The sequence below is a fragment of the Microcebus murinus genome, chromosome 9 (genome assembly GCF_040939455.1).
Source record: "Microcebus murinus isolate Inina chromosome 9, M.murinus_Inina_mat1.0, whole genome shotgun sequence".
In the NCBI taxonomy this organism is placed as follows: domain Eukaryota; kingdom Metazoa; phylum Chordata; class Mammalia; order Primates; family Cheirogaleidae; genus Microcebus; species Microcebus murinus.
Window position 1 is genome coordinate 87,677,535 of NC_134112.1, and position 72,089 is coordinate 87,749,623.

Consider the following 72,089-nt stretch of genomic DNA (forward strand, 5'->3'; position numbering starts at 1 on the left):
TGAAGCCAGGGAGACCAGCAGGGTAGCCTTTGAGGGTGAGAACTGATGAGAACTCAGAACTAATATCATGATGGTAGTAATGTAAAGGTGGTGACTAATATGCGGTATATAAAAGAAATGGTATATTAGGGAAAAAATGTTTAAAAATTGTGGGGCAATTCAAAGAGGATTTCTAGGTTACTAACTTACCACATGGGACTGAACAATGTAAGACAGATTATAGTTAGTTTCCAAATTATGCAGTTTCAAAAATGACTACTTTAAAGCTCATAAGAGGGGGTAATAATTGAAGATGACTCCTTGTGGAAGATGTCAGGATGTAAGATGGGATATCAGAGAAGTGGAACATACAGCACTTTGTAAAAAAAAGTAATTTTCCTAAGTGACTTAAAACTCACTTTCTTGCTTTCTATTTGTGTTCTGGAGTCACTTGGCACACAGGAAAGAAACTTTCTTTCCCCTTACTCTGAAGAAGTAGGGTAAATAGGTTAAGTTGTGGTTCGTACACCTTTCTGAAATAAAATTATATTTCTAAGTGGAGAAATATATGAATTCTCTACAATAACCTCAGTAAAAAAGGATAGAGAAAGAAGAAAGGAAAAAAACAGGAACTAATTAGTAATTTTTTCATGGAAGATGGGGAGAGAGTCAGAGAGTAAGATTTTATTATTTAGGTTGGAAAAATTATTCTGTAATGTCCCAGTAAGACAAAATAAAAGAAAATAAAACTCAGTAATAAAATCATCACATGGGCATTCTCAAATATTAAAACATTATTTTTATTATGTTCAAACAAGGCCTATAATATTAATGTCAAGGGGCAGACATTTGTTACTTTATTAAGGAGTGCTTTAATATTTCCCTTCATTTTTGTCTCTTCCTGTTGCCTTCACTTTTGCAAGTTGATGTGTTGTTTGGAACAAAGCTTTAAAGATTAGTGCCCATAATAAAAGGGATAACTAATGGGAAAAAGAAAATAGAGTAGGGAAGTTTATCACCTTCTCCAACCATACTGTATGCCCATCAGGATAATTTCAATACTCTCAAGGGTAATGTGTTTTTGTTCATATTTTCAAGAAGAATGTATTACGATATGTCTATGTGAAATGCATGTCAATGTGTTGTTTGGCTTGAAAAATAAGGTGTTATGATTAAAGGGACAGGAGAGTGATCTTCCCAATTAAGTTACATTAGAACTAGACCTTGAAGAATGGGTAGAAATTGGCTAGTTAGAAAAATGAAAGGGTATATTATGAAAAGTAGACCATGTGTACAAAAATCGAATGTTGCACTAAGGGCTAAGCATATTTAAGTTATATTTAGGAGATCTCCAGGATGAATTTTAAACTAAATATCAAAGAAGAGTGTCACATAAAGTATTATCCGAGATAGAAGACTTCCAAGTTTAGGGATTTACACATGGAATGATTTTAGGAAATTTTGAATAGGACATGGAGTTGGGGACATTACTGCTTTATGGTGATAAAATATTAACATCGTTAATACTAACAAAATTAATAATAACTAATGCTTAGTGTTTATTATAAGTGCTAGACATTTAATAACTAATTTAATTATGACAATACTTTATGATGTAGTTAATATTATTATCCCATTTTCCAGATATGTAAACTGAGAAATGAAGTGGTGAAGGAGCTTGCACAAGTAACTCAAGTAGCACACAACAGAGCAGGTCTATGAAATGGGCACAGCCTGGGATCTTAAGCTCTGCATCAAGTTTATTTGTAGGACAAAATGGGGTGGGAAAAGAAAAGCTGAAAAACTACTTAGGAGTCTATTCTTGTGTATCAGGTCTGAAATTTTGAGGTATTAAACATTAGTGACAATAGAAGAGGTCTATGGGTGAGCCTTCGTTTTTGCTTTTACTCAGAGAAAATTCTATTCGGGTCAAATTTTAGCTTATTTAAAGAGAGAAATTTGCATTCCCTATTGCACCACCAGCCCTGAATCAAGTTGGTACCTGGGAAAATGCCCCTGATTCTCTAACTGGTGCACTAGTGACCTTGGCTTTTCCTCAAGGACAGTAATTGCTTTAATTCCATTCATCAAGTTTTTTCTTTTTTCTGGAAATGTTGCAGTCTATTGACTATGTAAATGATGTAGTTGTTTTTCCATAAAATTCCTATTGTACTATGTGTACTACTATTGGCTTTTAGAGGAAAAAAAAAATGTAAGTAGCTTGGCACCATTGTGGGAGAGAGAACATCTGTTTGCTTTGGAATCCAAGAGAAACTCTCCACATGGCTTCCCTCTAAAGCAGATTAGTAAGCAACTTGTGAATAAATTATCCCAAGGGCTTTCTTACTCACATGATGAAGAGTTTAATGTACGTTATAACCAATTCCATCACGTTATTGGCGCATGATCTGCATTCTCTCTGAGATAGATTTCTAGTGGTACAGTGCAGCTGTGGTGTCCACTGATTCCCTAAACCTCTCTCTGCGAGGACATGCTTCTCTGAACCATTTTCCCCTGGTCTTCCCACTCATCCATTTACCAAGTATTTGTTTGTTATTTCCCAAACACAAAGTCTTACAATAGACACTAGCTTTATAACAGAGAATAAGACACAGACAATTTCTCCAAGTAAATAAAGAAGTGAAAGAATTGTAAATGCTAATATAAAGCTAGTACACAGTTTTAGAAAAGATCAGAGGTGGGCACACAATGCAGTCTTGAGGTATCAGGAAAGGCTTCCCACAGAAATTACTTTTAAGTTGTCACTTGAAAGGTCTTATCCAACCTAGGTATGAGGCAGAGCAGTGAGTGGGTTGCTAATGATAGACTATCATTCCAGGGAGAAGAAATAGTATATACAAATGCAAGTTGGTACAAGGACTATTGGAATGTCTAGGAAACTTAAATTATTTCAATTCTCATGCCAAATTAATATTTTTATGTGTTATTTTTTATTTATTTTTATTTATTTTAGCATATTATGGGGGTACAAGTGTTAAGGTTATGTATATTGCCCATGCCCCCTCCCCTCTCAAGTAAGAACTTCAAGCGTGTCCATCCCCCAAACGTTGCACATCTTACTCATTGTGGTTGTATATACCCATCCCTTCCTCCCCCCTCCCACCCTCCTGACACCCGATAAATGTTACTCCTATATTTATAATATTCCCAAACTATGTTCCATGGTGTATTTTTTTCTATAAGATGTTCATACATATCCTTTGAGAAGAAATATTCTCTGTTCAAATAATTTTGAGAAATACTGAAATAACTGAAGTTAAAATGGCTGCTTTATTGCAGCATCTTTAACACATCAGTGTACATTGTGATTCACCAAAAGAAGAATTGAAGGTAAGCTTTTTCCTAAACTTATTTGGCAATGGAATTGTTTATTCCATAGACCATCTTTTAACAACTCATGGAATTAGTTAATGTGCTATAGAACAAACATTCAAATGCTGGTCTAGCATCATGGTAAGGTTTTTGAAACCCTGATGTCAAAGTTGCAACACACGGCACTGAAATGAACTCTACAGATACAAACACACATGCATTTCAATCATGTTATTTTTGAACAGCTACTAGGATTTTAGAGATGGCTAAAGTTTGAAAGCCACCTCTAATATCTGCAGCATCCTGAGTAATGACATTGAAGAAACCAATGGAATTTGTATGAGTATAAGACAGGATTACATATCAGTCTTCCAAGACTATTTACAAGAAAAGACCTAGATTAGCACCTTAGAGTCATTTCCAATGTAGCTTAAATCTCTTTGTCTTGTATTTAGGAGATACTGTAATTTGAGAATTTCCTTAAGTTCCCTATGTAGCATTGCACTGCAGAGGGCCAATATTAAGATATTTATGAGTTACCTGGAACTCAATTGCTGTGCTGACCTCTTTGGGTAAACGGTATGTATAATTAAATTAGTATTTTCCATATTTATTTGGCAAAGATTGGCTTTCACATTGGGATGATTTTCTAACAAGTGAGTGTGGTAAACAAAAATCTCCTAATAGCTTTTCAATTGCTTACAAGGTTAAGAAACAGAGGGGAGGGGGATCTTGAGGATAATGACAGCTCTTCATTGTTCTTTTTGATATAAATGGATGGATTTTCACTAATTACATCAAGCGACTCATTTTTCTATCATTCTAGAAATAGATGAAAATCCAATCAGCTGATATATGACTCACATTTGGGCAGTGATGAAAAGGAAGGGTTCACTCTTTTCAGCAGGCCCTGAATGCACCCCATCTCTATCTTTGAAGTTGAACCCATGACTGTGGAGCTCCAAAGCATTTCTTTATTTTGTCATATTTTTAAATAATAAGTATTAATCATCCTATTCTTTTTAATTCGCTAGATACTCCATTTTTTCCTCAAAGATGTAGTTATTTATATTGATACTTTCCTACCCTTAATTCATTCTTTAAAAAACAAAACAAAAAAAGAACCAATGTGTTTACAGACTCAATCTCCCTGCCAATAGATTTTAAGCTCCAAGCTTATCTAAGAGCAAAAGAAAGAAGACTATATACATTGATTCTGCACGGTCTTGATGATAAGATAGTTAAATTTATTATAAGCTGCTCAACTGCTTGCCAGACATAGGCCTCCTTTGTTCTTATATCTTTCGTTCATCCATTAAGACATGTTTGGTCAATTAGGATCAGCCATTTTTGTCCTTCCATAATTTGCCTGATCATAATTTTGACAATATTTGTCTTGTTAAAAATTTGGTCTGAATGTCTTTTACAAGGAGCTAAGAAAACGTCAAATGATGCTTCCCTCCATCCTTGGGGCAGGCCCATTCTTCAGCAAGCTCCATCAGGAACACCTGCATGATACGTAACTTATCTGGCCTCCCTTGTCTATTGGGACCCTTTCCAGTTCTAGGTTGAGTGGAAGTTTTACATTTGTTCAAAATTGTTCTGATTGTGTATGAAATGCACCCATTTTTCACTGGACTCAATTTATTTAGTACATGCATGCATTCATTCACTTATTAATTTCTACCTGTAGTCTTATGCAAAATATCTTACATCTTTGCATTGGGTAAAACTGAAACAAATCAGCAAAACCAGAACAAACCAAATAGAAACTTGTTTGGTCTTTTCCCTGAGAAAATGTGCTTTTAATGTCCTTGATAGAGTTTCTTCCTGCTTCCAGGTATCCTTTCTTTTTTATTTCTCTTTCTTTTTCTTCTCCTTTCTCCCTTTTTCCTTTCTCTAAAGTCCAGGTTCATAGTCCCTATCCTCTGGCCCTGCTCCTCAGTGTCAGCAGAGGGCCTGTGTTGAAACAGCTGCAGCCCACGCTCAGAACTTCTTTCTTTTGCAGCAGACAACCTTTCAGAGGTGCCCTCTCTTGCTGTGACAGTCCCTGCCCTGTCACCATGCTTCTTTGTCTACCAGTAGGAGACTGCTCTGGTGGTTTACCCATACATAGTGCCCTACATCTGCATCTTCTGGAATCAGGAACTCGCCCTTGCCATTCAGATTACAATTCAGAAGATAGGTCTAGGGAAATTTTTTCTTAAAACTACAACCAGTCTCCCTTCTAGTCATTTGATTAACGTATCATCATTTATTGCACGCCCAATGCTTACTCAACATGGCCCTAGCAGTTGAATATAAAAACCCTAAATGCAGCTTATTTGCCACTGCACTTCACACTGACCACAGCTGTGCTAACAGACTGGAGACAGGCAAATGGCAAATGGGTAAACTGCACAGGTAAGGACATATCAATTAGAGCTACCAAGGACTATTTCCAGGAGATTAGTCCTTGAATGCCTTTTAAATTTGCATCCCTCTTTTTGTAGTCATAACCAAATTACTCTCTCTGGGGCCACTTAAATATTCTCTTAAACACATTCAGGCTTCAGTTGAGTCCTTTTCTCTTTCAAGGGTTGTGTGTGACATGCTTTATTGATCACAACAATTCCATATTTTCTTATCTTATTACACATTTTTGCAAGCAAATAGGTAAAGTACATAGGTTGGTATTACATTAGTATCTTCCCTTTCTAAGATGAGATGGAATATTGTGTATATGTCATACTTACAAAAATAAATTCATAAGTATTTCATCCTCTCAAAAAGGAAAAATAATAATACTATTAATAATAACTATACAGCAATATATTATTGTCCAGGAAATGTTCTTTGATAAAGACATAGATCCAGAATAATTCAGATGTAGTCAATCACAGTGGTCCCTCATTAAAAAAGAAATTAAAGGAAAGGAAAAGAAAAAGAAAAAAAAAAGAAAGAGAAGGAAGTTCAGAAAAAGGAAAGGAAAAGAAGAGAAGGGGAGGAGAGGGAAAGAAGTTGCAAGACAGAAAATATAATGTCATCAGTATACAAGGGAATTTACGTGGATAATTAGGAGTTTGTATACTAATAGCTAACATTTTTGAGAGCTCATTATCTGCTGGCCTAGAAGGTATACACTATATATACATCAACTAATTTAATACTTATAACAATTTTATAATTTTTCCATTGTAGAGAGGAGGTGACTGAGGCTTAGAGATGTTGAGTAATTTGTTCAAGTATATACAGTTCTGAGTTGGGACCCAAAAGTACTGCTGGGCTCAGTCTGCACTCTATTGCTTCTCTCACATTAGTGAATAGAGTAGACAAATAGCAATTTAATGGACAATAAATTTAACTCTTTCTTGAAGCCAATGTTTGCCTAAGAAGATTAGCAAAAAAGAGATAATGAGACCACTAAATATATTTATGATCTAATTATAAGACATTGCCATTTGTGTAAGTGAAAATGGTTGAATACTGGCAATTTTATATGATTCAACCTACTAAACATGCCTATATGCATACATGTATTTTATATACATACACATTTATGTATTCATAATAAAAATATTTGTTCAGTGATATTAAGTTTAAGAAAATATCTTGTCCGGGCATGGTGGCTCACACCTGTAATCCTAGCACTCTGGGAGGCCGAGGTGGGTGGATTGCTCGAGGTCAGGAGTTCGAAACCAGCCTGAGCAAGAGTGAGACCCCATCTCTACTATAAATTAATTGGCCAACTAGTATATATATATATATATATATATATATATATATATATACACAAAAAAAAAAATTAGCCGGGCATGGTGGCGCATGCCTGTAGTCCCAGCTACTTGGGAGGCTGAGGCAGCAGGATTGCTTGAGCCCAGGAGATTGAGGTTGCTGTGAGCTAGGCTGACGCCATGGCACTCACTCTAGCCAGGGCAACAAAGTGAGACTCTGTCTCCAAAAAAAAAAAAAAAAAAAAGAAAATATCTTATATAGTCTTCCCACCAAACCTATAAGGTCGGTACCATTAATTTTCCCATTTTATAAAAGAGGAAATTAAGGCATGGAGGGGTTTTATAATTTATCAGAAGTTACATAAGTAGGAAGTGACACTGGATCTATTCTCATTAGTTAGATTTTAGATCTCGTTCTCTTGAATACAATGCTTTATCAACTCTGTATTTTATATATGTATTTCTATACATGTTGGGGGGAAATCTGTTCTAAAACAAATAGTTTTAGTTTTATGGCTTTTACTTCTTGGATATTGCCTTTATATATCTTTTTCCATTAAATAGATTTTCCTTGTTTTTATTTAATATTTAAAGGGATGAAAGTTAAAGTAGTTAAGTAACTAACTCGAGGTCACACAATGATTAATGACTGAAGTAGGACTTAAATTTAGGTCATCAGGTTCCCAAAGCTCTTTCTATTTCAGTATGATACATGGTAAACTCAAACCTATGCAAATCCGCCTGCTTAACTGAGAAGCAGTTCACTTAATGAGAATAAAATCTATCTTGTCTTGCAAGCTCATTGTTAAAAATGTGCATCAGTAATATCCACTGTGGTCTCATTAGCCTCTTGTAAGGAGTTCAAGTCCTGCTTTTTAGAGTTCACGCTAATGGTAGAAATGTGTATGTCATCTTTGATCCCTCCTTCTCCCTCTTCTCCTACATTCAGGTATTTTGAAACCTAGTATGTCTTTTCCATCCCTATCATTTAGTTCTGCCCGAGGTCCATTTTTTACATGGATCATTGCCATGACTTGGGTACTAGTCTTCCTGCTCCTAGTTTTGTCCCTTCAAATCCATCCCCTTCACAACTATCTCAGAATCCTACTTAAAATTCAAATTTATTCATAGGACTTCCTTTTTTAGAACCCTCATGAGATCCCCATCCACGACAGCATGAATTCTGAGTTTAATAAGTAGAACAGGTAAGTTTTCCTTTAACTCCTTTCCTTTACTTCTTTATGACTCTCACACACCTCCCTTCATCTCTCCCAGACACAACTGTGCTTTTCCAGCACCACTGAATTGACATGCACTGCAGTTTCTGCCTCTTTACATTTGCTCAGACTACTCTCTAACATTACCATGATCATATTTATTTTCTTAAGACTTTATATTTTGAGAGAAGTTTTAGGTTCACAGCAATATTAAGAAGAAGGTACAGAGGTTTCTCATATACCTCCTACCACATATGCATAATCTCTCCCATTATCTTCCTCCAATACTTTACATCCCCCACCAGAGTGATACACATGTTACAATTAATGAGCTTACGTTGACACATCATTATCACCCAAAGTCCATAGTTTATATTAATGTTCAATTGTGGTATTGTATATTCTATGAGCTTGGACAAATATACAATGATATGTGTCCATAAGTACTATTATATGGTGCTTTTTTTCACTCTCCTAAAAGTCTTCTATGCTCCATCTATTCAGCACCACAAACCCCAGCAATCCCTGCCAATCATTGTTCTTTTTACTGTCCCCACAGTTTTGCCTTTTTCAGGATTTCATATAGTTAGATTCATTTAACAGTATGCATTTAAATTTTCTTCATGTCTTTTCATGGGTTGGTAGCTCAATTCTTTGTAATACTGAATAATACTGCATTGTCTAGATGTACTACAATTTCTTTATCCATTCACCTACTGAAAGACATCATGGTTGCTTGCAAGTTTTGGTAATTATGAATAAAGCCACTATAAATGTCCATGTTCAGGTTTTTGTCTGGATATATTTTCAACTTCTTTGGGTAAATACCAAGAAGACTATTATCCTTTGCTTGATCATATGGTAAGAGCACATTTGGTTTTATAAGAAACTGCCAAGCTATCTTCTACAGTGGCCGTATCATTATTTATTCCCAACAGAAATGAATGAGAGTTACTGTTGCTCCACACCCTCCCCTACACTTGGTGTTTCCAATGTTCTGGATTATGGCCATTCTAATAGGTGTGTAATGGTGTCTCATTGTTGCTTTAATTTGCATTTCCCTGATGACATAAGATATGGAGCATCTTTCGATACACTAAGCTGCCATCTGTACATCTTTTTTGGTGAGGTATTTTTAAGATCTTTGGCCTATTGGTTAATGAGGTTGTTTGTTTACTTATTGTTGAATTTTAGAGGTCCCTTATATATTTGGGATAACTGTCCTTTATCAGATGTGTCTCTCAGTCTATGGCTTATCTTTTAATTCTCTCAATACTTTCTTTCACAAAGAAGTTTTTAATTTTAATGAAGTTCAGCTTATTCATTATTTCTTTCATAGATCATGCCTTTGGCATTGTATTTAAAAAGTCATCGCCATATCCAAAATTAAGCAGGTTTTTCTCCTATGTTACTTTCTAGAAGTTTTATAGTTTTGCATTTTATATTTAGATCTATGACCCATTTCAAGTTAATTTTTGTGAAGAGTATAAAGCCTGTGTCTAGATTTTTCTGGTTTTTTTTGCTTTTTGCATGTGGATATCCAACAACAGCACCAGTTGTTGAAAAAATTGTATTTGCTCCATAGTGTTGCCTTTTCTCCTTTTTCAAAGATAAGTTGACTATTTATGTGGGTCTATTTCTGGTCTATTCTGTTCCATTGATCTATTTGTCTGTTATTTTGCCAATATCACACTGTCTTGATTACTATAGCTTTGCACATATTTATTTTTTACAACTAATTTTGAGATTGGTTCCATAATAGTCATAATATTGCCAGAGTTAACTTTCTTAGCTACCATCTAGAAGTGAGGAGGGAGATGTGCTTTTCCCTAGACATTTACGCAGATTAACAACTGTCCCTGGTTTTCTTTCTCTGATTAAAATCTTTTATCTGCCATGTCTATTTAATAGAATTATATGCATATTCAATTTTCTTGTGAGTGAACTCAGCAAACACATTCTGTCCCATGCAGGACAACCTATGGTTGCCAATTCCCATTTCTTAGAGTAGGGATTATAATACCTACTATTATCATACTTTTTTAGGCTGTAGGTCTTTCCTTAGCTATGTTTCTAAGAGTCACTTCTCTTTCAATACATGGGATTCTATTCCCAGGCCTATGTGAGATGTCAGTCTTCCACATTATGGAAAAGTAAACCTTTGTCTTTAAAGAACAGGTGCATGTACTTCAGGTTTTAGTTTATAACTCGAGCCCCATTAGAATTTTCTCCCAGGGATTCCAGTGCAGGCTCTAGCCTTATAAAGACTAACATGCCCCATTTTCCTGTTTATGGGCAAGTTATAATTATTCTTACTGTTTTCCACACTTTTTTCTTTCTTTTTTCTACCAGGTTTTTAGCAACATGAGTGCAGGGTCTGGATCTTACCCATCAAGAGTTTATCTCCAGCACCCAAATCCTGGCATATAGTAAGTGCTCAATACGTTTTTAAAAATGAATACATTTATACATTTTATAGACACAACAGTAAGTTGCTATGAAGTCACAATAATCCTTTGGAAAGTTAGATATGTCAAGTCAAGTTGAACATCAGCTACTACTATGAAAAAATATATAATTCATCTAGATTGTCATATTAGGACATTTATATTTACTCCAGCTTGAACAGACCAACCAAAGACAAGAGACAAATCATTTGTTAAGATACATTTGCTATTCCAGATCAAGTTCATCCAATTTGTCAGGAAGAGGGTCCGCACCCTACATTAAGACATGGCTTAATGTGTTAAAATTTGCTAAATTACTTTAATGTTTTTAATTTTCAAAATTTCTTAACCTAATCCTGTATTTTCTCTAAGAACAATGGTTCAGTACTCACTAATTCAGTGTTCATGTTGATTTTATGGAACATAACTACCAACAATAACAAGGATCAACTTTATATCTCTATCTATCTAAAGAGATTCATTTTAAGGAATTGAATCATGCAATTTGGGGGACTGGCAATTCTGAAATCTTTGGGGCACTGGCAAGTCTGAAATCTTTGGGGCACTGGCAAGCTGAAATCTTTGGGGCCGGCCAGGAGGCTAGAAACTCAGGCAGGAGTTAATGCTGTAGTCTGGGATAGAATTTCTTCTGAAAGAGATCTTGGTTTTTACTCTTAAGGCTTCAACTGATGGATAAGGACCTGCATTATTGAGAGCAATCTCATTTACTTAAATTCAACAGATTACAGGTGTTAATGACATCTACAAAATATCTTCATGGCAACACCTCAATTCCTGTTTGATTAAATAACTTAGAATTATGTCATAACCAAATTGAAACATAAAATTAACTATCACAGTCATGACAAAAATTGATGAACTTACAGTAAGCCCAGTTCACTGAGTGGTATTTTTATTTACAGAAGTTACAACTGTACATTCATATGCATGCACGCACACACACACACACACACACACAGAGAGGGTGAGTGAGCAGGCACACATATTCTTGCTTCAACAAGTGAAACATCCGCATGCTCAGGAGCAAAAGCTTTGCTGTGAGTCCTCTCTGACTTCAAATCTGAGCAGCACCACTTATTAGCTGGCAATGGAAAAATTACTCACTCATTGTGCCTCGGTTTTCTTACCTATAAAAGCAAGGATAAAAGTTGAATTGGGCCAATTCCTTTTAGATATTCAAAAACTGTTAGTTCTTCTCATTGCTAGCACCCTGGAGACTGTGGGAGAGCTATAAGGTAGTGGCCCACGCACAAACTCCCTCAAAGGTGAGCTCTCAGCCCCTTGGCAGACATGTGGAGACATGCCAGAGGCAGCCACTGATGAGAAAGCCACCAATTCTAGACCAGTGACCTTCTGCTTATCACTAAAATAAGCCCAGATGAAGAAAAAGATGGGAATGGGGATAGGTACATAGTTTTGACCTTATTTCATCAATAAAGAAAATTTTTCAAATGCATTGGCCTTGAAATTCAGCCCCAAATTCTATGATCAAGGAAATCCAACCCCAAACAATAGGGAAAAGTAAGATATGGGAAAACACACATCTCAAATGCTTCCCATACCTGTTTTTTTTTCCCCCAAAAGAAACACTCATAAATTCAGTCCACATAGAGGTCATAGCTACCAACTGAAAAGTTAAAAAAAAATCCAGTCAAATAGCTCATATAGACAATGCTACAAAAAAAAAAAATTGTGGGTGTTTTGCTTAAAGGTTGCTGGCTTATGCATGATTATTGCAATGCCACGTAAATGTAGAATACTAACTGTGAAAGGTGAAATCAAGAGCTTGCTATTCCCAGTGCTCTCTCTGGCTCTCTGAGTGTACCTGCTCCCATGCTCCAACCCCTTCTGACCTCCACATCACAAAGTGACAGACCTTGGGGAGAATGAGAGGATGTTCTAAAGCAAAAGTAAATGTGTCATTTTTATAGTCAAAAGTGTCAGAGCTCAAACATCAATGGTGATTCAGTAATGTATTTTGTGTCCATGCTTACTGACATTTAGTGGTTATTCCATATGAAGTTATTTTTGAGTTGCTCTTGCATTGTAATATAATCATCAAAATTATGTCTTTGCCTTAAAAATATTTCCACCTGGCATTTACTTGCTGGGCCACACTCCATAAGCCACATCAATTCCTTATTTGATACCAGAGGTATTTATTTGGTTATACAATATTTAGTTTTCAAAGTGCTTTCTACTCCTTTCAAATGAATAAACACATTTAGCACTATCATTTTTACTCAAATAATTGTCATAATCATTAGGTTATTTTTTCAAGATATATGTGATTAAAGCAAATAAATATTTTGAATATGCAGTTTTTAAATTTAAAAGTATCCTAAATAATGTGATGATGCATTGACATATATGATACAATCTAAATCTTTAAATATGTGCATGTGGGTGAGTATATTGCATGCTCATGCATGTGTGTAGGAAGATAAGTTTTCAACAACAGCAAAATTTCACAGGTGTTTCCAACCATGGTATAAGGCAAGCGTCCTCAAACTATGGCCCTTGGGCCACATGCGGGTGTTTTTGCCCGTTTGTTTTTTTACTTCAAAATAAGATATGTATAGCAGTGTGCATAGGAATTTGTTCATAGTTTTTTTTTTTTAAACCATAGTCCAGCCCTCCAACGGTCTGAGGGACAGTGAACTGGCCCCCTGTTTAAAAAAGTTTGAGGACCCCTACTATAAGGTATTTGACAATAGAAAAAAAAATCAGTATCACTCGCCGTTTTTTCCCCTGAAGTTAGCTGGAAGAAAATTATCTGTGAATGGTCAAATAAAGTGAATAGCTCTTGTGGGTCAGGTATGAATGATCCAAAATCTTTTTTGTTTGGTTTATTTCTCTAATGTTATAATTTAAAAACCAGAAAAAGGAATTCATAGTGCTTTTTATTTTTTCACGTCCAAAGGCAGAGGAAAGTTTGTAAGCACTGCAAAAACATAGGAATAAATCTCATGTATTTTTAAAATTATAAAACCACACCATTTTTATTTTAGACTTAATGTAGATGTCCTTAGCACTGAATTCTGCTCTATAACAAGAAACAGAATACTGCGTAAGAGCCAATTTATTCTTGTCTAATCTTTGGAATTTTGTTTAGAGTTCAGGCTTGCAATAGACATTGTCAGAATACTTACCCTTTGCAAATTGTTGCATGTCTTAAAAACACTCTCTCCAAGAGCCTTTCCTTCATTTCCCTCCCTCCTGACAGTGCTACTTAGGCAGCAATAACAGTCATGCTGTAAAAGGAGTGTGTAAAAGGAGTGTGTAAGTCCTTGGATAACTATTCCTAGTTTGTCCACGAAGTTAGTCCACGATGAAATCACTGGCACAGAGGTGTCAGTTAATTGAGGAATCAGACAGACGGAGAGACCAGACTGGGTGAGAAAACACCCTTATCCCAAGGACAAACCTTTCCTATGACATTTGTGAGAATACACAAATAAACTGGCCAAGTAAATTACTTTCCTTCTCTATTATATGGTCTCTTGCTCTAGTGCTAACGTCACTTTTTAATGAGTCAGTAGGTAAATAATCAAGCTAGATTGAGAGAATTAGCTTATGTTTATATGTTTTCAATATTGAAAGTGAAATGAAGACACAGATAGTAATTTGAATCTAATTTTCAAGTGTACATGGATGAAGGGTCACAGAAGGGAGCTGAGATGTATGTACCAGGATATTGGGGGTGGGAAGAATAGAGACAGAGACAAAGAAAACCATCTGACACAGAGCAGAAGCCTCTTCAACAAGGCCAGCAAGGCTCAACTCGTATAAATTCAAGAGAGAGGGAACTATTTTCTCTTTGTGGGTACACGAGGTGCGGTATTTAGGAAAATGCAGATCTAAGGGAGAAGTGGGTGACATCATCTCTGACCTCTCAGTCAGCATCATATGGATCCTAAGAGAATTAAAGTAAAATTAGAATCCTAAGGCTCTTTTAAAGCTGAAAGAGATGTTGGAGTCAAATGTCCTCACTGCCACAGAGGATAAAAATGAAGCTCAGAGAGGTTAAATACCATGTCTGGAATGAGAGTACAGATATTTTAATATCACAGAGCCTGCTCTTTCCATGAGTTCAGACCAACACTGCTGTTTAAAAGCAAACAGATCAAGGGGAGAAATGGAGGGGTGATGTGGTTGGATAATGTGTCCACTGTCAATCTTCCTGAATTCCTAAAGAAGACACTATCTTGCATAATTAAACATTTTGTTTTTGAGATGAAACAGATTCAAAATAAAAACCCATCTCAGCATACCCAAAGTCTTACAGTATGAAATAAAACATGTACATACAATAGCTCAGGAGGAGAAAACAATAGAACCAGCTACCAGTTAGTTAGGAGAGTCAAACAGGTGGTTTGCCATAACATAAAGAGTTATCAAACCCTAAAATTACAGGGAAAACCTCACTTAGACAAACTGATCATTTGCAACTGAGGCTTATTTCACATAGTAGGTTTATTTGACTTAGGCATTAAATTGTAACACTATTGCTAATTAATATCCTTCTTTTTTTTTTTTACCTGTTTGCTTTTTACCATATAATCTAAAAATGGAAATCATTATTAGTGAAGAAATCCTCATTAATTTGATTACTAATTTGAAATCATTACTAATTATAATCATTATTATTTGTCATTCTTCAAAAGTATCTTAATAGTTAAACAGAAGCCATACATGAAAGAATTTTGCTCTGGGTGTCCATAATCTGCTATAGTTTGTTCTATGTGCAGGATAAGTCAACAGAACAGAGAGCATGGCTGGCTTCCCAGTACTTCATATGCTGCCACTATCTGACAACCAAGATCTCTTTCTGGATAATGCTAGTGAACAGGAAACAACTATTAGCAAATTTTTTTATTATAAACTTATACAATAAGAAAACAATAGAACTAGTAATAAATAGTGATTATTTGAATGTGAGAGGTTATGACTTCATAAAAAACTGTTATTGTATGGAATAAGTAGAGCAGAGCTATACAATTCATCTGAGCTTAAGAAATTAAAAAATATATTTTCTAACAACAGAAAGCATTAAAGCAACATCTCAAATAGACCTACTGCACAGTTGGCAATTGTAGGAACTGTGAAAGTAATTCTCTTTCTATTTCTATTTCCAACCTACCCAGAGCCAACTTTAAGCCTTTACTCAAGCCTTTACTCAAGCTCTGAATAAAGGCAGAGAAGCCTGGAGTGGGAGGCTTGGTTTAAATCCATTTGTGAATATTATTTTGTTTAATTATTGAAGTTAATAATTTTCCAGGCATGTGTCATCACAACATAAGCAATGAGAAAACTGGCTATTGGAGAATTTAAGGAAATAGCTAAAATTTTTAAGTGGGCCTTTGGGCCCAGACTGGAGTTTGGGGTTGTCAAAGCATTACTATTAATACTAATACTCACACAAGTCACAGCTGGAAGATGAGGTCAAGCCAGGGCTTGAATCCAGAGAAGGACAATGAATGAAGATGAGTGATTAGAAACTGAAATCCAGTCTAAGATCCCTGTCAATGAGATGTCTTTTACTACCAGTTTGGTCAATGCTATCAGTAGCTTATTATAGTTCCTGACTTTAATGGCCTTCACTGCCATGAAATTCCCAGATGCCATTTCTCCTTAAGTCTTCTGCCATACTCTCCCTTCCTCATCCTCAAATAGATAGCCTTTAAAAGTGTCCTAAACACCCTATTCCTTGATATCTCTGAAACTAACTGAATCCACTATGATGCTGAATCACTTCCCTTCTTTTTGCAAGATTAACTCTGGGCCATGCATGCTCTGCTTACATCTTCCAGACACCATTCTCTTTGGTTTCCTTAAGCTCTTGCCATACCAGTGGTAATGACTGCTCTTAAACCTTCAGACCCTCACCCACCAGTGTTTCCTCCTCTTCAGCTTAAGTCTTTCACAATTCATCCTTATTCAAAAAAAGGAAAACCAACTAAATCAAATGTTTTAAAAGGCCTACCATAATCTACCTTTCCTTCAAATTATTTTTTTCTATTTTGCTTACTCTCAAGTTACAAAAATAGGGGCCCATCTGTCCACCTTTTTGCTTTTGTATCCACCCCAATCCTGAGCACTGCAGCGCATGTGATCAAAACACTTTTGTGATTTCTTATTCTCTGCCTTTGTATCTTTGTGTAATTTATTGAAAGTGATTCATAATTTTCCAATTCATTTAACTTCAATATATGAAAATATTGTTTGAGTTCTATAAATCCATTGAGTCTTTTAAAGTAACCATTTATGGGTTTTTGTTTTAGAAGTAAAGTACAGTTCATACTAAGAATAAAAGAGCTAGCTATAGGGTGAGCATTAAAAACTTGGTTATAAAACTTGGTATCATCTAAACAGAAATTAAACTTTATTCAAGGAGCTCCCAGTCTTTATTTTAAAGCAGAGCTTGGAAATTTGAGGATGTACTGGGCATAGTGCCAAACACAATGGGAAATCTCCCCACCCCACTTTAGGATCCCTGCCCCCTCCAATGTCTGGTTTTGGTCTTTCTGTAGTCTAGCTACTTCCTCCCCACACCCCACTCAGACAGGGCTATACCCACTGTGACTTAGTAGTTTTGCTATTATTTAAGGAGGTCAGCTTTGTGCACAGAGTCATTTGTTATTTTAATAACAATACAAAAAAAAAAAAAAAAACAACACTGAGCAAAGCAGGTTAAGCTGTCACCTTTGAGCTTTACAGTGGCCTTTGAAAACAACCAAACAAGGGAAGATCCAGAGGCAGGCTGCTCCCAAGTTACATTCCTAAATGCAGACACAGAGCTGAGGGTGTTTTCTTGTGAAGAGCAGGGACTAAGAGGCAGCCTACAAATGAGTCTTTTCTTGAAACATTTCAGCTAAAGACACCCTTCCTAACAGCCAGAGTATAGACTGGTTGAGGAATGCATGGACCTCACACCAAGTCTGGGTGAGGATAAGAGGTGGCCACAGCACACTGGAGAGGGCCCCCAAGGACTGTCAATACAATCGGTCTACACCCCTTGTCTTGCTATTAGAGGTGAACTCTAACATAGTTCCCTGAATTCTAGGATGATGAGGCTGTGTATGCTGTGAAATATCATTTCCAGATAAATGATGTCTGGAAATGTCACCATGTCATAAACAAAGTTAAGTCTCTTAGCTTAGTCATGGCAGAAGAGTAACATAACATGAAAGACTGGGGAATCACCCTCTCGAGTTGGTTCCTCAGACAACCTGTGCCATCACTCACTGAAAACAGGGTGGGTGAGGGAGAGAGTGAATAAATACATAAAAGATAAGGATTTGGATTAAAGAGATTGAAGTTGTCAAGAGAAATATTTTTGAGTCAGAGAGAAAAGACATTAGACAAGTTCTTCAAGGAAACTGGCATTTGGAAGGATGACTACTCTTTTTTGTCACAAGGTGTTCTCTTTCAATTAGCAAAACTGTACAATTTTTTAAAAAATAGCTGTTTGTTTGAAAACAACACTTAGAGTATGATAAATGTCAGTCACAAATTAATTGTATGCGTATTCATAGACTATTGTCTAAGCATTCATAATGTGGACATGGTGAAATTTCACTAGTTTTATATTTGTCGGCAAGAAATCTCTTGGTTTCAGGATTTGCTCTAAATTTCTAGAGGATCAGAATTTTTTCTTTAGTCCCTCAGAAAGATAATCTTTTTCTATAAAATACACTGTTTTCAGGAAAAATATGTTTAGAATCACTAAATAATATTTCATGAATCTACAGTAAGAATTTTAAAGTGGTTCACTTGTGTTGACCCTTTTTTTTGGATTTGAAGAAAATTAGTTATTAATTTTAGATCAACATTTCTTAAAGTTTAGATTGAAGGTACAGTATAATACTTATTATTAAAAAAAAAACAGGATACCTTAGATTGATAGCAAGATTTCTGGAATCCATAAAATGAATGGAAGCAAATAATAAAAGTGACATAAAATAGACCTATGTAATAAACATTGCTTGAAATTACTGTCTCATTCTCCTGAAAGATATGCAGAGAGCATGATTTGCTCCTTTTCTTCTTTTTCTTTTTAGTGCTTTACTTGTTACTGAGAACCATCTGTTAAATTATAATGAACTTAGTAATAGTGACTTCTTCATAGTCATTATTATTATAGTATATTATGCTAGGAGCCTGCAGTATTATGTATATTTTTCTAAAAATTGTGAATGGTTGATTTTATTTGCCATATCTTGTAGATCTTGTAGATGTGGAAAGAGGGTCAACAGATTTAAGCTCACACGACTAGAAAATAGCAGGGATAGGCTTCAGTTTCAGGTTTGGCTTCAAAGTCTTGTCTACTGTAGCCACAGACGCATCCTACTTACTGTGCATAAAATTACAGAAGGAAGAGCCAACCACCCCCATAGAGCAACGAGCCAGCACTCCTGCCAACACATCTCTTAAGTGGATATCCAGGCCCAGTGGGCCTTTGCTACTTTCTTCCTCAAGAGGAAGAATACAAGAGGTAGATTCCGTTCTTCAGGCCTTGCTAACGGCGTACAGGCCAGTTTTGTGAGTTGCAAGTTCCCCTTGTGCAGCATGTTGTCACATTGCACTGATACTTCATGAGAAATTTTACATAGACTATTATCTTTTTAAGAACCGAGATACGCTTTCCTTTCTTCTTATATATGCCATTATGCCTTCCTCCTCAACTAACACATCTGGTATGTGTGCACGCACGCACACACACACACACACACACACACACACACAGTTAGGTGAAGGCATCCAGTGTACAGTCTTTCAGTTTCCTATCTGTGGCTTTCTGGGCACTAGATAATTACTCACAGGATCCTACTCTTAACACATTTTCTTAGAGGTCAAGTGTGTACATGTCTATCCTTGTAGAAAACACATACTAAGATTGCTTTGCTCATGGTAGTACGATTGTGCTTCAAGGAAAAAACTTCCTGCCTAGCAGATTTATGAACAAGTCCCGATCCATTTACTATCTATTAGAAGATTTCTCTTTTCTCAGGTATTGTGTAGGTACATAAATTATATTTAAATACCTTTAAATGTGAAGTGCTCACCATTTAGCTACTTTTGCTAGACAGCACAGAGGGGAGGTGAATATGGGGACAGATAAAGTGTGGTGAGGACATTTCCAAGCCAGGATGGTATATTTCAAGAAGGAAAGTGTCACTTTTGTGGTAGCTTTCACACTGGGCTCAGTCAACATGGAACCTGCCCCCTGGGGAAAGGTAAAGATTAGGCCTTTGTAATTATACATCAGTCTGAAGGAGAGGTAGGATTTTTCAAAGTGTTTGGAGAGTCTGGAGATGAAGAGGAGTCAGGATATTTAAATATTTAAATAGGGTCAAACTAATAGCATTAGAAGAGGAAAAGGGAAGGGTTTGAGGAAGAGCGGGTGAAGGCTGCTGTGATGATTTATCTTACATACATTCAATTATGTGGTGTTTTCACTGAGGTTAGCACTGAAGAAGTGGTTTACTTTCAAGCAGGTGGGAGAGTTGACTGCCCTGATTTACCACATAAACATCTTCATTCTCTCCAGCCATCTTCCTTTAACTCCAAATTAGTTTCGGATACAGAAATCTTTGCTGAATTGATGTAGCTTTTTATGTTTCCTCATCTCAGTTGCCATTAGATCATCTAGTAAAGACTTTAATCTTCTTCAAGCTCTCGTTTTTCAAGTTTTAGTGGGATAATACTGTGGTCATTTCGCTCAGTTCTAGAAATAGGCTGCAATCAGACTCTGGGGAAACAATCATTTTGTCTTTTGATTGGAAACAATAAAAATAGTTGCTGCCCATTACTCTCTACAGTTCATTACTATTTTATTTTTAAAGCTTCATTGAATCTGGTATGAATCATAATTATATGAAACTTGTGTTATTTGTCATTGAAAAGTTAGAGGAAGATTTAGTCTTATGGAGGTGAATTAATTTCTCTGGACTCTATACCTACGTTCTAGGGATTGCTACCAAAGAATGATGGTGTCCATTAAGCTTACACTTATAGGAGCACATGTCATAAGAGGTGATGACCAATGAAATTATGTCTATAAACTGTGATCTTCTTACCTTTACTTTTCATATAAATGTGCCTTTTTATAAAAAGAACAACACATGCATTGATTAACTTTCCTTTCTTTCCATAAGCAATGCAGACTTAAGTAGAGATATACTTAAAATAAATATATATTTCTAAGTACAACTAAGTCTTCTTGTCTCTACTTAACTGTTATAAGATGTGCTATTTTATGTTCGTTTTCTTTATCCTCAGAAGAAGATATTTTACTTCTCTGTGTGCCTCCTAATCTTTCTATAACTTCTAATCCCATTTATTATTATCCCGACTCTCCTGGTCTACTCTTCAGAGGAAAAGTATTAACCGCCTCTTTGGCTTCTCTCTGCTCCCAAACTGGTTCCCATTCCTGTCTTCAAAGCTGTCCTTGACCCACTATCCAGAGCTCCATGTTGCCACGTGCTCGGACTCAGCTTCCAATGGAAGGCACGTGCACCATTGAAAAGGATCCCTAAAGGGATACATTGTTCGGAATTGCTCAGCTTCTCTAGAACAACAGCTTTCACTCCAGAATTTTCTATCAGCTTTCTAACAAGCCTCATTTCCTCTGCAAATTTGATTCACATTTTTAATTCAAAGCAATGAATTAAATAATTTAGCGTTATTAAACCAGCAGCCTGCCAACGTTAGGAGAAAAACAAAACAAAATTTTAAAAAGCCGACTATACACATTTCCAGCTTCTCTAGACAGTAAGATAGACACATGGATCCAAATGCAGCTGCCTAATCACACACAGCTTTCAGTAGCTCTCTGGGAGTCGCTTCCATTTTCCTTTTACTTCTCTCCCTTGTGAGAACATAACAACCTTTGTGAAAGACAGAGGACTGTCTCTTTTGTTGCTGTTTGCTCTAGAGCACACTGTTTAGTCAGCACCATTTACTAGATTACGTTCATCATCAATACTTGAGTTCTGCCAAATTCCTGCCACAGAAAAGGGTGGATGCTGCAGTGCTGCTTACTCAGATGCAATTTCATTCTAAAAGAGTCAAAGGGCTGGGCATTTTCAGGTTTCATTCTGTTTATAATTGTCCAGACCTCTTTTCCTTTTGGCAGGAGTTACATTGTGTGAACAGATAACTAAAAGGTGTCGTGGATATAGTGAGAAGGACAGAGGTCCTACAAGTTAGATCACTTTTACACCCCTTTCCCCCTTAGTCATGACACTTTTCTCTGGTAAGTGGTGTTTAGGTTGTGTTTTGAAGAGGGAAAAAGATAGCTCTGCTGACATGGAGTGGAAGTTTGTCCCAGCATCACTAAGAATAGTGTTATGTTTGACAGGCAGCCAAAACAGCAAGCGTGTTTATACCATAATAAGACCTTGCATAATCCTGATGTTTTCTTACAAAAAGTCATAGAAAGAGTCATAGATTTTGATCTATTTGTACCGATGTGAGGATCAGATTGCTCTTTCAGCTACGTTCACTCTTTAGTATCATTTTTATTTACGTTTTTTTTTCTTTCTTTCAACGAAAGTGCAACTCACATATAGTAATGTGTACAAACGTTAAGGGTACAGCTTGATAAATGCAATGTGTGTTCAGTGTGGCTTTCTTTTCTCAAATATTTTACATAATGCTTATCTAGTAAAGTCTGTCATCCTGTCCTGTGATTTCCTAAATGAGAAAAATTCACACATTGCTTCCAGAATACTTTTGACACATCTTTTCAGATAAAGCCAAAAAATTCAGCGTAGGTAAGTAAATGGATGTGTCTTATTCTGTATTTTTGAAACTACCAGTTGTCAGGTTCAATGTACTGACACAGACACACACCATTGTATATTGCACTTTACTGAGAAGACAGCTATACTGCAAAATCTTGACAACAGTTAAAAAGAAAATCAGATACAAGCCAATGGTAAGGGGAAAGAGAATTAGAGAAAGAGAGGAGAGAGAGAGACAGATTTAGGAAAAGGTTCCAGGGAGCCTTCTGCATTTATTTCACCCCATCTGACCAACTTTGCTCTGTAGAGTCTCAGCTTTGACACTTGTCATGAAATTGGCCAGAGTTGTTTTAGATAACTGGAAATGTCATCAGCAATGTGTGTTTCCCATAGATTATACATTCCTTTTTAACAAGATTGTATTCTATTTTGTTCTATTTGGTCACCCATTCCTCCTTCACTGCCATCCCCCACAGCCCTTGATAGCATACAGGACCTAGCATGAGAGTAATTCAGTAAGAGATTTTGAAAGGAAGAAGAAAGGAAGAAAGCACTGATTTTTCAGCAAGGCCCCCACTACTCCCTGTGGCCACTGCTGTTGGAGTGAGATTCAGGAGCACATAAAAAAAGCTCTAAATATGTACAGTGACTCACAATGTGTTGTATGGCTCAGAGAAAAACCTGATTAAAAGGGGAAAAAAAAAGTGGAAATTGACTCCATTTCTGTGTGGTGTTGTCAAAGCACTCAGAGTGTGGAATGTCAATATTGTCAGCTAGAGGGGCTGGACTGTCTTCTGAGCCCCAGGTCAGGATTCTCCTTCATCTATAAGTAAAATTGAAAGACACTGAAGATTCATAAAGGTTATTGCAGTATAAGCACAAACTATGTTATCATCAGTTGTATCAATATCAAAACTATCTACAACTAAACCTTTCTTTAGAGAATGGGGACTTTGCTCCCCATGGCTTCCTTAAATAAGTGTCACCCCAATTCTCTCTTTTTTTTCTTTTTTTCTTTTCTCTCTAGCATCACTGATGGCAGGAGTGATTGATTATTGATAACAATATCAAAGCCTGTTTTATATATGTACCAAGGCAGTTTATAAATTTGTGGGATTAATGAAATGTTTAAGAGCTCTTAAACAGAATATAGATTATATACCTCAATGGTCATCTCTCCCATGTTAGAAAAAAATTTACAGTTGTAATGTCATTCATCAGACTATTATACAACATATTTATTTATAAACATGTTATATAAAAATTACAAATAAATAAGCTTCATTTGCTTTCTAATCAATGACAACATAGTACAAGATTACCACATTTCATTCTCAAGGCAAGGAAGGGATAATACTTAAGTTCCCTATACTGTCATCTGCTGGTTCCTTAGTAAGTGAAGTCTTTCCAATGATACTCTGATATTTCCCTGTGGTGCTGTATTAATCATCCTTAAGTCTTTAATGTTTTCTATTAATATAATAATACTTTGTAATATCTGAGCATATTGTTGAAGAAAGCTAATTATCTCAGCACACATTATGTTGCCCAGACATCATATATTCAAATTAAAGGCTAACACGAGCCTTATTACTCCTCTGTCAGTCATGGGCATTTCAGACAACACTGATAACGCTGAAGACACTATCACTGATGTTTGCTCAATGAATATGCTGCTTTATAGATCTCAATGGCTGAAAGATAGGCAAGGAACACTGAGAGCACTTTGCCATTTTCTATAATGTGTTCAAATAGGAGCAGAAATTAAAAATCTATCAGAAGTATATACACTAATATTAAAAATTTAAAACAAAAGTTAAAGAAATATAAACAATTATAAATCCAACTTTATGTGAATTCCTCATGATTCTCAAACTTCCTTCTTCTTCTGAAATTGTTTTATACACTCACATATCTTCCCTCTCTCTAGATACCAATAGGTACCAATCATGGCTTCATTTTTTTCCCTCAACTTTTCTTATTCTTGCAGAAAACTATTTTAGTGTCCTGGTTTGACATAGTAGAACCAGGAATGTGATGCCAGGAATCAGATAGACCTAAATTTGAAGCATGGCTTTAACACTTGCTGGCTCTCTGATCATTGTCATATGTAAAACTGGAAAAGATAATAATTCTTTTCAGGGTTATTGTGAGAATTAAATAAAATAACATGCAAAAAAATTCTTGCATTTAGATTACTTTATATATTGATGAATTAGCTCATTACATTTAAATGCACCTGTGAAAAATGCTTATCACACATCAGCCATCCTGCCTGCACTGGCCAGGGTGTGAAGAAAATCCCATTTTTTGCATTTAATTCTTCACTTGTATCTAAATGTATATCATAATTTATTGTTTAAAAAATCATTTTAATTAGCATTCTCTCTGTAACAATCTAGTAAAATACATTATTGCCAATATCTAGAACTTTTGTATCACTGATGTGAATACTTATATGAGAGGCTATTTATCAATTCATATGATGATATATTTTTATGATGATTGTTATCATGTTTTTAGGAAAATGCTTTGAATATTTTTTCCCTCCAGAAACTATTTCTATTTATTTGGGATATATTAAAATCAATGTTGAAATCAAGCCCTTTCTCTGAAATATACACCTTCTGTCAGTTAATTTCTTGGTCATTGCCCTCTCCCATTAATATTTTGACAAGGAAAATCATGTTTTGACAATTTACAATTTCAGAATTTTAACACATTTAGTCCTTCATCATGTGTTTAATTTTTCTTTTTATTTATTTATTTATTTAAGACAGAGTCTCACTCTGTTGCCTGGGCTAAAGTGCCGTGGCATCAGCCTAGCTCACAGCAACCTCAAACTCCTGGGCTCAAGCAATCCTTCTGCCTCAGCCTCCTGAGTAGCTGGGACTACAGGCATGCCCCACCATGCTTGGCTAATTTTTTCTATGTATTTTTAGTTGGCCAATTAATTTCTTTCTATTTTTAGTAGAGATGGGGTCTCGCTCTTACTCAGGCTGGTCTCTAACTCCTGACTCAAGGTCAGCCTCCTGCCTTGGCCTCCCACAGTGCTAGGATTACAGGTGTGAGCCACCATGCCTGGCCTATTTTCTTTTTTTATTTCACAATAATATGGGGTATAGGTGTTTGGTTACATGGATCCCTTTTGTACTTCTTGAATCAAAGTTATAAGTGTGCCTATTATCCAGATAGTGTACGTTGTACCTGTTAGGTACAATTTCACCCATCCTCTGCTCTCCCCTCGCGCCTGCTTGATTTCTGTTGAGGTTTACTTCCAACTATACATGAGTGCTGATTGGTTAGTTCCAATTTAATGGTGAGTACATGTGGTGTTTTTTTTTTTTTTCCATTCTTGAGATACTTTACTTAGGAGGATGGTCTCCAGTTCCATCCAGATTGTTGCAAAAAGTATTCATTCATTTTTTATGGCTGAGTAGTGCTCAATGGTATACCACATTTTAAATAAATCCACTCATGAATTGATGGGGACTTGGATTGATTCTGCATCTTTGCAATTGTGAATTATGCTGCAATAAACATTCTATTGCAAGTGTCTTTTTGATAAAATGACTTTTTTTCCTTTGGAAAAATACTAGTAGTGGGATTGCTTCATCAAATCGGTAGGTCTACTTTTAGTTCTCTGAGGAATATCCATACTATCTTTCACAGAGATTGCACTAGTTTGCAGTCCCACCAACAGTGTATAAATGCTCCTTTCACTTCGCATCCATTCCAACATCTATTGTTTTGGGACTTTTTGATAAAAGCCATATTCACTTGGGTTAGGTGATATCTCATTGTGGTTTTGATTGATACTTCTCTGATGATTACTGACTTTGAGTATTTGCTCATATGTTTATTGGCAATTAGTCTATCTTCTTTTGAAAAGCTTCTGTTCATGTCTTTTGCCTACTTTTTAATGAGGTAGTTTGATTTTTTTTCTTGCTGATTTGCTTGAGTTCTTTGCAGATTCTAATTATTAGCCCTTTATCGTATGTAGCATGGGAATATTTTCTCCCATTCTGTAAGTTGTCTATTTTCTCTGTTGATTGTTTCCTTGGATGTGCAGAGGCATTTTAATTTAATTGAGTCCCATTTATTTATTTTTGTTTTTGCTATGATTGCCCTTGGGGTCTTCTTCATAAATTCTATTGTTCTTTGCTGATGATATAATCTTATATTTAGAAAACCCCCAAGATTCTGGCAAAGGACTCCTGGAATTGATAAATAGATTCATCAAAGTCTCAGGCTACAAAATTAATGTACACAAATCAGTAGCATTCCTATACACAACAGTCAAGCTGACAATCAAATCAAAGACTCAATACCTTTCACAATACCTACAAAGAAAATAAAATACCTAGGAATATATTAACCAAGGAGATGAAAGAGCTCTACAAAGAGAACTATGAATCACTGAGGAAGGAAATTCCTGATGTTGTAAACAAATGGAAAAACGTATCATGGTCATGGATTGACAGAATCAACATTGTTAAAATGTCCATACTACTCAAAGTTATTTACAGATTTAATGAAATCTCCATTAAAATATCAATAACATTTTTCACATATCTAGAAAAAATAATTCTACACCTAGTTTGGAACCTGAAAAGAGACCAAATAGTCAAAGCAACCTTAAGCAAAAGGAATAAATCTGGAGGCATCACTTTACTAGACTATAAGCTATACTACAAGGCTGTAGTAAGCAAAACAGCATGGGACTGGCACAAAAATAGAGACATAGATAATGGAACAGAACAGAGAACCAAGATATAAAACCATCCACATATTGCCATCTGATCTTTGACTAATTGCACAGCAATATATACTAGGTAAAAGAATCCCTATTCAATAAATGGTGCTGGGAAAATTGGATATTCATATATAGAATATTAAAACAGGATTCATATCTCTCACCACTCACAACAATTAATTCAAAATGGATAACAGACTTAAATCTAAGGCATGAAACCATAAGATTTCTAAAAGAAAATGTAGGAAAGGCTTTGAATCTTGAATGTCACATATTTTCATGTGCAGAACCCTACTTAGTAACTCTATATCTTACAATGAGCATCTCCTGTCCCAAACCCCAATATTGTCCTGAACTCAATGATCCTCATTCTGTTATGTAAACCTATGACCCAACTTGGCATAGGGCTTAGTCATGGCAGAGCAGAGGAAATGTGGACAAATAGTGGCAGCTACATAAGACTCTTCCTCTGCCAAATACTGTTTGTAGCAGACTCTGGAGTTGAGTGTCCTGGGTTTGAATCTCAAGTAACTTAGTTCACTGATCTTTAGTTCAATGTTAATAAAAGGTGTATAATGAAAATACTAATCACTACAGGATTGTTTTGGAGTTGTTTTGGAGAGTAATTATGCTCAAAATGTTAATTATTATTATCAATGGTATTACTGATAATCTAATGTAATTGATAATTTAATATCCCTGATAATGACCTCTACCACTGCAACTCACATCTTACCACTCTTAAGATATATACATGCACATATTCACACACAAACACACAATTTTCTGTTCACTATTAAGAAAAGTGATTAATATATATTCATTTGGATATAATAGTTTTTGTTTAATGCTTAATATTAATAGATTATGATTCAAAGACATTTGTCTCACTTTGATCCTTGTCACAATTCTGAAAGAAAAAGAGGGCTCTTTTTATTTTTGTTTGAGGAAAAGGAAAATTAAAGTTCATAGAGTTTAAATGACATGCTCATAGTCACACAGCTAATCATTTAAAAAAGAGATTAGCACCTATAACTTTGTAAAAGAAATATTAAACCATGGTACTTTCCCCCTTGCTATGTATATGGACTCAAGTAGTAAAGAAAGTTTTTCTTCTCTTAAGTTTCCATAGTACTTCCAGACCTTAGTCATAAGTTAAATTGTAAAATACCAAACTGACCGTTACTATACACTTGCCATATTAAGATGTTCAGTCCTTTGAATGTCATCTTCATTGTTTAGTCTGTTGTGATTATATTATTTCATCGATGATATAACCACTATTGCTCTAATAACACACTGTGATGCCACACCAGAAGTACAAACTTGTACATACATATAAAAAGCAGAAGCAGCAGGAGGTTGGCAGGAGGAAATTGCTTTCCCTAGTGGAAGAGGTACAGTCTTACACAGTCTGTGGATCACACTGGCAGAAAGGAATGCCTTTACATACTTGTGCTTGCTTCTAAGAGGAATGTTTTCCATTTTTATTCAGAATTAGTATAACCAAGCAAATGTTATAACTCTAAAAATTCAGGGACTATAATACCAGCTAAGTAAGTTAATATTACATAAATTTACTGTGTTCTACCTGAGTAAGAATTCCAGTTTCTCCAAAACAGAACCAGTCTTAACTAGCAACCTCTGGGTGTAGTTCATCATTATGCTGCTGCCTAACATATTACTGGATAATGTATAATTCTCCAAAGGAGAAGGGAAACAAAGAAAGAGTATCTAACTGGAAGGAAAGAGAGTTTATTTTAGTTGTAGATTATTTATGCACTGGCCTTGTGATCAGAGATAAGTTGTTTAACTTCTTCTATAACCTTAGTTTCTTTCTTTGTGTAAAACCTGTTCCATATATTTTACATAGTTGTTAATATTACATGAGATAATATACATTTAAGGAATAATATTCAGCTTCTCCAATTCCAAATCTGTACTAGCTGGGATTCTCCAGAGTGACAGAACCAGTAGGATATGTATAGAGATAGATTAGAGGGGATTTATTGGGATAGTTGGCTCACACAATTATGGTGGCTGAAAAGTCCAACAACAGGCCATCTGCAACCTGGAGACTCTGGGATGCATGGCTCAGCCTAAGTCCCAAGGCCTCAGAACCAGGAAAGCCAATGGTATAACTCTCAGTATGAGGCAGAAAGCCTCAGGACTCAGAGGCTGCTAGTGTGTGTCCAAAGCCTGATGAACCTGGAGTTCTGATGTCCAAGTCAGCAGAAGAAAAGTTGTCCCAGCTCTCAAAGAGAGAACAATTTCGCCTTCTGTATTTGTTCTCTTTGGGCCCTCTGGCCGATTGGATAGTGCCCTTCAACAATGAGGGCAGATCTTCCCCAGCTGGTCCACCCAGACTCACATACTAATCTCCCCTGGAAATACTCTCACAGACCCAAAATAATGCTTTATCAGGTTTCTAGATATTCCTTAATTTCTCCAAGTTGACATCTAAAACTAAGTTCACAAATCCTCCCCTTAACAACTTAACACCCATAGATAGCACCTTAAACAAGACTTAATTTCCAAATAAAGATAATAACCCAACTTGATGAAACTAACATGATGCAATTATCCTGCATACAACTCAAAATGCACTAATCCTTTCCCCAGAACTCATATTTCACGATTGCAACATTCAGGATTTTAATCTTTTGGGATTGTGATTTTCAGGATTTGGGACTTTAGCAATTTTGGTCTTTATAGATTTTGGTCCTTTGAGATTTCAGCATTCAGATTATGGCATTAAGAATTGTGCCTTTTAGGATTATCATCAACACTGATATTTGAGCACCCTAAATTTGCATTTTCTTTTAATTTTTTTTAAGTTTAAAAAGCAAAACATGCCCATGATAAACAAGAAGAAGGAATAAGAGGAAGGAGGAAAAGAAACAAACAAATAAATAAATGATATTATTATTAGCACCAATTATGACCAAAACACAGCTGACTATGGACAAATCACTTATTCACTCCTATAGTTTCTCAGTCTATAAAATGAAGGATCAAATTATTTGATTTCAAATAGCTATTTTTAAATATAAGTATTATATATATTATTCTCCAGAGGAAATTACCCAAAACTCTTTTAAAAACTGGAATATAGTTTTGTGTTTTCTCAAAGTGAATACAAGAAAATAATTAAAGTATCAAATAGGACATTTGATAAATAAATAAATGTTTGGCATTATTCAATCAAAATTCATTAAAATTAACATTTCATGAAATAAATATGCATATAGCTCCATTCTAAAATGTCCATGAATTTATCTAATAAACAAACGTACTGCTATTATCAAGTCAGAATTCTGATCTTATAGTTACCTGAGCTATTAAGAAATCATTAGAATAATAGCTAGAAAGGTGAAATCAATCATTTGTTCAAATAAATTACATACGTACACAACTGTATCAATAATGGCAAAAAAGTATTGTTAAAGAGAAATGCTACAGAAATGATTCCACTGAATCTATGTGTTCCACTAACATCTTCGATGTTTAAATTAAACATTGAATGATTAAATTCTTCAATGTTTAACAATGACCTAGAGGCATATAATATATATATAAAATATATGTAACACTACATATAATATATGCATAAATATAATTGTATTTTATAACAATCTATGTCTTGCTTTGATCACATCATCTTCTAACTCTGTGACTTTCAACAATAATGCCAGGACATATATATCAACCTCTTTTAACAGCTTTATAATATCTCATTATAAGTGTATTCCATGATATATTTAACCAATCCCCTGTCAAAGAAATGTTTTAGTATTTCTAGGGTCTTGTTATTGTTTTTTTTTTTTTTGCTATAACAACATTTCTGAATGAATATCCTTCAGTAGACCTCTTTGCACATTTTTTTTATGACTATTGCTGAAAGACAAATTCCTAGATGTAGCATTCCTGAGGCAAAGGTTTCTTAATAATTTTAAAATTTTTATAGATAAATTGCCCTCCATGGATTTCCTTCCAAGTCCCACCAAAAATGTTCAACAACACTATTCTAAGATTATGGGTGGAAAAGGCTTTTTATTGTTTGGCTTTGCATTTTTAAATTGTGAGGTTGAATATTTTTTCATATGTTCAAAAGTCATTAACGTTTAATTTTTCTTTGATCAAACTAGGATATTGTTTTAGGTTATTAGTCTTTTGTCTTTGCTTTTTCTTCCCAAACTCTATTATATTAAACAAATTTAGGTAATTTTATATCATGCACTTTACAAATATTGTTTCCCAATTTTTATTTTGACTTTTCTCTATGCAAAAAATTTTAAGGGATTGTGTAATACATATATTTTCCTTTACGGCTTCTAAATTTTGGGTCTTATTTGTTAAGGCGAAACTTCTACTCTATTGTTAAGTTTTTTTAGTAAAATATTTGAACATAATTTGCTTTCTGCAGAATAAACCACTTGTTTAAATGTTATTTGTGCTATTAAGGTACTTATCAAATTATGTGCTACAGAGATTTCAAAGGCAGACCACTGTCTCACCTGTATCTCATATCATTATTTTGTAATTAATGGTATCTGAATTAATAGAGATTTTGGAGTTTTGAAATAGCAACCAACAATTTCTCAACAATGCTTATATTATGATGCCAAACTCAGCAATACTGTCAAGAGGAGGTAGAACTGGGCTAATTTCTCCTTCAGATGCTGTTTCTTCACAAATGGCTCATAGCTCTTTTGATGAATTGTTAACGTTCTTTTTTAAATCCCAGATGCACTTGTTCCCTTAAGAAAAATCATTCTATTGCCACCAGACTTCAGGGGGTTATCTCAAAAATGATGATTGTGTATTCACTTATACACAAAAGGGCAAGGCAATAGGAAGTATACCCATGTTTAATAATTGCTTCTTTATCTACCCATTCCTGCCACAAGGCAGGGACCTTGTCTTAATCATCACTGAAGGCCCAGAATGTATGGGCCTAATTAAGAGAAGTTGGTCAATAGGTATGTGAGGAAAAAGTGAAAGAATAAACAACTGAACAAACTAAGGTCTATAGTCTAGTCTCTGTCATTGACTTGAAATGTGATCTTACATGAATTTCTTTATCTTTCTGGGTCTTCATTTCTTTTTCTTCAAAACAAAAGGTTTGGTAGGAAGAACAGTAAGATAATAGATTTGATAGCAGTTCGAAAATAAAAAATTTATATCATTAATATTTTCTCCCATAATTTTGTACTCTCATTTGTTTGTTAATTTTTATGTCTATTCCAGAAATCTCTTGATACATTGGAAAGTTTTATGTATAATTTTGGGTTTTTTAGCTCAATATGTATTTAATAAGCAAATATTTTTGTAAGGTATGGAATACTGGAAAGACTGCGTGATACTGATTACATGTGTAAAATGGATGGCAAAGAAAAGTAATTCTCATTGGAAGAGAGTGTATTGTCTAATAAAATATTATTACATTATTTTTATTAGCACCATAATAAATATTATTATGAAAAAGGCTTAGATCTAGCAGGATAAAAGTTGCTATTTAAAAGACACACATTCAATATCATAAGTTTTATGCTTTCTTCCATAATTTTGTCCTATTATTAGTTTATTAATTTTTATATCTAGTCTAGAAAGTTCTTGATGCTTTGGAAAGTTTTATGTATAATTTGAGTGTGTTTATTAGCTCAATTTACCAATATTATGCTCAGTTTAATTGATTGATGAGATAGATAGAGAGATAAATGGATAGATATTCATAACTAGATATGGACACATTAAAAATGTTATTGGACTTCAGACTCATTGCCAGCCTGAAAGGACTTTTTAAATCCTACATTTAAAGTCTTTACCTTTTATTCGGGAATTGGGGCAGGTAGGAACAGTAAACATGCAGGGGAAGAAAGATCTGGGGGTAAATAATGTGGCATAAAAGGAATAAATATGATGTATTTTAAAGTAATGTTTATATTCTATTTGTTAATTTTATTCTATTTCCCTGCAGGTTTAAATGTTTATTTGACTACCTGGCTGCTGATATAAGAACACAAAATGAATAACTCAACAAACTCCTCTAACAATGGCCTGGGTCTTACCAGTCCTTATAAGACCTTTGAAGTGGTGTTTATTGTCCTTGTGGCTGGATCCCTCAGTTTGGTGACCATTATTGGGAACATCCTGGTCATGGTTTCCATTAAAGTCAACCGCCACCTCCAGACCGTCAACAATTACTTTTTGTTCAGCTTGGCCTGTGCTGACCTCATCATAGGTGTTTTCTCCATGAATTTGTACACCCTCTACACTGTGATTGGTTACTGGCCTTTGGGACCTGTGGTGTGTGACCTCTGGCTAGCCCTGGACTATGTGGTCAGCAATGCCTCGGTTATGAATCTGCTCATCATCAGCTTTGACAGGTACTTCTGTGTCACAAAACCTCTGACCTACCCAGTCAAGCGGACCACGAAAATGGCAGGGATGATGATCGCAGCTGCCTGGGTCCTTTCCTTCATCCTCTGGGCTCCGGCCATCCTCTTCTGGCAGTTCATTGTTGGGGTGAGAACTGTGGAGGATGGGGAGTGCTACATTCAGTTTTTTTCCAATGCTGCTGTCACCTTTGGCACCGCCATTGCAGCCTTCTATTTGCCAGTGATCATCATGACTGTGCTATATTGGCACATATCTCGAGCCAGCAAGAGCAGGATAAAGAAGGACAAGAAGGAGCCTGTGGCCAACCAAGATCCAGTTTCTCCCAGTCTGGTACAAGGAAGGATAGTGAAGCCAAACAACAACAACATGCCCAGCAGTGATGATGGCGTGGAGCATAACAAAATCCAGAATGGCAAAGCACCCAGAGAGGCTGTGACTGAAAACTGTGTCCAGGGGGAGGAGAAAGAGAGCTCCAATGACTCCACCTCAGTCAGTGCCGTTGCCTCTAATATGAGAGATGATGAAATAACTCAGGATGAAAACACAGTTTCTACTTCCCTGGGCCATTCCAAAGATGAGAACTCTAAGCAAACATGCATCAAAATTGTCACCAAGACCCAAAAAGGTGATCCATGCACCCCAACTAATACCACTGTGGAGCTGGTTGGGTCTTCAGGTCAGAATGGAGATGAAAAACAGAACATCGTAGCCCGTAAGATTGTGAAGATGACCAAGCAGCCTGCAAAAAAGAAGCCTCCTCCTTCCCGAGAAAAGAAAGTCACGAGGACAATCTTGGCTATTCTGTTGGCTTTCATCATCACTTGGGCCCCGTACAATGTCATGGTGCTCATTAACACCTTCTGTGCACCCTGCATCCCCAACACAGTGTGGACCATCGGTTACTGGCTCTGTTACATCAACAGCACTATCAACCCTGCCTGCTATGCACTTTGTAATGCCACCTTCAAGAAGACCTTTAAACACTTGCTCATGTGTCATTACAAGAACATAGGCGCTACGAGGTAAAACATCATTGACAAAGTGGAAAGTGGGAAAGGGAGCTTGGGAAGAATACAAGCAGTAAAAGAGCTCCTAGTTTTAAAATCTCTGCCATTGCACTTTATAGTCTTATTATGGAATGTGCAATTCAGGAGCCCAACAGCGACACTGTTATCAAGCCTATGCTCCAGTTTGAGAAACTTGCACCTTATAAACTGTCAGTTTAGGAGCAATGAGACAATGAAAGAGACATGTTGGAATTGTGGATCAGGGAATGATCTACATTTTCTCATGCTCTCTTAAAGAAGGGCTTCAGAATCTGCAATTTTATCAGTCTGCACAAGAAGAATAACCTCGTTCTATTTTTCTGTTTCTTTTTGTTGTTGTTATTCTCATGTGTCCATATGAGGATGAAATACCACAGTTTAAGATAACATGGAGACTTAAACATTAAAAAAAAAAAATAAACACTATACGATGGGGAAGTGAAGAAAGAAAATCAAGAAAAGGATCCAGAAATGGTCTCCAGAGTGTTAAGCATATTTTATCCTTTTGTTATGGTCTTATTTGGAGGATTGCAATGTAATAAATGCTTATTTTTTTTTCACCTTTCCTTTTTCCACCATGAAAGGAAAGCAAACAACAAAAAGCCCAAATAGGTCTCAGCATTTTTTTTTCATGCTATGGCATTAGTTTTTGGACTTTCCTGTTCTAATTGTTTATGGGAAATCCCTGCAGGACTTCCACTAAATCCAGCCAGAGATACTATGAAAATGGGCACTTCAGCCCACCCCACTGTGTCTTTTGCATTCTTGGGGGTATAAAGTCCATATGGATTGAGTTCATTTATGATTCTCTGTGTGAAATATTTTAGCCAATCTGATTTTATCCTAAACCAGCTTTTTATTTTAACAGAATAGCCTACCTAAAACATAAACATGCCTGAGAAACCAAAGTCATCATAAAATTGAGATTTCATTGAGTCAACTGATGATCAATCTAGTGGGAGAAAGTATGCTAAGACCAGGTGGTTTTTTGAGATGAAAAAAACTAGAAGTTTGGTAGAGCATTCTGTTTCAACTTGAAACTGCCCGATCCATTTATCAAATGTGAACTTTTAAAACATGAAATTCTTCCTGACTTTGTCAGCTGGAAAGGAATATATTTGGAATCTTAAACAGGATTAACATCCCCACATAGCACCAATGACTTCTGGATCAGTCCCAAGAGGGTAAGACTTTCTATCCAATGCCTGCAAAAGGATGACACTCAAACGATAATCATGTGAGGTCTGTCACTAGCCTATGACCCAGTGAAGGGAAAAATGAAAAGTAATTCAAAAACATTTACTGAAACCACATGTTCCGTATTCCTCAAATTGTCAAATCTCACTAACATTAGTTAACTTCAAAATTCTCCTAATATAATTTCAATAGAATTATAGTACTCTTTGGGACAGAAATCCAGTGGATAACCGAACAGAGACCAAATGAGCTCACAGCATCTGACAGAAGAACAAAGGTAGCTTTTCCCATGTCACTTCTCACCACCATCCAATTCCAAACCACAAAAAACTCATGTCAGGAGCTACTGTCTATAGCATTATACAGAATCTCGTCCATATAGAGAGTTTTATTAATATTTGGTAGGCCAAATAAATATAAGATTGTGCTCATTCCTATGTAACTATTTATTTTTATTCCTCTTATTCTTTTCTTACACTATTTCCTGTAGTCTTTCAATCAGATTTTTTTAAAGATGGCCAAATCGATAGAAATCAAATTTATAAATGTATTTTTAAATTTTGTATTTTACATTTTAGATTTATGGACTTTATGACATTTGTCCTCTAATACAGATGTGAGTTACATGATGAATTTGTCAGTATTAAACCCTAGCACTTGTTAGATTTATCTTGTATAACTTGCCTTATCAATGGCATCTCAACAATTTTGGAAGTTGGAAAAAAAAAAGCACAATGGAAACAACAACAAAAAAGTTGAAAGTTAGTAAGAAACAAATCAACAATAATATTTGCATTTATCCTTTATAAAGATAATTTTTTAATCAACTTCAATCATTTCTTACCTCCAGAAATCTTCCATGTATAACCATACAATATCAGTTCTTTTACTCTATGATTACTTTAATGTAAACTTTTACATTTTAAATCCATATTTACAATTATATTGTTTCTTCAAATCAATGTATCAGTTGAGTGGGAATAACACCAAGCCAATGGGCTTCCTGGTTTTCTAAAACAAAACAATTGGCTTTTGTGAAAAGTGAAACAAAACATTTCACTTTTTAATTTGTTATATTATTATGACATAGACTTGGCTTCAGTTGGGATGAAACCTTTGGAGTCAAGGATTCAGGGTCTTTTTTTGTTTGCTGTAACAACCCAACTCACTGTGAATCAAACTGTCTTTTATTCTCTGTTGCCATTGTGTCCTTCCCTTTCTTCCTTGTGTTCTTGATCTTCGCCACAGCCGCCACAACCTTATTGAGAGAGAGACTTCAAGTTAAAAAAAGGAATTTGAAGATAGACTGACACACCATGGAAACTTTCTCAAACAGATCAGAAAAATGGAAGGAATACTGAAAACGGTAGATGACTGGAGAAAGATGGGGACTGTATTCAAGGATTTGTATTAACCATTGCTGGATTTGCCTATTTAAGTGGCTTTCAATTAGAGACAATTTTCCCTCCAAAGGACATTTAGCAATGTAGAGACATCTTTGATTGTTACATCTGGGAGGAAAGCTATTGATATCTAGTGGATTTAGAGGCCACAGATGCTGCTAAACAGCCTACAATGTACAGGACATTTTCCCCCACCCCCTCCAATCAAATATTATTTCGCTCAAAATGTCAATAGTGCCAAGGTTGAGAAACTCTTATCTATTTTAAGGGATTTCTAGAGCTTGCCTCCTCCTATAAGTGGGAAAATAATCCTGCATCAGTTTTTAGAGTGGCAATGCAAATTGCTCACCTGTTTGAACAAAGCAATGCTCACCAACAATCATGTATCAGAAAAACTCATCCATTGAGTCTGGTATATTTGTAATTCACACAGATTGGGAACATAAGCCACAACTACATATTCAAAATCACCAGACTATGCACATGGCATGTAAGTTCCAGCATCTTAATGTTCAATCATGACTGCCACAAAGACTAGTCAATTGAGGTTACAGTAGTTGGCCATCAAAATGGTTGCAGTTGATATGGTCAGTTTCTATTGCAGCTGCAATTTTTACTTTCATAAACATTAAAAGCCTCTTTCAGAAACAATATGATTCATCTGCTTTCACTGGAAAGGTGAATATCTGTCAAGTCTATATTTCTTCTCTCTTCATAGCAATAATGTAAATATCTCAGAGTGGTCTTATGAAAAGAGGAGATTAAGAATATGAAAAAAAAGCCAGTTCATTTCTTGAAAAGAGAAATTATTTCCTTTTTACCAGTTCATCACTAATTTAATGCCAGCTCCCAAGTATTAGGACAAAAATCACCAATATATTAAGTCACAAGGGATAAACTTTCTAGTTTGAAATGTGGAAGCTGGAGGTTCCATATTTTTCTGCTCTTTGTCCATTCACTGCTTTTTTGATCCTGAAGATCTGGCATTGGGGGAGACAGGAGTTCAAAATCATGGCAACAATTACTCGGCAATGAACTCTACTTCTATTTTTCCCTCTTAGTTCACTGATAGTTGCTTCCCCCCAGTTTAGTAATATCCCTTTCAACAACCATAGCACCGGTGTTGCAAATAGATTAGGAAAGCACCCAAAGCTGGATGAAATTGTGCAAAGTGTATTTGCAGCATGTATATATAATACCATGCCTCTTAAACATGCTTCTCTTAAAAGGGTGCACACTGTAGCATGAACTGTGTGCATATTTAATGTATCTTCCTGGAATATGCTATATGCTTCATATATATATATTCTATAAATAAAATAATAAAATGTACAATAGAAATACATATTTCTGTATGCAAATAAATATATTATACACAAAATTTTAATATGTAATGTGGTGGTATATGTTGCTTCTGAGTCACAGGAGTAGATTTTATGTGCTCCATTTTCAAAGAAGGTAGCATTTGCATTTGAAGAAGAAATTTAAGAACAGCCAAAATCCCACACATGTTAATATTATACTGCTTTATAATCTTCGAGAGCATGGCACTGATTTTTAATATCTCTTGGAGAATTTCATTAATAAATCTTTGCCCGTATCACTCCACATAGCAACAATGCTTCATCTGCCTGTGCCCCTGACAGGCCTCTGACTAGAACCTTCCCAGCTGGTCTCATTCCAACAGCTGTGTTGCTGCCATGTCTGATTGCCTGATGACGTTGCAACCAACCCATTCTCATATGGTTTCACTCTCTGCCAAATTAACCGGTTGTAGTGGAATAAAAAATAATCTTCCTGGGAGGAAGAGATGACGTTCAGAATGTTTTTCATTCTGACAAACAAGGTAAAAATGCACACACACCACATTTTGTTAATATAAACCACTCTTCGATTTTGGTCCAATACAATATATCCCATAGATGAAATGCCAAAAAAAGTTTAATGTAGTATAGTATCAGGAGTTTCCCCATGAAATCCCAAAATAGATGGTTTGTTTCTGGGTGTCCTATATTTTCTCCATAGCAATCCTCTTTCTTTCCCTGTCATCCACTCAACTATTCACATTCCACAGAATATTTTCTTTGGCCCATTAGCAGGAATCTATAGAGTTAGCTGATATTGTTATAATATTAGTTGATCGTAGGCCTGAAATCCCAGGAGATATTTTCATTTTAATAGGAAAAGTATACAAATTGACCATTTGAAAGATTACTGTTACATTCCTTACATACCAAGACATGCAATGGTAGAAAGATTTTTCAGCTAATTCCAGTTTTCTCAAACTTTAAGACATGTTTCCTAAATTTTACCTATTATGACACAATTCCCCCATGTGAATTGGTGTCCTTTATCTAAACCAATGTAATTCTAAAAAATTGAGAGTTTAATCAATTCTCATTAGCTTCACATTGTTTCAGTGAAATGTTCTCTTTTCATTTTTGATAATTTGAATTGAATTCTGTATTGATGATGTATCCAGTGCTATTCCTAACTAGATGGTTGCTAGTTCCCACCATTGCTATTCCATACTAGATACTGAACCAGGAAAAATATCTTGCCATCATCAAGGTAAAATTTTCTACCTCATGGCATCTATCAGTCTTTTTCAACCAAAAGTGAAAGAAACAGAATGTGGTAAGTTGTGTAACTTAGGTGTTTATTAAATAGGTAACATTTTAGAAAAGCTGTTATTTGCAAGTACAGCATTAATTCCTTCAGGAGGGTTGATCCCTCATGTTCTAAATGTTTCTTAAAGGTCCCATTGCCTCTAACACTGTTGCATTGAGGACCAAGTCTCTTGAACAAGAGTTTTAGTGAGGATAAACCATATTGAAGCCATAGCACATATCAACATATAAAGACAAATGCAGAAAATGCTTGAATTCTATGATATCCCCACTAAAAAGCTATTTTAGCCATGCATTTTTATCATCACCTATATGGTATGTTTTTGCATAGATCATATATACAAACACATTCTTTTCATATGAGTATTAAGAATGTATCATTCTATTATGTTGTTTAGCATTACCATAAAGAAAAAATAATGCATCTAAATAGCAATTCATCAACTTCTCCTTAACATACATACCCATACATAGGCACATATACAACCCCATATACTTAGGCACAAAAACACATATGCACATGCAAATATACACACATACACATATATGTGTATATAAACACACACGTGTCTCATCTTGTATATCTTGAGAGTGCCCTGACTTACAACTTTTCTACTACTTCCAAAGGCTTTGGAATTATGCTAGTGAAGATGGTGAACTTGAGGGTCTAGATGAGTGGTGTTGAAGAAAAACTTCTACTCTTTCCTCTTTGCTCTATGTAGACAATTTCACTGCAGGATTTTCAATAGCTGTTAGAATCATATGAGTTTTATCCTTATGTCTACCACCAACAGTCTTTCAGTCATCTGAAAGCCATGTCTCTGCTGCGTACCAGTGATTACACGGGGTCATAGTAAGAAAACATGGCTAGATCAAAGAAATATAGCATAACACATAGAAGACACACCTATAAAAGCATATGCTCACAATGGGTACACTCTCCACAATGCAGGTATATAAGATGGTGCTTTTAATGTCAGCATGACTCGGCCGGGTGCGGTGGCTCACGCCTCTAATCCTAGCACTCTGGGAGGCCAAGGCGAGCGGATTGCTCCAGGTCAGGAGTTCAAAACCAGCCTGAGCAAGAGTGAGACCCCCGTCTCTACTAAAAATAGAAAGAAATTAATTGGCCAACTAATATATATAGAAAAAATTAGCCGGGCATGGTGGCTCATGCCTGTAGTCCCAGCTACTTGGGAGGCTGAGGCAGAAGGATCGCTTGAGCCCAGGAGTTTGAGGTTGCTGTGAGCTAGGCTAACACCACGGCACTCACTCTAGCCTGGGCAACAAGGTGAGACTCTGTCTCAAAAAAATAAAATAAAATAAAATAAAATAAAATAAAATAAAATAAAATAATAAAAAAAAATTAATGTCAGCATGACTATGTAGAATGTTGAGAAGAGGAAAAAAGTGCTGATTTCTCAGCACATTTCTTCCAATGTCCTTCTCAGACATTCTTTGTAGGTTTATAGTTCTTTATACCAATAGATATTATAGAAATGTAGGAGTGATATTTACTCTGAATATGCAACAGATGATCAAAATGTCTGGTATTCTGAGTTAATAAAAAAGGAAGCCAGGTAGGCATTTTTCATTTTGCAGGAAAAATAAGATTACCAATCAGACTATTTTTGCTTTTCTTAGGATCTCACTATTTTGAATTATTAATAAAGAAATTAAGAGGGTAATTTAAAGATCAGATAGTAAATGACTGAAAAAATTATTTTTTCAACCCTATTGGGGAACAACTTACATAGAAAATATAACCTGAACAAGTTTGTATTTAAGCAGAAAAAATAACCATAAGGAACAAAATTGAGAATGAAACAGGAGCAATAAAACTGTGAAGTCCCAGCGAGAAAAAAAAAAAAAAATCTCTAAATTCTCTCAAAGGAATAACAATAAAGGTTTAATTGAACTTCTTTTCTGTTTCCAAGTTGGTTGTAATTTTTTCTTTTGTCCACTTACTTCCTCTCTTTCTAGCATTTTTGCTAATGTCTTTTTAAACATTGTTTCAAAGGTAATTTTTATAAATGTTTTGAGAGGCAAACACACAAATTGCTGTTTTCCTTGGGCTTGTTTTTAATTTTTGATGTAGTTGTCATTGTTATTCCAGAAAACACAAATTTTTTTTATAAAAAACAGAATATAGTTATGCATCACTTAATGACAGGAATACATTATGAAAAATGCATCATGAAGTGATTTAGTCATTGTGGGAACATGATGGAGTGCACTTACACAAACCCAGATGGTCTAGCCCACTACCCACCTAGGCTATATGGTATAGCCTGTTGCTCCTGGGCTACAAATCTGTACAGCATGTTTCTTTACTGAATACTGTAGGTAACTGAATCACATGTAAGCATCCGTGTATCTATCTATCTAAACATAGAAAAGGTACAGTAAAAGTATGATATTATAATCTTATGGGGCAGATCACCTTCATATATGTGGTTTGTCATTGACCAAAACATGATTAAGTGGCACATGACTATACCAAAAAACTACTGATAATGACACATATGCTTAATATCAACACGAAACAACAGCAAAAATATTGACAAAGGGCAAAACTATAAATGAAATAGCAATTCTGTGTACATGACGGTTTCCATGTGTATTTTTTCCAGTGCCACGTGTTCCTAAATCAAGAAATGAAAGCCTGTCAAGCCCTTTGATGAGCACACAGTGTGTGAGAAACTCTGCACTGTCACAAGTGTGAGAGGACTGAGAAAGAATACAATTATTGCAAGTCTCAGACATGATGAAAAGGGAGCTAAAGTGTATGTTTAGTGTGCACACACCTATTGGAAAGCAAGTTTTAACAGACAAATACTATTCCTTGGCCATGCACAGGTTAAATACTTATGCAACTGACAAATTAGGATTATAAAGTTATATTAGCTATAGTGATTCTTAAAAACCTATCATGACAAAGGATCCTTGTACCTTTATATTTGTTTCCATTCACTTTGCTTCTATAAGAGTAAGAAATATAACACTGGAGAGAAACATCTAGTCTTTTAAAAATCCCATACTAAAAGACAGTCATTTAAATCTATGTGAATTCCAAATCACATAGTGATATTATGGAAATGTACACACTAGAATAATCAAAGAATGTATGATATTCTTTAAAAAGATATATTTTATAGTCTATAAATTGTATAAGCATACATTTTGAGAGTCTTTAAAGATAATCCAAATTTATATATAAATTGGATTGGATATATACACATAGTTTTTCTGTAAATTCCATCTAGTTATATAAGTCTGTATAATTTTATGTGTATTATATATTTTATTTATAAAAGGAAAGGAACATGTTTAAAGATGTGGCACTAGGAATTTAATGGAAAATTATTCACAAATACAAGGAGTGAGGTATGTACCAATGGAAAATATTCAACATACCAGAGAAGTGTTGGCTTAAGTGTTGACGATGCATGTATACAGAGACATTCCAACTTCCAAATTCAGTGCTGAGGAGACAGTGGTGCCAAGTCCCAGAAAGAGCTGGAGAATACCAATCACATGCCGTGTTCCTGATGTGTTTCTGCCACGCTATATTCCAAAATGAAGCATTACACCAGTCAGAATATACAACAAATAGAGCAATGGCATAGTTTGCTTTATTTTTCAAGTGATTCCTCATGTTTAGAAGATACTTGTGACTGTCTTATAAATCAGACCCTGGCTACGCCTTAAGAAAGAATGCCCACTAGTTTAAGTTTGTTCCTGGATTAAGACTCTATCTTCCAGATGAAAACTGCTCCAGAGTACTCTTGCTATCCTCTATTCTACATTTCTAAAATCCTGACATGTGGAATAGAGAGAGTCCGGCTTTGCTTAGGTTTATAGAACAGTACTTGGTAGGCTAGGTAGGTAGGGAAGGGTTCCTGTTTCTTCTGTGTTTTTCCCAAAGAATTGACTTAAAGACCTAGATCTGAAAGTCTTTTCCTATCTCCAAACAAGAAGTAAGCCAAAACCTACACAAACTCACCCCAAATCTTTTCAAGTATGCATAGGCCAAGAAATACCATGGTGACTTAGGTTACAGCTAGCTGTGTTCTTGTCAACAAGGTAGTGCCAACTGCAGCCCTAGAAAGGATTCATTCAGACATATCCATGCACCAAGTTTATGGAAAACTTAGATTCTTTAAGTCTTGAGGTTGGTCAAAACCTCATTTGCCACCTATTTTCACCTTCAAGAGCAGGAACTCTCTTGAGCAGCCCCACCAATGGTCCTAAAGACTCAGTGAGTGGCAGTTCGTGTTCCTTGATGCTTCATACAGGATGTAACTATAACCTCCATCCTCGTCTTCTCTGCTGAACACAGAGCTGTACAGACTATTGTCTAACTACCTCAGCACCCACTTGGCTACCTCACACCTAACCTCAAACCACCATGTCCAAAATTGCATTCCTGATTTTATCCACCAAAGTGTTCCTATGCCACTCTTTCCTAAGCCATCATCTACTTAGTTGCGCAAAATGGAAACCATGGCATTATCCTTGACTTTCACTTCTAAAGACACTTCAAGTCCTTCCAATTTTACCTCAGAGATATCAAATCTGTCAAGCGTAGCTGTCAGTTTCTCCCCCGTTCACTAACGCCACAGCACGGCGCAAGCTCTGCGCCACATCCGCGCGGCTCCCTCACACTGCAGTCAGAGCGGGCTTTTCAGAAGGCAAATCGGAACACGTCACTCCTTGCTTGAAACTTGCTGGTGATTCCCTCCTCTGACAAAGTCTAGAATACTTTACCCAGCCTACAAGCCCTTCTTGGCTCAGCCCTCCCCTCCTCTCCCTCCTCACCTCTCACCACGCTCCCACGCGATTTCTTTGCTCCTGCCACATTGCCGCAAGCCATACCTGTCTTCATTACGCCCTTCCTGCCAAATGACCTTTGCACATGAACTTGATCGTATTTTGTCTGGAAAGCTCTCCTCACCCTTGGGTACCTGGATAACTACTGATAATTCTTCACATCTCAGATCCAGGATGATATTTTCAGGGACATCTCCCTGACCTTTTTAACCACATTAAATCCCACAGTATGACTCCCATAGCATTTTTCACTGCTTCAATTTTATTTATGTGTGTGGGATTATTTGAATAAGTTTTTGTCTCCACTCATAGACTGTAAGTTTTAAAAGTACAAAGACTGTGTCTGATTTTGTTCAATTAACATAGCCTTATTCAAACTCACTCTTCTCTCACTCTCTAGTATTTTTTTTTGTTTCCAGTTATTTGACTTTGAGAAGGTTATTTAATTTCTTCATATGTAAATATGTTCCATATTTATACATACATAGTATTGCTCTAAGTTAAATGCATTTATACAGTCAATAATTCAAAGATTAGTAACTTTATAGAGTTTGAAAATTTCCTAGTAGAGTGCCTGACAAAGAAGGGCACTCAATAAATGTTATATATATATATATCACTCATTATAGTGGCAAACTCTAAAGATTCCAGATTATTTATTTATTTAATATATATTGTTTGAGGCAGTGTCTTGCTCTGTCACCCTGGCTGGAGTATAATAGCATCATCATAGCTCACTGCAGCCCCAGATTCGTGGGCTCAAGCGATCCTCCTGCCTCAGCCTCCTGAGTAGCTGGGACTACAGGCATATGCCATCATGTCTGGTGATTTTTTTTCCTGTTTTTCTGTAGAGACAAGATCTCACTGTTGCTCAGGCTGATCTCTAACTCATGACCTCAAGAAATTCCCCCGCCTTGGCCTCTCAGAGTGCTAGGATTACAGGCATGAGCCACCATGCCCAGCCTGCCAGGGCTTTCAGACAGTAATTTGCAGAGCCCTAAGTCTCCCGTAAACCCAGCAAGGGCTTTACTGAGAAAATGAGGCTTCTGGACACTCAGGACCATTTCCCCATAACAGAATTAACTTTGAAACACTCACCATGGAATTTTCTTTTAAGACATGGCTCAAGTATTTCAATTCATTGTTTTGCTTGAATAACCGTACATATCATATTAATAAGTATCGATATCTTATAATGATGTAGCTTATTTTAACTGCCAAGTATTTTCTTAGATCTGGCCATGATCATATGAAAATTTGTTGTGCTTATTTTATAGACGATGGACCAGAGGTTCACTGAAATCAAGTAATTGGCCAAGGTCACGGCTGGCACATGAAACAGCCAGGACTCCAATCGAAAAGTGGTTAATCACAAACAGGAAGCAGCTTGACCTGGTTTCTGGGATCCAATCCTCCAGGGAAGAAAAAAAAATGTGTATATATATATATATATATATATATATATATATATATATATATATATATATATATATATTTACACATACCTATGCATTCCTATATTGACACCCCATAGAACAACAACTTTTGGTGAAGCAGAACAGGTTTATTTTTTCCCCTCTATACACTCTTCTCAGATTCTTACAGTCATCAAGCTTCTGGAATTTCTATTAGGTGTTCAAATACTCTGAAATCAGTCTTTAAACAGAACTGTTACTATTAATCTCAAACAAAACTATGCCTCTTCATAAAGTGCCTACCAACATGTACAGTGACTTTCACACATTTTACCTAAGCTACCCTTTACATCTACCCTGTAACATAGGCACCATTATCTCTTTTTTCAGATGAAGTGTATCTGACTTAAGAAGTTAAATGACTTGACCTATACCACTTTAATCTCCTGTAAATAAAGAAAAAAATGTTCTCTCATTTATTTTTTATTTTTAGAGATGGTGTTTTGCTGTGTTGCCCAGGCAGGACTCAAACTCCTGGGCTCCAGTGATCCCACCACCTCAGCCTCCTGAGTAGCTGGTACTACAGGCGCACAACAACCACACCCAGCTTGTTCTGTCATATTTAAAAGAGCACACTCAGGCAGTACAAAATTAGGAGGCCAAAGACAGATTTCATATGTGCTTACAGTAGAGGATATTATATTTTCCAACTCTAATAAGTTGGAGTTTGTATAGCAAGTCTTTAGGGGTTAGTTTCAGATACCAATCAAGAATTTCAGAATATTGTCACAAGGAAACAAATGCCACTTGGGGTCATATCAGTACAGATCAGTTGGCTACATCTTCCCCATGGGTCTGGTTGGGGCTTTCCATGAGCTACAATGATTTAATTTCTTATTTACTTCAAAATAACGTGACCATCCAAATGACTACTGTACTATATTTGCTCTTCAAAATAGTTTATGAATCACCAAGATCTGATATGTATTTTCTCCAATTAGAATCCAACTTGCTAAAATTAAATTCTTTCCTTCTATTTTTTTATATGGAGTGGAGGGCAGAGGGTGAACAAAGCAAAGTCATACTCAGAAATATTTTAGGATAAATTCTGATGAAGCTGCTTGAGTTTTTCAAATTAAATTATTAAATGTGAAAGATGAGGTTTTCTATAGAAAAATAGTTTTCAATTTCCTTTATTCATTCCTAAGAGCTCTAATCATATTTCTTACATGAACTGCCTCAAGAGTCAGAAACAACCGTTTGATTCAAAATAAAATAAAACCTGTGGGAAGAAGTTAGATTGAAGAGATGGATTACAGCTAAAGATGTAGCAAACTATGAGAGATTTCCCATTAATGGATGACACAGGGATAGAACAGACAGTTGAAGGAGCAACAGAGGGAAATCTGGTCAGACAAGAGGTTGGCCTCATACGGGAAGCACAGTGAAAGAAGACTTTATCATTGGTCATTAGACAGAGTGCTGACGTGTGGAACCCTGACGTAGCAGGGCATGCTGGGTGTCTTTTCTAGCCCCTCTCACTCCACTACCTTCTCCATCCTGCACTATGGATTCTGAGAAGCTGAATTGCATGCACTACATTCACATGTTCCTAGTTTCTAGTTGGTGTCATCAGGGGACCTTGAAAAATGTCAGACAAGGAAAGGAATGAAATAATATTTACTCCACTGGGCTCCGTTCCTTTTGTTATACCACAACTTGGCGGTGTCCCTCTACAAGAAGCCAAACAAGTGGCCTGTAATGGCCAGTCAGCTGAGTCCAGTAACTCCCCTTTTCCTTGGCCCTTCAGGCCAGAGATTCTAATGGCTCTTCACGGTTAGTAGCTTCAGGATCTTGCACTATTCTCTTTTGTCCCTATTTCCTAAATACCACCCTCATCTTTGTCCACGGTGCCTTTATTAAACTTTCCACAAAGTGCTTATTTTGAATGAACTATCTGTTACCCACTGTGTCCTTAGGTAATAAACAAGGGTTGTTTATTAAAGTAGAAAGCATAAGAATTCTCTAATTTCCATTAAATACTTAAAAGGTAATTTAGGACTCTGGTTCTTAAGGAATGGATTCAAAAAGCAGAATATCAGAACAAGAACTAAGGAAACAGAAAGCAATTAGACATCCATTTTAAAGTTATGGTCTGATTTGATAGTTTGGCCCAAAAAAAATAAAATAAAAGACATAGCCAATTATAATTGATTATTCCATTTGTTCATAAAATCACTTATTCAGCAAGTATTTTTTTTTTTTGAGTGAAAATGATATACCTGGCTCTATGCTAGGTTTTTGAGATCTAGTACCACACAGAGAGGAGGCAAATAGGTCTTTCCATCACGGAGAATGTGTGGCTGAAGCGGAGTGGATAGAAGTCTGAAAGACGGTCTATGGAGGGGTCTATAGGTAATGCCAGGCTGAAGATTTTCAATCTTATCACAAGATGTTAATAGGTTTTAAAGAGAGATGGCATATGTTCAGATTTGAGATTTTAATTACTATTATAGTGATATAGAGAACTGAGCTCACAGAGAGATCAGTGAGAGGATCATTACACAGGTTAAGATTTCTGCCTTGAATAAATGAGCAATTGAAAGTACTATTTACTGACAGAGTTAATGTTCTTTCTTAGGATCACTTGATTTTCATAGAAACCTCTAATATTTTACTACTAACCATGATGACTTCAACTTTCTCTGGCTTGTACCAGAAATGTATCATTTAAAGAAATAAATATTTTCTTAATTTTTTTAGTGTTTCTGATATCATAAACTATGAATAATCTTTAAGGAAATATATACAAAAAGATATTTTTAAACAAGGAATTACAATGATTATTTATGGGAGTGTTTTGAAATATTTACTCATTATTATAATCTTAAATCATATAAGATTAACACATTTTTCCAAAACAAAATAAAGAACACATTAGTTCTATATAAATAATAAATAGCAGGGAATAAAATTAAAGAATTGTGAGTAATCACTCAAATTTTCTCAAAATATTTGCTAGTTAATCTAAAAGTCATATTAACAGCTTTTGTTTATTTCAGACTATTACAGGGGTACAAATGTTTAGGTTACATATATGCCCTTTGTTTCGCTACAACAGGTTTTTAATTGGAATATGGAACATAACAATGAAAACCATTACGTGAAGTCACTAAGAACTTCAGATTTTGAGAATTTGGAACTACTGCATCATGTAGGCAACAGAAATGGTTCTTAGACTAGGCAGGGGCATATTTATTCTCTTTGTCTGAAGGCAAGGATGATAATCTGAATATCTTGGAATATTTGGAAATATTTCCTAAATTTGGGGAAGTCTCTTACACTATTTAGTGTAAGCCAAATAATCTGTGAGACAAGCTCAAGTATTCTGATATGTTTGATTTTTCCTTAACTGTTGTTCTTGCTATTTTTGGCCTCTTTGTAAAAAAAAAAAAAAAAATATGAATTTAAATATTTTTTTTTCAAAATCAAACATTCCATTTCGCTTGAAATGCTCAAAGTTTCAGGTGTCCTCAAACTAAGGCCCACAGGCCACATGCCGCCTGCCTAGGACATTTATCCAGCCCGCTGGGTGTTTTTGTCACCGTTGCCTGTCCTGCTTAGCAGCCAACTCATACAGGCCCACAGTGTGCACTCTCCAATGGTCTGAGGGACAGTGAACTGGCCCCCTGTTTAAAAAGTTTGAGGACCCTTGGTTTAGAGGCTGAATGAAAAAATCCAACACATAATATTATTGTTAAACTGCAGAGATAGAGACCAGATTTATGGTTGCCAAGGATTAAGAAGGGGGAGAAAGAAGGGAAGAGAAAAATGATTGGGGCTACAGGGCAACATCAGGGATCTTTGTGGACTTTTAAAGGTTTCAACTTTGCTGCATCAGTGTCAATATTGTGTGTTATATTATACTATAGGTTTATAAGATGTTATCATTGGGAGAAAAAGGGTAAAATGTACATGAGATCTCTCTGGATTATCTTCTACCACTGAATGTGAATCTAAAATTATTTCAAAATAAAGGGTCAATTGAATATATATAATAAATTATATATATATGTGTGTGTACATATACACACATGCATATATATATATATATATATGTATATGTATATCCACACATGTAAGTAGGTGAAACTTGTAAGTTTTCTCTCAGGAAGAGGAGAATCAGTGGTATTTAGACATCTACTCCACTGTCTATCATTCTGACCATTTGATCACCAAATATTCATTTCACTTTCTTTTACTTCTTTAAAATTTACCAACTTCCAGTGGGACAACCATCCTTTCAATGCAACCCACTTAATGTCAAAGAGATCTGAGTCATAGTCCTTCCTTCTTTGTCTGGCAACCTATGAAATTAAAACTCCTGCACATACATTGCCTTACTTGCCCTCTCTGCCACACACACCCCATGTGCCATGGTGGAGGAGGGACAGGATAACTACAAGAATGGTTCTCATGAAGACTGGAGACGACTGGAGAGCACGCAGTATCAGTGGTCCACAGCAGTGCTGCAGTCCCCTTGGGCAGCGAAACAGCTGCCTATTCTGGGAGAGGAGAACGTTCCTAGATTCTGCTCTAAAGGGAAGATCCCCACATTCCATTGACTCAAAGCAGTTACATGGCTAAGATCTCAATCCAAGAGGAACTTGAAGATTTAGCTTTCACTGTTTCTAGGTACAGGATTCAGACTGGTGAGTAACTGGCCATTTCTTCACATACACATTCTACCTAATAGCAAGGTTTATTATAAAGTCAGAAAGATTATTAAAATTTAAAATGTGTTAACCTTAAATACCAGAGACTTATACATGTGCATGGAGAGACATGTACAAGAAGTTCCATTACTGTGTTGTTTGTGACCATGAAAATTGTTAAAAACAAAAATATCTAATAACAGGGAAGGCATAATTTATCATATAAGTGAAAAATGGCTACAAAAGTATTTTTAATAAATGAACTAAATAAATGTGTGTGGAGAAAAGTAAGTTGTAAACTAATATGCACAACATAATAAAACATATTTATAAATATACAGGCACACAAATGATATTTTACAGTTTCATTTATATTTATGTAAATATATGAGAAACACTCTGAAAAGTTATACAACAAACTAAAACCAGTCTTTTTCCAATGACTGAAAAATTAGGATTGGGTGTGATTATCAAAAGAGACTAACATTTTTGCCAATGTTTTAATTTTTAAGCAAAGGAAAAAATATTACTTGTAGGGATTAAAACTAATTAAACAAATAATAAAAATGATAATTGGAGTGGAGATAAATGAGCATGTTAAAGGACACTAGGTGGTCAAATTGTGGCTGCATTTTATTTTCTTCACTCTATTTAAAATAGTATTTCTCTTATGTTTCTTAGGAACATATTTTCATATGTAAAATTTTAAATCATACAAAACATTTTAATGAAAATAAATTATGATGCTGCACGAAAGAGGACTCTCTCCCATCAAAACCTAGATGGATTTTCTTGACATGGAAAGCTCTTCACACAGGTTAAATAAGGAGCAGCTTGCAGAATAGAACATTATCTTAGTTATGAATTATTATTTATTTTCAAGTAAATAAATAATAATTTATTTATTTGAGCTAGCTTAACTGATGGAGAATTTATTACAAGGACTCAAATGTCACAGATGCATGCAAGGAGCAGACACAAGCCTTGTGGGAGACAGAGATGAGCAACATGCAGCTCAGGAGGGATCAGAGCAGCCATTTCCTTTCTGTCTCTTTCCACCATTTGCATAACAATGAAAGAAACAGGAAGGAAACTAGAAAGAAATTGAGGGAAGGAAAGATTGATGAATACATTTTCAATTACTCCTTTTTCATAATTTATATATGTTTCATGCATTCGTCCATGGAAAGGAATGAACACAGGATATAAAAAATGAAGGAAGGAAACAAAGACGGAAGGAACACAAGTTCAAAACAGTGGTGAATTATTGGTCAACATTATTTATTTTTATAAAATGAAAAATCCTCTGACTTATTTCAAGACCATGAAATCCTAGAATAAATAAATGATATATTATCCTTTCCCCTGAGCCATTCAGAAAACAAGGATGTTTTACAGTTTCATTTATATTTATGTAAATGTATAAGAAACATTCTGGAAAGTTGTATAACAAACTAAAACCAGCCTTTTTCCAATGTCTGAAAAATTAGCATTGGGGGTGATTATCACAGGAGACTAACATTTTTGGCAATGTTATAATTTTTAAGTAAAGGAAAAAATATTGCTTGTAAGGATTAGAAGAAATTAAACAAATAATGACAGTAATAACAATTGGAGTAGAGATATATTAGCAAGTTCTGGATTAACTGCATTCCTGAAAGGAAGCAAAGGGTTTTATGAAACAGCCTCAGGAGTTGTACCTATTTTATACGATGTATGGTTTCCCTCAGAATTATTCATTATATAAACTACTCCATAGAAATGGCACCCTAGAATTTAAGCTCTCAATCAAGGGACTATCCCTACTTGCTTTCTTCTTGAAGTTCTTCCTTTTGTGGCTATAATGGAGGGTAGGTCAAGTGTTCTAGATTGAGGATGTGTGGGAGACAGCATCTGGATACAGTGTCTCAATGCCATTCTCAAGTGCTGTCTTTCCCTGTTTCATTACTTCATGAATCTCAAGCATGTTTTCTCATAAATTAACTTTACAACTTCAGCTAGTTAGAACCCACCCACCATTTTCAGTGATATTGCAGAGTTTTGGATGTATCGTTCTTGTCAGAATCCACTCTACCACTCTGATAAGGAATACAGAATGTATTCAAATTACCTCAAAATCTCAAGTCTTCACCAATAATACAGAAGCCTTCATCCGCTGGAGAAAGAATCATGTAATTAAACATGAAAACTTCAGTCATGTTTGGATTTAATGATAAATAGTCCTCAACAATTTTATTGTGTAAGTTTGCTCCTCAAGGGCCATTTATGAGTAGATACTCGTAAACAGGTGTTGAATAGCACCTTTGTCATTTTGGGCTGCTAAAACAAACTTACATAGACTACAGAGCTTATAAACAACAACAACAAAATTATTTCTCACAGTTCTGCAGTCAAATGCTCTATCCCTGAGCTATACCCCATTAATTTTCACAGTTCTGGATACTGAGAAATCCTAGACCAAAGCACCAGCAGATGCTGTGCCTGGTGAGTGTCTGTCCATTTGCTGCTTCAAAGACTGCCATTTTCTCACTGTTTCCTCACGTGGCAGATGGTGTGGAGAGGGAGCTCTCTGGAGTCTCTTTTTATAAGAGCACTAATTCCATTGATGAGGGCTCAATCCTAATGACCTAAACACTCACCAAAGCCCCCCCCCCACACCTAACACCATCACATTGGGGATTAGGATTTCAACATCTGAATTTTGTGGGACACAAACATCTGATCTCTAGCAGATAGTTATAAAAATACATATGATAAGCTAAATCAAAATATGTTCTTTAAAAAAAAAATACCCTGACGTCAATCTCTGAGGTCAAGTCATCAAATCAGTGGCAAAAAGTAGGATACCTTTTGAGCCATGAGAATTCTCAATGTCTGTTGACAAAATGAATAAATTCTTAACTGTAAAATGCAGAGAAAGCAAAGTTGTCCTTCTATTAAAAAGTCTATTAAGGCTGATTTAGATGTCTTTAGCATCACGGAGTGCAGTAGATGTGAATTCTGCTCCACCCCACTTCCACCCCCAATCCCCATTCTCCATTTCTCCATTTTTCTCTCTTCCCTCCTCTCTCTCTCTCCCTCTCCCTCTCTTTCATTCTAATTGCTCTTTCACTCTACCACTCTCTCCATCTCTTTTTATCTCTTTCTGGTGCTTGACATTCAGAGGCACCATGAAGTGGGTTAGAAATGGCAGGAAGTCAAGGGCAAATTCTTTCTCACATTAGCACTCTTCCATCACTCTGAATTAGTACGCAAAGTAGCTAATATGCTATGAAAGTCACTTGCCAATAACAATGCAATCTGTGAATACTAATCTAAAGGGATATTAGCCATAAAAGAAGACTGTGCTCTGATTGGATAAAGCTAATAAGAGAGCCCTGGGCAAAATAAGTGACAGATCCTCATTTTCATGCCTCTCCTCCACCCTGCTTTGACTCTCTCTTTCTTTACATTCCATTCAATATGGAAAACTGAACATTTATTTATGAATACAATTCCCTATCAATTCTAATATTCCTGACACTTTCCATATCTATCCTGTAATTATGATATATGAACAATTAATTTTTTAGTAGAAAAAATCATATTTGGCTTTTCCCCCTTGAAAATTAACAACTCTTAGGGATTTAAGGTAATATTTAATTTTTTTTTAATTTATCTTTTTGGAATAGCTATTTTTACATGCCCTAATAGATTAGAGATTCCAAACCTAGCTACATAATAGAATCACCTAGGAAGATCTTAAAATAATAGTGATGACTTGGTTTATCCTAAGAACAAAGAAACCTGAACCATTGTGGCTGTGGCACTAGTCTCTGTATTATTTTAACCACCCTAGGTGCTTGATGTGCTGAGAATTGAGAACCATTGGCTATGGTTACAAATTGAGACCTTGGAGACCTATTTATGTTCATGATCCTTTCTAAGACCATAAATATCAGTCTTGTCCTTGGAATATGTGTCTTCTAGCACATGGGGAGAATATGAATAAAAGTTACTGGATGGAGCAAATATTTTCCTACTTTATAGGAAAAGCAATTATTCTAATACATAGATCAAAATCATAATCTTTTTGTAAGAATCCTATCTTAATATGTTTTTTAAGTTTTTACTTTGGAATGATTTTAGATTAACAGAAAGTTACAAAGATAATAAAGAGAGTTTCCATACCCTTCTTTCATCTTTTTCTAATGTTAGCATCTTAGTTAACCATGACACTTTTGTCAAAACTAAAACTATAGACTTTATTTGGACATCTCTAGTTTTTCCACTAGACAACATTTAGTCATCATGTCTCCTTAGTATCTTCCAAACTGTAATAGTTTCTGTCTTTCCTTGTTTTGCATGATTTTGACACATTTCAAGATGACTCATAGTTGTGTGTGTGTGTGTGTGTTGTTTTGTTTTTTTGTAGAATATTCCTCAGTTTGGGCTTGCTTGATGTTTTCTTGTGATTAGACAATCAACTTAGTACATTTGGGCTGCTATGACAAGATAGCATAAACTGGGTAGAGAAAAACAGAAATTTACTTCTCACAGTGCTGGAGACTGAAAAATCCAAAATCAAGGCACCACAAGAATTGGTGTCCAGTGAGGGTCCATTTCCTAGTTTAAGGATGGAGCCTTCTTGCTAAGTCCTCACATATAGAAGAGGTAGGTAGCTTTCTGGGGTCTCTTTTATAAGAGAGCTAATCCCATTCATGAGGTCTTCACTCTCATGATCTAATCACCTCCCAAAGCCCATCTCCTATACTGTCACCTCAGTGGTCAGAATTTCAACATATGGAGTTGAGGGAAACACAAACACTCAGACGATAGCAACATGGGTTTTGGGTTTGGGGGAAGAATACACAGAAGTGAAATGGCCTGTAATTGCATCAAATCAGAAGGTGTATAATACCAACAGGACTGATCACCTGATAATGTTAACATGGATCACTTGAATAAGGTGATGTGTGTCAGGTTTCTCCACTATAAAGTTACTATTTTCCCCCTTTCCATACTCTATTCTTTAGACATGAATCACTAAGTCTAGTCCATACTCAAGGGTAGGAAAATTAACTATTGTTTGAAATTCTTCTCTAAAAGTGATTTGTTTTTCTCCACCATATATGTATTTACTCAATTATTTACATCAGTATGTACTCATGGATATTGATTTTGTACTTTGTAATATAATCCAGTACTATCATTATTTATTTTATTATTCAAATTTTTGTTTTAGCTTTGACAAATGAAAGGTCTTTGAGATTAGTTCCTGTGTCAATTTGACTTGCCTTCATCCTTTGTTTATTTGTGTGTTTGTTTTGTTCTGTTTGAGCATGTTCTTAATTTCTGGCCTACATGTAGCTCCAGACACATCTTATATTTTCAATGTCCCAGCCCTAGAATCAGCCATTTCTCCAAGGAGCTCTGGTTTCTTGTATTGGAAAATGGTATGAAGAAACCAAGATCTACACATTGGGTATGTTCATTATACTGGGTGTTACTGTGGTAAGTTTTTAAAATTTTTTTACCCATCATTCATATTTAAATCCTACTTCTTGAAGAACTAGAGAAACCCTCAGAATCTATACTTCAAGGCAGAAATCAGATCCACTGTAAATGAGAGACATAAATTCTATTTCTTAAGGTGATACTAAATCCTTGAGCATTTTTACAATCCTGGGTTTCTTTTTCTAGATATTATTGGTTTATTAGTTTAATAAAGTTATTGTGATCTCTATGGCTTTCTTAGATCCCAAATTTTTACCAGACACATAGTGGATTTACTATTTTTGTTTGAAAATGATACTCAACCATAAATTCCCAGAAAAATAACATTCTATATTTTAGTACCTTCTTTAGCTCTTTGAAAGTGGTTTGAAAATTTGAAGGAAAGGGTCAAATATCTGGAGCAGATAAGAGCTGACATCTGAGTTATCCACCCCAATGCTGACATTTACCCTCAAGAGCATCACGGTTTAGTTATTAGGGGTTTTTTTTTTAATCATTAATTTCTCTTTTCTCATTTCAAAAACCTATAACTATTCAACAAATGATACCTATTTTTAGTTAAGGCTTTCATAAGACCTTTGATGGGTTTGAATATGAGTTGCTTTAGTTATAGCAGCATTTGGAGCTGTCATTTCAACAGTGGGTAGATTTAATATAATAATTTAATACTGAGCATTAAATTATAACATAGTAATATAAGGTACTCCATAGAAAAGAGAAACGAAAGTCTTGTGAAGCATCTAAGTCCAGCACAACTGTGCAACAAGGGAATTTTATTAAATGTCTGTAGCAACTCAAAGGTAAGAATCACACAAAATAGGATTGAATAGCCTTTGCTCTAGAACCACTGTGTCTACTTTCCCTCTTCTCGGTGACACCATTTGGAAAGCAGGTTGTGTTGGGATGTGAAGTCAAAAGCTCTTAGGAAGACAAGAAGTCCAAAACAAAATACAGTTTTTCTTCGTGTGTGATAAATAGCAACTGTGTTAAATATCTTATAAATTATTCAGGAATCTTCGTTTCAGTTGTTTCATAGAAAACCAAATAACTACAATACGATGTGAAATGATCTATTAAAATCACTTATACAAGGCCGGGCGTGGTGGCTCACGCCTGTAATCCTAGCACTCTGGGAGGCCGAGGCGGGCGGATTGCTCAAGGTCAGGAGTTCAAAACCAGCCTGAGCGAGACCCCGTCTCTACCATAAAAATAGAAAGAAATTAATTGGCCAACTAATATATATAATATAAAAAAAATCAGCCGGGCATGGTGGCTCGTGCCTGTAGTCCCAGCTACTCGGGAGGCTGGGGCAGGAGGATCGCTTGAGCCCAGGAGTTTGAGGTTGCTGTGAGCTAGGCTGACACCACGGCACTCACTCTAGCCTAGGCAAGAAAGCGAGACTCTGTCTCAAAAAAAAAAAAAAAATAACTTATACAGTCTTTATAACTGTGAGATGTGGATATGTAAGCCTGCTTGGTAAATACAAAAAAGGCTGATCAAGCAACAAGCCTTTGTCTTAATGAATGAATGAATGAGTATTCAAAGAGTGCAAACAAAATGAATGGGATAGAACTTAAGTGCTTAGTCATTTGCCAAAGAGAGAGAAATTCATTCTTGGACACAGAAAACTCTGAAAATGAGAAAATATTTTGTTTTGTTTCCAGAAATTGCTAATTTTTTTCCAGATTTTAATTCAACATCTTCTGACAGGTGCCTTGGATATACTTGCTCCCTGGAGAGGAAATATAAGCACTTTCTAATTGTTTAATGGAATTTCTTCCAGGGATTTATGTATGGCTTTAAAGTCTTTACTGTGACATAACAATCAGGAAAAATTTTATGTGCACACACACACACACACACACACACACACACACTCATCTCATTATGAAAGTGATTTATCTTCTCATGCTAAGACAATTAGTATTATGAAGAATCTTTTCATCTAGATCATAATGACTTCATTAAACACAGAGGGAGGAGGAGGTGGAGGAGGAGACCTCAAATCTCATTACGCTATTACCAGAAAGAATAAGCCATTTCTAGTCTTTCTTTTTCTCTTTATTTCTTTCACATTGCAATGAAGAGATCAGATTTGCTTTAAGAAAAAGCTGGTAAGTGAAAATACAAAAAAAAAAATCAAGATTAAAGAAAGGGGCTTGTAACTTTTCCTAAGGATTTTCCAGGATCCTCCCTTATCGAGCTGAATATCTTAATGCTCTTTGAATAGAATTTGATATTCCAAATTAATCAACAGGAACCTTTTCAGGAATATTTCCATTTAAAAGATGATTTCCTTGGATCTTAAACCTTTTTTTTTAGTCCTATGGTTTCCATTGTGTGATTCTCCTTCTATTAATGGAACTACTTATGATACTTGGTTAATTACAGTGACTACATCAGTTAATCAGCATTGCTCACTTATTTTCCTACTCCACACTATGAAAAGCATAAAAGAAATGGAAAATCAGGTTCTGTACTCAAGATTGCCCCAGACCAATGAGGATACCAAGCCCTTTATACACATTAGCATAAAGGAAAAATGGAGCTCATGAGTTAAAACAGAAAAAAAAAAAAAAAAAAAGAGGAAAGATTAAGCTTCATTCTGGCCAAGACTCACAAAAGACTTCTTGAAGGTGAATACTGTAATCCAGTAATCCTCAGTAAAGCCATTATCCATTTATTTTCTTGGTAAATCACAAATAAAATCCATAAGGTTACCATAAAGTCACAGAGCCTCTCAGAGAATACTGAAAGGAAGATAACAGTGGAACACACAACTATGCACATTACGGAAAAGCACTAGAAGACACATCTTAGAATCATATTATTTAACAAGGTGGGTTTCCAGATACTAAAATTTTTGAACAGAAGTTATGAAACAATATATAGTTATATCAAATCAGTGTTTTCTTTCAGACCCATAGAGCCATCTCCCAGGAGGTATAGGAATCTCTTTGCCCAAGGCTCCTTCAGAGGACACTGTTGAATCGTTGCTTAGGGTAAAGCTGATGCTATCAGGGGACTCGGGAGCCTGGTGGGCACTTCCCTCTAATCAGTCCAGTACAACTTTCATCAGGTTTACACATTACAATTCCGTTTAAGCTTCCTCTTGAATATAATGGCATTGCTGCTTAAAAATAAGTACAAACATTGATGGAGGTCATGGTTTTAGTCCCACTCCACTCATATACTAAGACTAGAATTGCTAGGATGCACTCTGATAAGAAATACTAAAAACTGTCCTCTTCAATGTCATATACCTCACTAGAGCACTTGGTATTTTATTATTTTATCATTTTACCTAGACACATGTTTTAACAAAAAAGTCTATGATTTATAAAACAGCAAAATTTTCGACAGATATTTTGACAGCAAACCATCTATCTCCTAAATAAAGGTTCATCTGCTGATACTGTTTTTTTGCCAAGAAACTGTTGTCTTTTCAAGATTCTCAAATATTCTCTAAACAGTTCCTATTATTTTCAATAATAGTGATAAGGGCCTAAGTCATTGAGGGTCTGAGTGCAAAAATCTTTAGCTCAAGCCTTTGATAATCATTTCCCACATGATTAGACTGAAACTGCAAAAATTTTAAAAACTATTCTTTGGCAAAAATGTACTATAATTAATAACTATGCTTTCTGTTTTATTTTTCTGTATTTCTAGTTTACTAGGACAGAGCATGAACTTAGATCTGCATTTTCTAAAATAAGTTTTGTTCAATATTACGGTCCTAAAACATATTAATGGGTTTTAACGTGAAAAAGATTATTGTGCCAAATCACTTGGAAGGAGTTTACAATTGATACAAGTTTGTTTACTAATGGCTTCTTAGAGTGTGTTAGTATGCAATGTGAGTCCCAAGAAGGAAACAAAGTAAATTGCTTAGAAAAATTTTTCTTTCAAAACATTATCTTCTGGGATTACTGTTCTACAAAACACTTTTAGAGAATCACTTGCCTAGATTTCCTCCATTTAAAAAATGTAACTATATTAAACCCACATGCATACACTGTAAAAAGTGTTGATGAGATATATTCAGAAAAATGCATTAGTTGATTTACTGGAAAATATAATATTTTTCAAGATTGATAAATTTTAAATTGCCTAAATACCTTATATTTCTCTAGTTTGGCCATTTAAGAAATAACTTCTTTTATAAGCAAAATCTAATTATCCCATTAATTTTTAAACTATGTATCTTTCAGAAGAGAATAGATTTTTATTTTTTTGAAATTGTATAAGTATGAATCTGTCTGAAAGTTGGAGAATGATTTTAAAAATTGTCTCTGATAATCCATTATTCGCTTGAAAGTCTGTGGTCTTTAATACTACAATCTCTCTGCTAATTGAATCTCAGAAAAAAAATTCCCAGCTCTGCCCACCATTTAAGTATTACCTGACTGTGATAATCACGAGCCTAAAGCCCAGCAAGACTCTTATTGACTAATGTGCCAAATAAATGAAGATTAGAGGAGTGATGAGGTAGAATGGAAAAAGCAGTGTCTCTATTCAAGAGCCTATGGTCAGTGTGTCATTGTGTCATTGTCTCATTCTTGAACATGAGTAGATGATCACAGCTTGTCAGACATTGCGGTAAAGCCAGAAACAAGGGATAGAATGACTGAGCTAAGAAAACAGAGACAAATACTGTATGATCTCACATGTGTGGAGTCTAAAAAAGCGAATCTGGGATTATGTTCAGAGAAGGCAGCTAAAAGAGAATAGCGGGTAGATGGAATAGGCTTATGTCTACCAGATTTCTAGAGCATAGGAAATTGGTAGCCTGGAGTGGGAACCATGGAGAATGGAAACTAAAAGATCAGCAACCTTGAAAAAAATTTGGTGCAAGAAGAGGTCAACTGTTCCTTCAGAAACTTTAGTAGTAAATGGAGGACATCAACAGGAAAAATGGAAATTGATGCTAAACTGCAAAATTGTGAATCATTTTTCCTCACCTGTTCAATTTCAGATTATCTAAAAGTAGAGATACAGACAGCTACCTGGAATTAAATGTGAAAGGCAATAGGATAGTAAGCAAGATAATTCTTGACACAAGTCTATACGATCTGTTTACTGGCTGTCTGAAAGCTCAACTTCCTAGCACGCTTTCCTCTTGGAAATTTACAATTTACAAAATCTCATATAATTCTCCAATTTTGATGTCGATTTGAAATAATAAAATATGAAAGTGTATTTTTGAAACCATGTGCCCTATCTGCCTGCCTATGCTTAGGTAACTCAAGAAAAGAAGAGGAAAGCGATCAAGTGAATATGATATCCATAGCCCTCTGGGACTGACCTCTTTTTAGAAGATAATCAGAGAGCAGAACTGGGTGCCATCAAGTTCTCTGAAGCCTTTTAAATAAAGATCTCATGATTCCTGTCCTCCTTCCAAGTGTGTTCCTGAATTTGTTATGGATGGAGATTTATTTAAAATCAGTTATTTTATGCCAGATGGACATAGGCTGATACTGCTCTTGTCTCATCTACTTAGAAGCCATAGTTTGGAAGCTCTGGTTGGCAAAGGAGAAAAAGCTTATCATACATTAAGGAAGGACAGTAAGTCCACCTTCCTATTAAGACCATGCCTTTAAATTATCATCATGGAGGGGGGATAGCAAAAGCCACTCTGTGAACAGTTATGAAGGATATTTGATTCTCTGCCGTCATGCCCTACATCTCCTAACAGGAAGGGTGTTGCACTGAAAAACAACATGCTAATAGTTAAAACCAGGAACATCATTTGAAATCATGAATTTTATTTCATATTCTCAGTAAGTAATTTTTTTTCAATTCTGCTATTCTTATCATGCAAAGAAACCAACCAAAATGTGTGGTCTATTTGCTATTTTTTATGTAGTTTACACATGTGTTTTTCATTTTATAAAATTAATATTTGTTACTACAAAAATTTTGCAATAGAGATAAACAAGAAAGTAAAAATTCACCTGAAATCCTCTCCTAGCTATTTATCAGCACAATTTCAAAGTTATGTCCTTTCAGTACTCTCTCCGTGTATATATAAGCTAATGTTATAAACTAGGATTATTGAATACGAGCTTTTAAAAATAAAAAAGATACTTTGTGCTTTTTATCAACACATCTTCAGTGCTTTTCTTTATCCTTACATATTCTTTGAAAAGTTGGTTACAAATGGTGGGCTACAAATACATACATACTCTTGCTTACCTCCAAAATTCTACAAAGAGTGAAGGGATTTTTAAGAAGAGTCAGAAATCTACAAGAGCAAAAATAGCTGAGAAAGAGGCAAATGCAGCAAACTTTTGGAAGCTGAAGACAGATGGATGAGTGGTAACAGATTTAGCACATGCAAGAAAGCTGAATCCTAGGTGGCAATGGGGAGTCCCAAGTAGTCACAGGGATTGGACTGACAGTGCCAGGGGTGCCACTGAATACAAGTGATGGCAGAACAATAGCAAGAGGCTTGTTTCAAAGTCTGTTAAACTGCATTGATCTCTTTCCCCCTTTATTTAATTATTTAACCATCTCTTCCTTACTTGAGGTTCTAGCTCTGAGAAAGATAAATTAGAAGGTCTCTGCATGAGGGAACTGGGAGACCAGATGCAATTGGGGAGCATGCCAAAGTGAAAATGGAGAATTAAATGTAGGTTTATAAAATGAATGTTGAAATTCCTGACTTCCTTTTCTTATTAGCACTCAAGCACCCAAGCTTAAACTGTCCAGGTAACAGATTGAAAACTATTCTCTAGAGAATTTATGACAATATCTACTGAAGGGTTGTTCACAAAAATAAATAAATAAATAAAACATCCCAGACAGATCACATGTTAAATCATAGTCAACAAGCCTCACCCACATTCAAAGTTTACAATCAGCATTTTAATTTGCTCTTATCTGCTTACATGTGAGCAGACAACCAAGAATTGCCTGAGGAAATGCTCTTAACATAAAAGACATAAAAGAAGAGATAACTTAGAAAAAAGACATTATGAAGGAAAAGAATGCCTTTCCTCAATTTTTATTTTGAAAAGTATGAACCCTAGAGAATACTGCAGCGAACATTTTAGCACACTTGCGTGCTCTCTCTTTCTTTTAAAGGCTGATTCATGAAACTTCACTCCTAAATAATTCAGCATTTATCTCCTAAGAATAAGGGCTTTCTCTATGTAATGTCATTTTCAAATCTAATCAAATTAATAATCGTATAATATAATTTAACATCCATATTTAATTGTACCACAAGTGATTTTTATTGATGCTTCATTTTTATTATATGATGCAATCAGATTGTATGAATTGCATTTTGTTTTTGTGTATGCCTCTTAATATAGAGCGGTTTCTGTCTTATTTATGATATTTAGTATTTCAAGGAGTCCAGTCCAATTTCCTTGTAAATAGGGCATCCTATATTCTAGATTTGACTATTTCATCATGATGTCATTTAACTTATTTTCATATTTATTGCACTTTCTGAATATAGATACACTCTATAGGTGATGCCATTTTTTATTCTTATTATATCACATTAGAATGACGTATAAATTTAGATTGGTCCACCTTTAAGAATAATTACTGATGCTATATTTGGTCATTTGGTTAAAGTGGCTAAGGGAAGAAATGTTAAGGAAAGAAGAAATGTTAAGGAAAGAAGCTATCATTAACATCATGAGACAGCTAAGAGAAGATTTTGAAACTGTGAAATAAGAAGAGAATGCTTTCACCATCATTGAAGATTACTGAAAAAATCAGATAATAACTTGAAAATAAATGCATAATAGCAGACATTTAAAAGTCAGCAAAAGATGTGGCCAATAAAGTTAAGTTGATCACCTAGATGGAAGACAGGGAAGATGATGGAATAGGAAAATAAGAGACAAAATATAAAAAAGTTAAATGAAGAATCCAGGAGATCTAACAAATGACTAAAATGACTTTCAAACTAAGTAGGCAAAAAAATGGAAGAGCTAAAATTATTAACAAAATAATTCGAGAAAATTTCTCTGAGTTTAAAAATGTGTTTCCAGATGAAAAGTGTCACTAAGGACCTATCATGATACTTACTGAATTTTCTGCTATCATTACTCTATTAACATGTCTTCTGTTATACCAAGTGATTTTATTTAATATAATAATATATGTTAATGCTTAATAGGGCATGCCCCTCTTCATTTCTCTTGTTCAAGTTTTTCTTGATTATTTTTATTCATTTAAATTTCATCATATTTAATATCATTTTGAAAAATATGCCTCCTCTAAAGCCTATGGACATTCTGATTAGAAGTACATACATGTATATATAAATCTGAGTCTAAATTTTATCTTTAGAATATTGAGTGCTCCCACTGAGTCATTTATTATATGCAAACAAATCATCTTTTATAAGCAGTGCTGTTTTTGATTGATTTATCAATAAATTCTATATTTTTTGCAAAGTTAATTTATAGTCATTTTGTAAATTTTTTGTTATTATAAGTGGTATCTGTTTTCCATTACAATTTCTGTATTGCTACCTCAGATATAGATTTATGAGAAAAACAAAGGAAGCCAACATGGGTAAAGCTACAAAAATAAAAAAACATATTGGTTAGTTACTCCAAAGGGCACGGCACTGGCATTCAATTTGCTCTGCCCAGACCAGAGTGCAGATCTGGTTTAGACTGGTATTGAGGTCCCAGATGGCTCCAGATTGGGGTGATTCTGTAGGAGCTTCCAGACAAAGATGATTTAGTAGCCTGGTTATGATAATGTCCAGCATTTCACAATTGGCTTAGAGTTTAGATTGCAAAAGTAGCCACTAAGATAAGACTATTTTCCTCCTAAAAGACAATAAATGAAGGATATATATGGTCATAAACACCAGTAATGGACATTGGAAACTAGGAAGGGTGTGGGAGAGAGGCGACAGATAAAAATCTACCTATCAAGTACAAGGTACACTATTCTGGTCACAGATAGTTACAGATACACTGAAAGCCTGACTTCAGCAAGATACAATTTATCCACATAATGAAAGACACCTGTACCCCCTATATTTTTTTAAATTATAAAAAAAAAAAAAAAAAAAAAAAAAAACTGACAGATGTCTTGACCTTCTCTACAATGTAACTTCACTGCAGAACAGTTCTCCAGGCGGATATGGACCAGTTCTCCCTCCCCTTTTCTTGCTTGTAATTCTCAAGAATAACTTTAGAATGTACTGGGAATGCAACACCCTGAGATAAGTGGGGTCTGGCTGGAACAGCCTGGGCTGTGTTCCAGTCCCTTCTAGAAACAGGATGTACTTCAATGCTTTAGCTCAGCATGTCATGTGACCCCAAAGTATAAAATCAAGGGTGGGCTGTTTTCCTGGGTCCTTTAGCAGTGGTGCAAGTGGAACATGAGCAGTTGGGACCCCATCCACCCTGGGCAGTTTTCCTGACCCTTGTGGGACTGACTGGCAATTAACTCTAGGCTCTGAAGCCCCTTGCTGCCTATCTGCAATAATAAACCTACTCCATGAAACTGGTTATGTACATGGATATTCTGTCTCACTGGACTCAGTCAAGTTGGTAAGCAGGGCATAGTTATCCTGCTTCACACACTTAGCTTAACATGGAAAATTATAGCTCTACAAACTTACATCCTCTGCTTTGTTATCTTTCTGAACAAACTTTTGAAACAAAATGGTATATTATGTTCAAAGGAAATCACTGCTTTGGGGAATATGCAAAATCATCTTAAACTTTATGCTTTAATATTGATTAAAACAATTAAATTTGATATTGCATAGCTTTATTTAAAACAAATTGAAAATGCTTTTAGAGAACACAATACCAAGTAACAATTTCTCATTAATGTCAAACTGTAAACAAAGTTAGATTTCTCTTTTTCCTTAAAAAATACCCAAAAGAGGAACATTTAGTTTATTTTCCTGCTTTTTTACTTACACTTGTAGATTAAAAGACCCTTAACTTTGGTAATCTTTTTGTTCAAATATCTTTGTGGCTAATGCACACAGAGGGATATTCGGTATCTAAACTCCTAGATGTTCCATTTCAAAGATTCTTATACATAAGCACTGAGCTTTACTGCATCGTGATTCAGTGTAAATAATTTCTACTTTCTGAGATATAGTTTTGGCAAGAAGTCTATTTTGTATGAATATCTTTTTTCTAATGTATTTGAGAGGTATAAGTGGGTTTTTGTTGTTGTTGTTGTTGTTGTTGTTATATGGCTGAATTGTATAGTGGAGACGCCTAGGCTTTTAATATACTCATCAGGTGAATAGTGTAAACTGTACCCAATAGGTAATTTTTCATCCTGAACTACCTTCCCACCCTCTCCCTTTTAAGTCTTTAATATTCAGTGAGTCATTCTACTTGTCCATGCATACCCATTGCTTGGCTCCCTCTTGTAAGTGAAGTGAGAATATGTGGTACTTGGGTCTTTGTTCCTGAGTTACTTCACTTGGAATAATAGCCTCCAGTTCCATCCAAGTTGCCATAGAAGGCATTATTTCATTACTTTTACTGGCTGAGTAGTATTCCAGTAGTAATACATGGACATTCTTTGTCCAGTCATTAGTTGGTGTGCATTTAGGTTGGTTCCTTAGCTTTGCAATTGTGAATTGTGCTGTGATAAGCATATGGGTGTGGGTGTCTTCTTTATAAAATGACTTCTTTTCCTTTGGATAGATCCCCAGTAATGGGACTGCTGAATAGAATGGTAGGTCTGCTTTTAGTTTTTTGAGAAATCTCCATACTGTTTTCCATAGAGATTGTACTAAAATTTCTAATCTCTTATATATGATCTATTTAAGCTTTTTATTTCTACCTGGATCAATTTTAGTAAATATTTTCCTGGAAAAGTGTTTTCTTTGTTTTTATAAGTGCTGCAATAGAGTTGCATATAATATTTTTATGTGCAACTAAATCTAAAACTTCTGTATATGTGGCAATCTCCTATATTATTAATAATAGTTAAATTTCTGTGTCTTCTCTTTTTTGTTCATCAGACATGTTGGAATCTAAACCAATAGGGTAAGAGGAGAAATACCAGAGAATTCTAAGGATCAGACCACTAGATGTCAGAAAAATTAGGCAGTCTACAAACTTTTCAAGGTGACCAAGAATTCTCTAGGCTATCAAGTTATTATTGTTATAGCACAACCCAAAAAGATGTTCACAAACATGTCTTCTTCCCATATTCCTGCCTGTGGGAAATAAGGCAGTGAGAAGCAGGGATACAGCCTAGCAAATACTGAATACAGCCCATCAAACAACAAATAATGATGAAATAAGGAATTCACTATATAAAAAGGTCAACTGTGACCATTTAAAAATACAATGGAATCTGAACCCTTTCTTCCTTGAAGATAATACCTTACGCTCATTCTTGAAAAACTAAGTAAAATAAAATCCATATGAGTAATGTTGGGTTAAACACACTAAATATGTTTGTAGCTTTGAGTGTGGGCCTAAATTTCATAAGCATTGAAAGCTGATATGCTCAATGACACACAGTCGCAGATGCTTCTGTGCTTTATCCCTACAGTTCCCTGATAGCTAAGCAGTGGGAGGAGAAAAAGCTGTTCTCCAGGCTCCTTCAGGCCAGGCAGGTGTCTCTGTAAATCACCTGTCACTACCCAGACCTAAAATATCTGAATAATGAAGAAGGGAGGAAAGAGAAGGAGAAGGAGAGGGAGAAGAAGAGGAAGGGGGAGGGAGGGAGAGAGAGAGACAGAGAGTGAGAAAGGGCAAAAATACTCAAGATTTGGTGTGAGGATGGAGACCAATATAAAATACAGAAGAAATTAAGGAAGTATAAAAGAATACCATATGCAACTTGTTGGCAACTAATTTGAAAGCTAGAGGAAAAGAATAATTTCTTAGAAAAATATATACTTCTAAAACTGACTCAAAATGAAGCAAGAAAAAAAGATATCGTAGATGCTATCTTTGTATAAACGAGACCTAGATATCTGTCAAGGAAGGCATCACAAATAAAGGACTTCACAGCTAGCTAAGCCCCAGATAACCATTAGTAAATAGATAATTCTAATACAATAGAGCATAGAAAAAGATGACAATCTTGATTAATTTATTTTATGAAAGCATCACATTTTTAATTAAAACCTGATAAAGATGGTATTAATATAAAATTTTATTCATAAGAAAACCTCACTTGTAAATATATGTACATGCATTCTAATTAAAATATTAGCAGAAAGAATCTAGCACAAATCACAATTGTAATATGTCACAATCAACAAATTGTGCATACTCCAGGAATGATAGAATGGCTCAATTTCAAAAGTTAAAAAAAATACATTAAAAAAGCAAATTATCATATCAGTGGAAGTTGAAGAGAAATTTTATAGACTTAACAGTGTTTCTTAATAAAACTTTTTATGAAAACTTGAATTTATATTTGGGTCAATTATTGATTTATGTATTTTGAACCTATATTGTTAGGTAGACATGTAAACATGTATTATTAATGAATATAATAATTTTCTTATTGCTCCTTGTACTAGTACAGCACATCCTTCTTTGTGACTTAAGATATTTGTTGATTTAGTTCTTTATTTTTTTACAGATTAATATTGCTACTTCAGATCTCTTCTGGTTTATATTTGTGTGGTATATGTGTTCTCATACTTCTATTAATATTGTCAATGTGTGTGCATGTGTGTGTGTTTATATGTATTGGTGTGTGTCATAAAATATTTTGTTGAAATTTTTTCTGTTTGTGTTAATCAATTCTGAGATTCTTGGTCTACTGATTACTGAGCTAATCCATTTGCATTTACTACACTTCCTACTATTATAGTAGGTCTTATTAACATTTCATTCAATTCATTTTGTTTTCTTATTCTTATTCTCCACTGGATACATAATATTTTCTTCTATTACCTTAATTTTATACAATCATTATGTCTGCTATGGACTTTGTCCCTCCAAAATTCATAGTTTGAAGCCCTAACCCCTAATGTGACTGTATTTGCAGATAGAGTCTTTAGGAGATCTCCCTCCCCACCTTCTCCCTACACACACCACACACCAAGCAAAGGCCACGTGGGGACACAGCATGAAGGCAGCCATCCACAAGCCAGGAAGAAAGCCCTCCTCAGAATCTGGCCATGAGGGCACCCTCAGATTTCCAGCCTCCAGAACTCTAAGAAAATAAATTTCTGTTGCTCAAGCCTCCCACTCTGTGGTATTTTGTTATAGCAGCTCAAGCTGACTAATACAATGTCTTTCTCCCACTCCTCCCCCACAGGCATATATTTCACTCAGGAAACACAGTTGGATTGCAGTTGAGATAAAAGGGATGCAAGGACACATGCATAAAGTATTTCCCAAGAACCCTCTAATATTCTGACTTCATGGGCACTGTCTTTCCTGGGCTAGGAGCCAGGCTCACAGAACGAGCCCACAAAGACTCGAGGACACAGGACTCATGCAGTAACTAAGGTGACAAAGACATCACACACTCCCGGATTTCTGATGACTCAAAATCAAAAAGGTTTCTGCATTAGTTTTGAGGGTACAAAAGCCTGTCCCTGTGCTGAGGCAAAATATTCATCTTAGGCACCTTGTTGTCTTACCTCCTTTCTACTCTGGAGCTCAAAAACTGGTAATACCCAGTTCATAAACAAAAGATGGCAATGCCTAGTTCTGTCCCAGAATCTACAGATTTCAATGAACACCCCAGTTAATTGGACCCCCTGGGAATTGCCTGATAATATTAATACACATGCACCTTCCTCTCCCAAGTAAAAACTAGAGGAGGACAAATCCATGCAACATTATGTCTATTACCCCATAATTGTGTCTAGTATAAGAAGCATCAGGTATATGAATGATGAAAGGGTGGAGAAATACACTTTTTTTAAAGACTTTTCCGCCTAGGACAATGCCAGTTATTTTTCACTATTTGTTAAATGACAGTATTTGGTATCAAAAACAATAACTGGAGAGTTACACTACATGTATGCAAAATTGTCTATGAGCAATTGATTAGTATTTCCACAGAAAACTGTAATTTTGATCTATTTTCAAATCAATAAAAGTATGAAGTAAAACTGCCTTTGCCTCAGGCAGATTTTCTATTGTTAATCTTTTTTCATTCAGTGATTATTGGGCCTCCCGTATACAACCTTACCTATTTTTAAGAAATAAGCAGTTAGATGCAAACAAGTAAGAAGAGAATGCAAAAGATATTTCTTTTTAGTTTTTAATGTTTAATTATTATGGGTACATAATAGTTGTATATATTTAAAGGGAACATATAATGTTTTGATGTAGGTATACAATGTGTAATAATCAAATCTAGGTAATTGGGGTATCCATAACCTCAAGCATTTATCATTTTTTGTTTAAGAACTTTCCAATTTAAACTATAATTTCTGAGTTTCCAGCATGAGGGGTAAAGGGCATTTATTGAAACCTTAAAATTTGTACTCCCATAATATGCCGAAATAAAAAAAATAAATAAAATAAAGTATAATTTTTCTTTCATTTGTTTCTTATCCTTTGTTTTCTTGATGAAAACTTTTATACTCATCATTGTGATTTTTATAAATAAGTTATTTGCAGATCTGGACAAGAAAGTTGAAAAAATACAAGTGTTCTTTTTGCTTCCAGGCATAAGAAAAACATCACTCTACTGTATAGTTTGTACGTTCCTAATAAAGAAAGAATTCTTGAGAGATGAAGTGCTGAGGGTGGCTCATAGCCTATAAATGTTACAGATTTTGATGTCTGAGTCATTAAAACTAAATTTACTTTACTCAACTTTTTTTTTATAAAATTCAGTATTTACTTCCACACTAGATAGGATTCTGCAATTGAGGAATTCAGTAAATAGTCCCCAAAGACATTTCATTTTCCTTTATTAGACATCAAGTCATGAATACTATCTACAAACCCAACTAATAAGAATTTAAAGTGTCAAAAGAGGAAGAGAGAGTTGCAATGGCACAAAGACTAGCTTCCATTCTTTCCCTGTTTGCCAGGGATTAAAAAGTCAAAAACCTGGGACAGGATCTTAATGGAAAGTATAGGGATTATAAAAAGTATATGACTCTTATACCTTGTATATTTTTATAAAGACTTTTGGATACATTTAGAGAACTACTCCAATTTGTCCAGTATGGACATGAAGTCACATTTTGGGATGGGTATTTCTTTTATTTTGTAGAATATTTGATTTTGGAGGGCTAAGAAAGAGCAAGGATCGTGTAGTCAGGGTTCAAGCTGCTTATGGCATATTCAGGATAGTACAGTATATTGCCCCCTTCAGCCATCACTCAAGTTTCCCAGGACAGCCTAACTGAATAATATGGGAGGGCAGGGCATGCCCTGCAAGTCCCTCTCAGGAAATTAAGGCTGGAATACAAGAAGGTGATCAAACCCTAAATGGGGTTTCCTCCATGCCTGCTCAGTACTGAGGAATAAATGACTGCATGCTCTGGAGGCTGCATTTTCACCAGTAAGTTTCCTCTGCTTCTAATGCAAAGAAGTGATGTAGTAGTATGTTCTTGTCAACTTTGATGATAGCAGTAGAATTAGAAAGGAGGTTTTATCAAATTGCACATTTCTGAGAGCAGAAATAAAGAGACATTGCCCAGTCAATTATCTACAACAGCCCAGGCCTTGCAAGCAAATGCAGGAATTGTTCCTTGGTATCTAACTTATTCAAAGCATCACTTTTTGGCTTTTTAAATGATTAGCAGTTCAGAAAAGAATACAGATGGACTGCTTTC

At 35.4% G+C, this 72,089-nt stretch overlaps 1 protein-coding gene across 1 annotated transcript; it reads left to right on the forward strand.

The window, feature by feature from the left end:
- Positions 1-10,593: 10,593 nt before the first annotated feature.
- Positions 10,594-38,645, forward strand: CHRM2 (cholinergic receptor muscarinic 2). Its single transcript, XM_012744732.3, has 2 exons — positions 10,594-10,671; positions 33,197-38,645. The coding sequence occupies exon 2, from the start codon at positions 33,244-33,246 to the stop codon at positions 34,642-34,644; it is 1,401 nt and encodes a 466-aa protein (XP_012600186.1). The 5' UTR covers positions 10,594-10,671; positions 33,197-33,243; the 3' UTR covers positions 34,645-38,645.
- Positions 38,646-72,089: the final 33,444 nt, after the last annotated feature.

What these genes read in the sequence shown, in the direction of transcription:
- CHRM2 (XM_012744732.3), top strand. Translation starts at nt 33,244, where the DNA reads ATGAATAACTCAACAAACTCCTCTAACAATGGCCTGGGTCTTACCAGT.